This window comes from Heteronotia binoei, chromosome 11 (genome assembly GCF_032191835.1).
Source record: "Heteronotia binoei isolate CCM8104 ecotype False Entrance Well chromosome 11, APGP_CSIRO_Hbin_v1, whole genome shotgun sequence".
Lineage (NCBI taxonomy): Eukaryota > Metazoa > Chordata > Lepidosauria > Squamata > Gekkonidae > Heteronotia > Heteronotia binoei.
The window spans coordinates 15,829,639-15,901,727 of NC_083233.1; positions in this window are offsets into that span (position 1 = coordinate 15,829,639).

A 72,089-nucleotide genomic window follows, 5' to 3' on the forward strand; every position below is an offset into this window, starting at 1 on the left:
TATAGTTCCACTCTCACGGTTCCAGTGTATCGTTCACTTTGTCCCCCGAGCTGTATAAGCTCAGCAGAACATAGCTGCCATTTGACTTCGCTCAAGGTCCGCCATTGTTCTCCAGACCCTGGTATCAAAGAGAGAACAATTCTTTGGCACAAAATAGCAGCGTTCAAAAAGGGAAAAGAAAGGCTTTAATGTATGCCTGACGTAAGTCCTTTGTGCTTTGCTTTGTGGATTTGATGCCTTTAGCCTTACGCATTTAAATATTTGAATCATATTTTTTTTTTGCGGATTTAATGATTAAGTTCTTTAGATGTGATATTTTCCGCATTTAAATTACATTATTTTTGTGACCTATAAAGGTGTGAAATGAACCTGGATAATTAATTCATGGTCCATCTCCCCCCCCCCCCCCCGCAATTATATGAGGAGTCTTATCCAATTGCTTTATACGTGCTGTTTAACTCATATTGCTCTAGAAAGAGTACCTGTCTCCCCAGGAGGGTTTTTGACTGGATGGAGTGGAGGGTTCAACTGCAATGTTACCATGCACGGCCTCAAGACATGAGTTTGGGGAGAGGACAGACCTCAATAGGTTATAATAACCATCAAGGAAAAAAGGAACGGTCCCCTGTGCAAGCACGAGTTGTTTCCGACTCTGGGTGACACTGCTTTCACAACGTTTTCACGGCAGACTTTTTATGGGGTGGTTTGCCATTGCCTTTCCCAGTCATCTACATTTCCCCCCCTGCAAGCTGGGTCCTCATTTTACCGACATCGGAAGGATGGAGGGCTGATTCAACCTCGAGCCGGCTACCTGAAACCCCAGCTTTCGCTGGGGATCGAACTCAGGTCGTGAGCAGAGCTTAGGACTGCAGTACTGCAGCTTTAACACTCTGTGCCATTGGGCTCTTAATGCCATCAAGACCACCCTCCAAATTTCTCCAAGGGAACTGATTTCTGTATTCTTGAGTTGAACTATTATTCTGGGAGATTTTCAGGCCCCGACTTCCTAATATATCACAGGACTGCAAGCTGTGCCTCTTATCCAGCAGCTGCAACAATATTCTAAATATATAAAAAAATAAAAATAGACTTACGAGATACATCTTTCGCAACCAGAATAAAATCCCAAGGCTACAAACTTGATCCACCTCTCCCGCATAAAAACTTATCATCAGCTACGGAAAATCAAAGCTTTAAAGGGGGAAAGAGGAGGGTGTAATAGTTCTAGAATGTTCTGAAGCACTGGTTATGATCCATTTTTCCCAGCACATGGAGAAAGGAGCAGAGATTCTTCCAGGACTTCAGAGAGGGAACTGGGAGCTCACACCAAACCATAACCCTCCTGCAGTCTCCTTCCCAATTCTTTCATAGATGTGCATGTGTGTGTAAAGGGTTGACAAGTCACAGCTGACTTATAGTGACCCAAGCAAGGAGAGAAGCAGAGGTGGTCCGTCCCCTCTTGAAGAAAACAACGTTAGATCCGGCCGAATTGGCACACTATCGGCCGGTCTCGAATTTGCCCTTTTTGGGCAAACTTATTGAGAGGGCAGTGGCGTTGCAGCTACAGGGTTTCCTGGAGGATGCTTCTGTCCTTGACCCCTACCAGTCTGGTTTCCGCCCGGGCCATGGGACAGAGACGGTGCTGGTCGCCCTGGTGGATGACCTTCAGCGGCATCTGGATCAAGGCGGCTCGGCGGTGCTGATGTTGTTGGACCTATCGGCAGCGTTCGATACGGTCGACCATCGGCTTCTGGCGTGTCGCCTTGCCGACGCTGGGATTCAGGGGCTGGCCTTGCAATGGCTTTCCTCTTTCCTTGACGGTCGGGGACAAAGGGTGGCGATTGGGGAGGAACTGTCCCAGAGACACACGCTTGACTGCGGGGTGCCTCAAGGGGCGGTACTTTCCCCGATGTTATTCAACATCTATATGCGCCCCCTTGCCCAGATTGCCCGAAGGTATGGGCTGGGTTGTCATCAATATGCTGATGACACCCAGCTCTATCTGCTTATGAACGGCCGGCCCGCCTGCGTCCCAGAAAATCTGGACCGGGCGTTACAGGCAGTGGCTAGGTGGCTTAGGCTGAGCGGGCTGAAGCTGAATCCAGCGAAGACAGAGGTCCTTTGCTTGGGTCGCTGCGGCCCGGGAAGGGAAATCCCCCTGCCAGTTTTTGATGGCGTGCCGCTGACAGCGTCGGGCAGGGTCAAGAGCCTGGGGGTGCTATTGGAGCCTTCTCTGATGATGGAGGCTCAGATAGCAGCCACTGCCAAGTCCGCTTTTTTTCACCTTAGGCGGGCGAGGCAGTTGGCCCCCTTCCTGGAGCGCGATGACCTAGCAACAGTGATCCATGCTACGGTCACCTCGAGGTTGGACTACTGTAATGCCCTCTACATGGGGCTACCCTTGTGCCGGACCCGGAAACTGCAGTTAGTGCAGAACGCTGCTGCCCGGCTGCTAATAGGGCTCCCAAGATGGGAGCACATTCGGCCGGGGCTCCGGGATCTGCACTGGCTGCCAGTAATATTCCGAGTCCGGTACAAGGTGTTGGTCATTACGTTTAAAGCCCTATATGGCCTAGGACCTGCCTACCTTAGGGACCGTCTCTCCCCACACGTTCCCCAGAGAGTACTACGTTCCGGTTCACAAAATCTGCTGGTAGTCCCCGGGCCAAAGGAGGCCCGTCTAAAATCCACCAGGGATCGGGCCTTCTCAACAGCGGCACCTTATTGGTGGACCCAGCTGCCGGAGGAGGTGCGGGCCCTGCGGGACCTAGGGCAGTTCCGCAGGGCCTGTAAGACAGCCCTCTTCCGGCAGGCCTATAACACCTAACTGATAATGAGAACATCTCTGGATGGAACAAAAATGCTCTTATAGACCGCTGGTTTTATTTTATCTTGTTTTATTAATTATGGTTTTAATTGTACTTGTAGACGTTTTAAATTGAATTATGTGAATCATTATGTTGTAAGCCGCCCTGAGACACTTCGGTGGGAAGGGCGGGATATAAGTCCATTAAATAATAATAATTGTCTTCTGCTGCAGAGCCATCCTTGGTGGTCTCCCTTCCAAGTACCAACTCTTAGCTTAGCTTCTGAGTTCTGATGAGATCTCTCTGCATCAGGCCACCTTTCCTCTGCTTTTATAGATAAAGTCGCACACTTAAGGGTATGGGATGGCAACCTAACAAATATACTATGCTGTACAGTTGATTATGTCGCATCTAACGATGAGAAGCTCATTTATAATCATAATGTCTGATTTATTAAATAGCAAACAGGCTTGCCTCTAAGGTCAAATGCGCACAGCTTGGTTTGTCCTTTAACAGTAGATTATAAGAGCCGATGCATTGGAGATCCTGGCACACTTCCCCCCCCCCCCTTTGGACCTGTTGTGCAGCCCCAGATTCTCCATGCCCTGAGGAAGAGACATGAGGAAGTCCCACAACTTATTTTCCTAGTTGCCCATCTCTCTCTTCCCCACCCCCTCCTCTCGCTCTCTCTCTCTCCCTCCCTCCCTCCTCTTCGATGGTTCAGCCAGAGGGTGAGATCATACGAGAGATTTGGCCTGACCTAGCCATGCCTCCTCTTTGGATTTAATGTGTGCAGTAACGTGCACACATCCTGCCCCCCCACCGAGTTCCAGCCATACTTAGAATGTGCTGGGACCGGATTGGACATATGGACATATGAAGCTGCCTTATACTGAATCAGACCCTCGGTCCATCAAATCAGTATTGTCTTCTCAGACTGGCAGCGGCTCTCCAGGGTCTCAAGCTGAGGTTTTTCACACCTACTTGCCTGGACCCTTTTTAGTTGAAGATGCCGGGGATTGAACCTGGGACCTTCTGCTTACCAAGCAGATGCTCTACCACTGAGCCACCGGCAGATCTCAGATTAAATAGCTACTGGGAACGTCCCAGTAGTAAATCTCTGAAACGTATGCCGGGCACATTTCCTGGCTGTCTGAATGGCCAGGTTGGGTGATGCCCCCAGACCACGTGTGCAGGAGCAGTCTAAATGCCCCTCTTGCACGTGTGCAGCCCGTGCCTCTCCCAACTGCAAGACAGGGACTGTGCAATTGTGGCAATGCACATCAAAGAGCACGGGCTTTTTAAAAGCCTGGATGCTGCAGTGCCAAATTCCCAGTGTGATCCCGCCCATCATTTGGGCACATCTGGTGACTTACAATGCCGCACACAGACTGCTTACACCTGGAACAGGAGTTGCCTCTGTTTGGTGTAGTGGTTAAGTCCATGGACTCTTATCTAGGGGAACTAAGTTTGATTCCCCACTCGTCCACTTGCAGCTGCTGGAATGGCCTTGGGTCAGCCATAGTTATCACAGAGCTTGTCCTTGAAAGGGCAGCATCTGGAGAGAGCTCTCTCAGCTCCACCCACCTCACAGGGTGTTTGTTGTCGGGGAGGAAGATAAAGGAGATTGTGAGCTGCTCTGGGACTCTTAGTGGAGGGCGGAATATAAATCCAATGCCATCTTCTTCTTCTCCTCCTCACTCCCCTTTGTTATATTTTCATTGCTTTTATTAGAAAACTGAGCAACACCATTCTGTCGAAAAGAAGGTAGCTGTTGAAGCTTTTGGTTCTCTAGCTGGCATAACTCCAGCTGGGTTATGAAAAGCAATCAAGAATTAACAGTTAGCTTGCGAATAAACCAATCATATTGTAACGTAACTGGTTTAGATCTTTCACTCAAATATTTCTCCGCACTAGTGAAGAACTGTGAAAAAAAGCCGTTTTTTTTTATTTCAAGACTTTTTAGGATACTAAAAAACCTGAGAAGTTGCTATTTTATATCTTTTTATTTTAAAATCAGTTCTATTCAAACTGTATTATTAACTGGCAGATAAAAATATGGATTACTACATGTTATGAAAAGGCAGGGCTCTTTTTCTAGCAGGAGCTCTTCTGCCTGTTAGGCCACGCCTCTGATGTAGCCATTCCTCCAAGAGCTTAGAGGGCTCTTAGTAAAGGGCCTGCTATAAACTCCAGGAAGATTGGCTATATCAGGGGTGTATGGCCTTATATGCAGAGGAGCTCCTGCTAGAAATAGAGCCCTGTGAAAAAGGCTATTCCTAGCCTCAATGAGATAATACATAAGGTGGTAAGCATAGTTATCTAAGTGCTGATGGATTTTGATTGCATTATGATAAACCACAGTGAATAAAGTTCATCCAAAAACTTCCGGTTTCCTGCTGGCTGTCAAACTGGAATTCTTAATTTTGATTTGTAACTGGCCTGTTCAATGCACTTTGTGGCAAATGGACAAGCAACATTTCGCAAAAGCAGGCAAATCCTGAGGACTGGTGCGATACTCTTAGATACCCCTAAATTACACCAACACGAGAGTTCATCTATGGTAGAATAAACTGATAAGCTACAAGTGGTAGAATAAACTGATAAGCTACAAGTGGCAATGTACACATTTGATGAAGTTGGAAAATTTCCACTGTCCAAAGAACAGCTACATTTGAGTCAAGATTTGTGGGTATGCAAGGTTTTTTGTACGTGGGAAAAGCCCAGCAGGAACTCATTTGCATATTAGGCCACACTCCCTGATGTCACAATTATTTCACGCAAGACTTTTTTGTATAAAAATCCCAGCAGGAACTCATTTGCATATTAGGCCACACCCCCTGCCACCAAGCCAGCTGGAACTGTGTTTCTGTGTGGACCTGCTGAAAAAAAAGGCCCTGGGAGTATGAGCTTTTGAGAGACCAATCTCCCTTCATCAGATAGCAGAGAGTGCCAGCAGAACTACTGTGCATTTTTAAAATTAAGATTCAGAGTTCTTTCTCATGTCAGATGGCAACTCAGTGGTGAAAATACAAATGTACAACTAGTAATATATACAGATGAGAAGCACTTTTGTACCATGCTGAATTTCCAGTGTGTGCACAACCTGGTGGTAGATTGAACCCAATGTCTCAACACAGCCAGGGACAAGACTTTCTAAGCACAAAGAACTCGGAGGGGAAGCTTCCCCATCTTTTGGGGAGGTCATGCCCACTGAAAAACAGCAAGAGTAAAGCGTCATCTATGTCTGCCCAGAGGAGCTGGTCTGAGGACAGAGGAGCTGGTCTGAGGACAGGCACAGATTCAGTGTAGGAAGAGGGAGTCCTTTAATTGAAGGCTTTATCTTCTATGCCCTCCGTGTTGACTTTTCTGATGTATCTAACCAATCACTGTGGGAAATAGGATTCTGAAGTAGATGCACCTTTGCCCTGATCCAGTAGGCCTACTCCAATGTTCTCAAATTCAGATAGGCCTTGGATTCAGCGGGACCTCACAGGAGTCTTTCTGAGAGTTCCACTTCCTCCTTCCCACCTTGTCCATTGAATAGTAGGTGCAGCTGCATAACAATCCTTGGATGAGCTCCACCACCTTTTTTTTCTACAAAATGACCCCTGCTTTCAGGTAACACACATCCCTTTCCTCTTTCTTCTTAGCTGAAAGGAAGTGGCTTTATCTCCACCAGAAAGCGTTCCTCATGCGCATAAGGGGAAACTGAACAACAACGATTTCTTTCACCATGCTCTTTAGTCGAGAGTACAACACGCATTTCAGCTTTATTCTTCTCGATGCTAAATCATGTGGCTGGTGAGCAACGCTTGATTTGTCTGACAAAAACATGGGGGGGGGCTGCCCCCTAAGAGGACCCTTCATAGCTTAACCTCAGCATTGTCAAGAGTGTCTGCATCATCCTCTCTGCCTCCAGATTCACAATGGGTGGGTGACCCGCTTTGTACCATTGGAGGGCTTTGGCTAACCACTTGCCGTCCTCGTCATCGAGGCCCCAGCGACCGTTTGGCTGACAAATTGCCCTTGTTGCATATCAGAGAGGCGCCGATTCATTGATATTCATGAAGTGCCTGTCAAAGGCGCCCGCGTTTGCTTTTGTCAGAATGAAGGAATATGTTCCCCCGCTCAGTAATGGAATGGGCAGAGGAGATTTGAAACCAACCAGTTACGAGCGAATTATTAGAGCAAGACACACACACACACACAAAATAATAATAATGCCGGCTGCTTAACTTGATTATTCTTCTGTGTTCAAAAAAAAAAAAATTGCCTGCGTAGATGCAAAGTTCCTGGCCATTCAAGAAAGTTTCACAATGGACCAGTAAGCCTCTTAACAAGATTGAATTTGCTATTGTACACGTTGCAAGCTGAACAAACAGCGATTCGGCGAGGTTCTGTTCATTCGGGTGCTGCTTTTTCCCCCCCAAAAAAACAAATACTGGTTTAATATAAATGGAAATGAGGGCAATATTAGCATGAACATAAATCTTGATCTATTGTAACCTAATAATGAAAGCCATACTTTTAAAAAGCCTGGATAAATGGCTGGAACCATCGTTTTCAGAGCCTGGATCACTGCTATATTTATCTACGTCTTTCTTTCTTTCTTTCTTTCTTTCTTTCTTTCTTTCTTTCTTTCTTTCTTTCTTTCTTTCTTTCTTTCTTTCTTTCTTTCTTTCTTTCTTTCTTTCTTTCTTTCTCCCCCCTTCCTTCCTTCCTTCCTTCCTTCCTTGTAGGAAAAGAAAAGGAAAGGCCCCCTGTGCAAGCACCAGTCGTTTCCGACTCTGGGGTGATGTTGCTTTCACAACTTTTTCACAGCAGACATTTTACGGGGTGGTTTGCCATTGCCTTCCCCAGTCATCTATGCTCTCCCCCCCCCTCCCAGGAAGCTGGGTCCTCATTTTACCGGCCTCAGAAGGATGGAAGGTTGAGTCAACCTCGAGCCGGCTATCTGAAAATCCAGCTTCTGCCAGGAACGAACTCAGGTCGTGAGCAGAGCTTCAAACTGCAATATTGCCGCTTTACCACTCTGTGCCATGGGGCTCTTGTAGGGACCTCAGTAAATGGCAGTGCTTGCAGGAAAACCCTGAAAAGAAGAACTCAAAAGAATGACCTTAACAGTTAGAGGCAGTAATCCTCCGAATCCCAGAGGCCAGGAGGCAATATCAGGGGAGGGCCTCTGCCTCTAGACCTGTTGCTAGAGTGAGACCGGATGCTGGACTAAATGGACCATTTATCTGATCCAGCAGATCATACAAGACAGTAGAAGGGGGCTGTGCCCAATGCAGAGTCCAGATCAGGAAGAAAACAAAACCAAACCAGAGGTACAATAGGAATATGTGTATGTGTGTATCCCTATATGTTTTGCACACTACTTTGTTGCTTCCACAACATTTTGCATGTAAAATTCTGTACAACCAGAGACTAAAAAAAAAAGTATATAAACAGTTTTATACCAGATAGGGTTGCCAAACCTTCAGGTGATGGCTGGAGATCTCCCAGAATTACAAACCATCTCCGGACGACAGTGAGATGAGAGCAGACTTGAGGAGATGTTAAATCATGCAGTGCAGCTTTGAAAATGCCTTAAATGGTGAAAATAAGGCTTAAGGTTTCTAGAGAAGCCCGTTTGTGTCTATGAACTTCTATAAGAACCTATTTCACATCAAGGAATCTTCGGACTAACATTTTCACTTTGATGCAATGCGAGGAGAGGTCTTCTTCACCTCTAATATGGAAGAGCGGGAATAAACACCGAGGGAAGAAACAAGAGAGTTATCGTCGAGGGACTGGGTCTTTAAGAGAGTAACAAATCTTGTCATACAGTTTATTCTGCTCTTGTATGTTCTGTTTCTGCATGAATATACTCTGTATAGGAATAGTTTGTAAAATTTGATATTTTGGTTAATTCAAGTCTTTGGAGTGTTTTGAAGCGTGTGGGACATTTTGCGGCTTGCTTCCTTGCCTTCCCCCTCTCCGTGTATTTCACTTTGCTTGCTATTAAACCTTCAGTTGGTGGCTGGAGAGCTCCCAGAATTACAAACGATCTCCAGCCGACAAGAGATCAGTTCCTCTATACTATGGCCTTACACCCTGGTGGAGTCCTTTCCATCTCTAAACACTACTTTTCCCAGGCTTCACCCCCAAAATGTCCAGATATTTTCCAACCCAGACCAGGCAATCCTACAGACACCGCAGGCCTGCATTTTGAAGGAAACCTTAAATTTGGCTCCCGTCCAAAACATTTATTTTAGAAAACTCTGTACTTCCTTTTGAAATGTCTTGCTATTGTCATATTCTTTAAATTTGTTTTTAGCTAGATCCTGTAACAAGGCAGCATGCAAAACATGAAGGGATCTACAAACAGGACTTTTTTGTGTGTATCAGGAACTCCTGCGCATATTAGGCCACACCCTCCTGATACAGCCAATCCTCCAAGAGCTTACAGGGCTCATTACAGGGCCTACTGTAAACTCCAGGAGGATTGGCCACATCAGGGGTGTGTGGCCTAGTATGCAAAGGAGTTCCTGCTACAAAAAAAAAACCTTGTCTACAAATATAAATGAGATATATACTTGCCTACTGCACCTCTAGTCTTCTTTTCTTCCTGGTATGTATCCAAAGACTCATAAGGAATAATGTAGCAAGAAAAGGTTTATAAGGAGAAAGAAGTCATCTGTTTCACAGCTGATTTTTCTGCCACTTTATATTTTTATAACCTTTAAGTGATCATGGGACTCCAGCTAATGATAGCTATCTAACCATTTGACCTTTTTGGAATGGCAAATTGCCCACCCGGTTACAACGCTTCCATTTCAGCTGCGATTTCATACAGATTCCCCCCTCCCTCCAAGTTATTCATGTAGAGTGAAGGCATTAAAATTCATTCTAGGCTTGGCGGCTTCATTCCTGTTTAACAGGCGCTCAGCTGCAAGATTCGGAATAAGAATTGGTACCGTAATCGTCAGTATTATTCAAACTGTTTTGGAAAGGCTTTGCTGGCTTCTGTGTACAGAAGGTCTGCTTAATGAGCCAGGATGCAAGAGTTCATCTGTTTTAATTTGGGAAAAGCAAGTTCATTTTGTCAGCAGCATAGTGCTATTTCGGCAAGAGGGCCTTCAAAAACCTGCCTTTGGCCCAGTTCAGACACCAGGCAAAACCACAATTTTCTTCAGCTAACTGTGGTTACATGTATGAAGCTGCCTTATACTGAATCATCCCCCTTGTTCCATCAAGGTTAGTATCGGTCCTTTCTGCGCTAGATCTTTAATCCTAGTTCCTCAGCGTCCAACTCAACTGAGCTCTCAGAGTGAGCTTTAAAGTAGGGGTGTCAAACATGCAGTTCGGGGGCCGAATCAGGCCCCCGGAGGGCTCCTATCAGGCCCTTGAGCAACTGGCTGTCATCTGCTTCCTTCTCCCTCTATCTTGCTTGCTTCTGCATAACAGTTTGCTTTGCAAGGCTTGTTCAATTGTAGAGAAGCTACAGAGCAAATCCTCTGTTTTCTTGGCTGAGGCTCCTCTCTTGGGGAGGAAGGGGGAGAGGCAGAGCTTGTTTTTCCAGGCTCTCTCAATCGCACAGCAGAGCTACTGAGCCAAGCGTCTCTTCCTTCTATTGGCTGAGGCTCCCCACCCCAGTCCCCTGGGGAAGGAAGGAAAGAGCCAGAGCTTTCTTTGCCCAGTTCCTACGGGACAAATACAAAGAAAGCACCTTTAAGATCAATGTGTGCCAACATTTTAAGCATGTATTAAGTTTTTTAAAATATATATATTTCTGTGTTTGTCTGTGTCCTTTACAATCTTAAATAGGTAGACACATGATCTGAACTGTCATGGCCCAGTCCAACATAGCTTGGCCCAACCCAACCTGGCCTGGCCCAACAAGGTCTCATTTATGTCAGATCCGGCCCTCATTAACAAATGAGTTTGACACCCCTGTTCTAAAGGCTTTTATAGGCCTTTGGAGCTGACTTACAGGCTATGCTCACACGTAAGTGAGCTCCGAAGGCCTACAAATACCCTCAGTGCTCACTCTCGGAGCTCCGTTGAGTCAGGCAGCCTAACTCAACCCAGTGTGAGCTTCAAAGGCCTATAAAGGCCTTCAGAGCTCACTCTTTGGAGGTCAGTCGAGCTGACCCAATCTGAAGGTGGGCTCAGAAGGCATTTAAATGCCTTCAGAGCTCACTTGCAGTTGGGCAGCCTGACCAAGAAGTAAACTCTGAAGGCGTTTAAATGCCTTTGGAGCTTGCTCAGGATAGGCTAAACTCCTGAACCAGTTCATCCAGGGGAGGAGTTCATTGGAGGTTTGTGGTTCAGAGTTTGTGAAAACCATGAATGTCCAATGAACCTCCATATTCCTGGTTTGTGCTCATCCCGAATGGGGAGCACTTATGTGGCTCTGGAGGAACATCTGTGTGGTGGTTCTCGTTTAACCTGGGACTCCTGGATGGAGCTTCCAACATTCAAGTGAAAGGACAGATCAAGCATTCTCTAAAATCCAAGGAGGGGCAGTTTGTGGAAAGCATAATCTTGGGTGAGGGAGACTGGGCCGGGGCCCTCTCAATGCCTGATGTATTTCGAGATGGAGGGGTTATTCAGATTAATGTGACATGTAAGAAGGCACATAATCCTAGCAAAAGATAGAAATAAATGGTAATATCTGATTGGGAAAATACAGTGGTGTTTCCAAGGGTGAAGTAGAAAAAATGTTAACCTATCGGCCAAGCACGTGCTGTCCCCGGTTCATAAAAGTTAGCATAGTGGGCTTCTCCAACATAGTGGGCTTCTCCATAAAGGTTAGCATAGTGAGCTTCTCCAACATAGTAAGCTTCTCCATAAAGCTTAGCATAGTGGGCTTCTCCAACATTAAAACAACTAGAGAAAGAGCCTTCTCAATCGCCACCCCTTATTGGTGGAACCAACTCCCTGAGGAAGTCAGAGCCTTGTGGGACCTTGCCCAGTTCTACAAGGCCTGCAACTCGAGAAAGGCTTGCAAGGTGATGCTATTCCAGCTAGCATTTAACTGAATGGATCTGAATGGATGTTTTAAGATTACTGAATGCCATCTTTGAATTGTATTGAAATTAGCACCAAATTGTTTTTATCTAGTGTTTTAATTTAAATGTTTTATTGTTGTTTTATTATGAAACTGTGAGCTGCCCTGAGCCTGCTTTGGCGGGGAGGGTGGGGTATAAATCAAATAAACCTAAACCTCTGTGGCCACACAGAAGAAAGTAATTTTAAAAGTATGACCGCCGTAAGGCAATTAGAATCATAGAGCTAAAAGGGACCTCTAGGGTCATCTAGTCCAACCCTGCACAATGCAGGAAACTCACAAATATCTCACCCTAAATTCATAGGATCTTCATTGCTGTCAGATGGCCATCTAGTCTCTGTTTAAAAACCTCCAAGGAAGGAGAGCCCACCACCTCCCAAGGAAGCCTGTTCCACTGAGGAATCGCTCTAACGGTCAGGAAGTTCTTCCTAATGTTCAGCCGGAAACTCTTTTGATTTATTTTCAACCCATTGGTTCTGGTCCTACCTTCCGGGACCACAGAAAACAATTCCACACCATCCTCTAGATGACAGCCCTTCAAGTACTTGAAGATGGTGATCATATCATCTCTCAGCCACCTCTTCTCCAGGCTAAACATCCCCAGTTCCTTCAACTTTTCCTCATAGGACATGTTCTCCAGACCCCTCACCATCTTCGTTGCCCTCCTCTGGACCCGTTCCAGCTTGTCTATATCCTTCTTAAAATGTGGCGCTCAAAACTGAACACAATACTCCAGGTGAGGTCTTACCAGAACAGAGTAAAGCGATACCATCACATCATGTGATCTGGACACTATACTTCTGTTGATACAGCCCAAAATTGCATTTGTCTTTTTAGCCACCGCATCACACTGTTGACTCATGTTCAGTGTATGATCCACTAAGACGCCTAGATCCTTTTCGCACAGACTACTGTTAAGACAAGTCTCCCCCATCCTATAATTTAAGAAGCATTTTAAGGTACCGGTAGATGCTGAGCTGATATAATTTAATATATCTTCCGGTGATGTCAGGAGTGTGTGGCAGATGCAAATGAGTTGTGCTAATGAGCTCCAGCACCTCTTTATCTACACAATGACCCCTGGGTCTAACCAGGGACAATGATGAAATTTAAAACATCAGCACAAAAGATAAAACTGACTCTGCTGTCCTTTCACATAGCCATGCATGTGGATGGTGTAATGCAGTCTGTCTTGTGATCCTAGCCATTAAACCCTGAACCCTCATTGCTTTGTCTCTGGTCAAAACCCCCCACAGTCACTGGCATTTGACAGAACCCAAAACATCTCTTCCACATTTTCAGCAGGACATGAGGTGGTCAATGCCTCTTGCAGATGTTGTGCAGTACTGCACAGGCCAACAACATCCATGCAGCCTTTTCCTTGACAGGTTCCCTAGGTGAGAGATCCAGAGCGGAGCTATCACTGATCGCGCAATGGATTAAGTTTGCAAACGAACCTCCCAGTTTGGTTTGGTTCATAGTTTGGTTCATGGTTTGGCCACGAACCACAAATTGCATCTTTCCAGTTCATGCCCATCCCTACTGCCTAATGCATTTTGGTGCTATTTCCATTTTGACCTTTCCTCCTGAACTGTTTCTAATTAACATGTAACACCTACATTTGCAAAATGCAAACAAGATCAGGGTAGCGCTGGTGTTCTTGCTGCCTCAGGCCGCCTGCATGGCTGCGCCCCCCTCCTGAGCGAGGCTGCGTGGTTCCTTGCGTCTGCCCTGGCTGCCGGGTAGGGGAAAGGGGCTGTGGGACTGCTGTGCCTCGCTCTGAGGCTGTCTCCCCTTGCAGGGGAGGCAGCTTAAGAGCAACGCCACACCTCCTCCTTCCTTCGCCCGGCTGATGGGTGGGGGAAAGGGCCAGGGGACTGCAGTGACTCGCTCTGAGGCTTTCTTCCTTTACAGGAGAAGCAGCTTCAGAGGTCGGCCGCTCTCCTCCAAGCCCAGCTAGGAAGCCAGGCTTGGAGGAGAGCACAAACTGGTGCACAATTCCACTGCTCTCAGCTTCCAGGTGTCACGTTCTCAGGGTGCAGGCAGGCAGGAGTCCAAAGCCAGTCCAAGGTCAAAGTCCAGGAAGTCAAGCAGGAACCAAGTCACCAATGCAGAATCACAAACTGGAATCAGAAGTCAATGTCCAAAAGCCAGAAGGTCAGGGTGCCAAGGAAATCAAGCAGGTCAGGATCAGGAATCAGGAAGGAGCGTGGATGCAAGCTTCCACAAGGTTACCAGGTCCTGGGTGGGAGCTATATGGGAGTCTCAATCAGCCTGCTCCCTAGGTGGCAGTGACTCTGCTAGAACGCAGGGCTGAGAGATCTGAAGCATCGGCGTGCCTCATGTCTTCTCTCTGAAAGTTCTTTCCGGAGCCTGCTTCGATATCTTGAGATGGGAGGAGGAGAGCTTGGAGGAGATTGATCATCAACAGCTGACACTGGTGCCTGGAGAGTGATTGATGGGCCAGCTGCTGTTTGTTCAGCTGAGGAACTGGCTGGCAACTCTTCTAGGTCTGTTAACCCATCCAGCTCCTCCTCGTCAGGGCTCATGACACCGGGGACTGTGACCGGGGAAGCTGAAAGCAGCAAAGCAATGGGAGAGGGCACCTTCAGGCCCATAGACAGTCCCATAGCTATGGAGGGGCTGGAGTCAGGCCACTCCACCCAACCCCCCCTTCCACTTGTATGGCTCCTCTTTTCCCTGCCGCTCTCCCCACCATGGTCTTGCTGCCATGCACTGGCCGCCACCACTCTCTCTGCCGGTCTCTCTGCCCCGTTCTTGCTGCCCCTGCTTTCCCCGCACTCTTGCTGCCCCACTCTCGCCACCGCACTCTCGCTGCCACGCACTGGCTGCTGCTGCTCTCCCTGCCACTCTTGTTGCCCTGCTCTCCCCGCTGCTCTTGCTGCCCCACTCTCATCACCGCCACTTTCACTGCCACTTTTGCTGCCCCATTCTCTCCGCTGTCTCTCTCCCCACGTTCTCCATGCTCTTGCTGTCCCGCTCTCGCCACTGCCACCGCTCTTGCCACCCTGCTCTCACCAACTCCTTCCCCGCTGCTGCTCTCACCACCCTTGCTGCCACCGCCACTCCCCTTTTTTATTTTTTTTAAAAAGTGTGTAACATCATTTTGGGCCCCAGGGCCCCTCCACCTAAAATTTTATTCCCTGCCCCCCCCCACCTTAAAATTTCTGGCTGCAGGCCTTGAGCAAGGCAGACAAATATGATCAAGATTGAATTTTATGGATGCCTTATGCTCGCTTAGATTGGAACCTTAAATGTGCATGCAGTTCCCAATTTCATTGCGTATTATAGTCATTATTAATGCAAACGAATGTTGCATTATTACTGCTACTGCTGCATCCAAATGGAACACCACTGTCTAGTCTAATTATAGCTAAAGTTGGACTACAAAGATTTATTCCTCTTCAGAAAGGTCGGTGGGGGAGGGAGTCCTTCAAATGCAGATTCCACGTTGCACCATAATCCTTTTGTTTTTATGACTCCCTGACATTTCTCTCATCGGCTGTGCACTTAATGACACCGGGGAGATTCTATTCCCAGTGCTGTGGAGTTAACGGGAGAACCCACCCCTTTTGCACTTATTAAAACGAACTAGCGGCTAGTTGAGTCTCAGGACCTAAGAGAGGATTATTAAAGGAGCTGATTAAGTCAATTAGGCAGCGTGGGGACTCCTCTCGGCTGTGGTATTGTTAGCTAGGAAGCCTAATAGGACAATTAGGATTAATTAAAATCAGCCTGATTGATTCGGACATGTAAACATGGGGATGATGCTTGTGATTGAGGCCATGGGAACTTTCTAGAAACACCCAACGTCTTAAATGAAGTGGTAAATACCAGACTTCGGCCACCGGTACACTCTTTCATCTCAATAGCTATTCCAGTGGTCCTCAACCACCACCTGATTCCCTCGTAGCCAAATAAATTGCTGTTAAACAGCCTATGGCAGGCGTGTCGAACTCATTTGTCATGAGGGCCGGATCTGACATAAATGAGACCTTGTTGGGCCAGGCCCGCCTAGGTCGGGCTGGGCTATGTTTGTACCTGTTTAAGTTTAGGTAGAAGAGATATCAACTTTTTAAAGGATACAAACACAACTAAAGATTTTTTTAAAAAAAATAAATAAAACCTGCTTAAAACAGCACTTGTTGGTCTTAAAGGTGCTTTCTTTGTGTTTCTCCCATGGGATCCAGGTAACTGGGCAAAGGAAACTCTGGCTCTTTCTCTCCCTCCCCAGGGGACCAGGAGGGGAAGGAGCCTCAGCCAATGGAGAAAATCGAGGTTTTGCTCTGTAGCTCCTGTGTGATTGAGCAATCCTTACAAAGCAAGTTGAGATGCAAAAGGAAGCAAGAGAGAGGGAGAAGGAAGCAGATGAAAACCAGTTGCTTGGGAGCCTGAAAGCAGCCCCCCCCCCCCCGGGGGCCTGATTCAGCCCACAGGCTGCTTGTCTGAAACCCCTGGCCTAAGGCTTTTAAGTTGCATTTCTGTATTTTCTGCTTTTCCATTTCTCAGCGGGTTCATTCCGATGAATATCCTGGCATGATCAAACATTGCAACTGCCATTAGATAAAAATGTTGCTTATAAAAAAAGTAGACTTAAATGTTGCATTGACTCCAACAGATGTTTATTGGAAAAATATCATTCAATGGCATTCCACTACGATAAATCCACTTCTCTCCAGCCAATAAGAACTTACTGTTAAGGATGTACGACGATGGTTTTGTCTTTTCTTTACGCTTCCCGTTTATTGTCTTTTTGATCTTCCCATTTTTGGTCGCTGAGGTTCGTGATTAGTTTTTTCTCTTACTCGATTTTTATGCCATTTACACATTATATACTGTTTCTATGCAGTCGATCCTAATGTAACATTGGGTTAGATCCAGGGTACTGCTAGTAAAGTGAAGCTGTCAGTGTGTGATTTCCCTGCCCCCTCCTACTCTGAGCCTCTAAGCCCCCCAATGCTATAATGGGGCATGGGAGGTCAAGTAAGAAGAAGAAGATATTGGATTTATATCCTTCTCCCCACTCCGAATCTCAGAGCGGCTCACAATCTTCTTTATCTTCCTCTCCCAGAACAGACACCCTGTGAGGTGGGTGGGGCTGAGAGGACTCTCACAGCAGCTGCCTTTTCAAGGACAACCTCTGCCAGAGCTATGGCTGACCCAAGGCCATTCCAGCAGCTGCAAGTGGAGGAGTGGGGAATCAAATCCGGTTCTCCCAGATAAGAGTCCATGCACTTAACCACTTCACCAAACTGGCTCTGAAGAGGAAAATGGTGAAAGTTGCTGTCTCCTTTTTCTGTGAATGGAAGTGCCATTCTGCTGGCATAATTCCTGTTAATCTGGCAGAGTAGCAATTTTGGATCCGGCCCATTGGCAAATGTATTAATTTTAACAAGTTAACTCCATGAAATTGAAAATGAACATATGAAGCTGCCTTATACTGAATCAGACCCTGGGTCCATCAAAGTCAGTATTGTCTTCTCAGACTGGCTCTCCGGGGTCTCAAGCTGCGGTTTTTCACACCTATTTGCCTGGACCCTTTTTAGTTGGAGATGCCGGGGATTGAATGTGGGACCTTCTGCTTACCAAGCAGATGCTCTACCACTGAGCCACAGTCCCTCCCCAAATGGGACAAAGATGGTTTGGGCCACTGTGTGAAACAGGCAGTGGCCTGATCCAGCCCATGCTCTTATGTTCTTAAGCTCACAGCAGGGCTTTTTTTTTGCAGCAGGAACTTCTTTGCATATTAGGCCACACACACCCTGATTTAGTCAATCCTCCAAGAGCTTACAGGGTTCTTTGTACAGGGCCTACTGTAAGGTCTTGTAGGATTGGCTACATCGGCGGGGGGTGGGAGGGTATGGCCTAATATGCAAAGAAGTTCCTGCTACATAAAAAGCTCTGGGTCACAGTGTTAATTACCAGAAGAGGGAAGGAGAAGCAGGGCACAAGAAGAGAAAACAAATGAGTGTGGAGCAGGGGTGTTCAAACCACCCTCCTGGTATTTGGGTGACTGAGTGGAACCTCCACATTCAGAGGCACTAAACCTCTGAATCCCAGAGCCAGGAGACAACATGGGGGGAATACCTCAACCTCTTTTGTCCTGTAGTTGGCCCTCCAGAGGAACTAGTTGGCCACTGGGTGAGACAGGATGCTGGACTAGATGGAACATTAGTCTGATCCAGCAAGACCGCTAGGCTCTTATCCCCAGGAACTTCTAATATTTGAGGAGGAAGAGGGCTCAGGCTGCCCCTCATTATATTAGGGTTGCCAATCCCCAGGTGTGGGCAGGAGATTCCCCAGTTTGGAGGGCCCCCACCCCGCTTTAGGATCATCAGAAAGCAGGGGGAGGGAGGGAAATGTCTGCTGGGCATGCCATTATTCCCTACGGAAACCGAGTCCCATAGGGTATAATGGAGAATTGATCTGCAGTTATCTAGGGATCCGGGGGGGGGGGGGCTATGTTTTGAGGTAGAGACACCAAATTTGCAGCACAGCATCCAATTCCTCTCCTCAAAACATCCTCCAAGTTTCAAAAAGATTGGACCAGGGGGTCCAATTCTACGAGCCCCCCAAAAGGTGTCCCTATCCATTATTTCCAATGGAGGGAAGGCATTTAAAAGGTGTACGGTCCCTTTAAATGTGATGGCCAGAACTTCCTTTGGAGTTCAACGATGCTCCTGGCTCCTCCCCCAATGGCTCCACCCTCAAAGTCCCCGGATACTTCTTGAATTGGACTTGGCAACCCTACATTATATACTTAAATGGGTGAAGGATGAGAAAAAAAAACGACTGCCATCATTGAGTGTTTAGCCATAGAAACATGGCTGACCTTGCATCAATTCTTTAACCTCTTTTGACTGTACAACAGCTCTTTTGTTTAGGAAACATGTTCCAAATGCTCTTTGACTGGCACGCTGGGCAGAGTTCAGAAGAAACCCTAAGGATGACTGTGTTCTGAACCTTGAAGTCCCTCGCCCACCATTACTTTGGTGTTAATCTAGGATTTGACGAGGCAACTGAGAAAAGGCACATCTGTGGGGGCGCTTTTAGTAAAAGTGGTAATGTTCTGTGTGTGTTTTTAAAAGCCACGTTAGCAGCTGAGCTTTTGTTGTTGTTATTTCTCATATCCAAATCCTCAGTGTGAAACCCCAGGAGTGTTCTTGGAAGTGTGTATCACTGAAGACTTAACACACAGTAATGGGGTAGAATTTAATTTGCTTAAAACAGGTTTGCTACCTGTCGGATTGGGAACACGAACAATTTGCTTTCAAGAAAATGGGTGGTTGGCTTTACTTATCTGTGGGTAGCAGTTTCTGTTAGTGTTTTTCCCCACCCACATAATTTTATGTGCTGTGGTATACCTTATTACACATCCCCATAGAGATGTAGTTCCTTAATATTGGCTTAGAAAAAGTTCCAAGCATAGTAATACAAAGTGTTGCAATAATATCTGAAATTTGCCAGAGTCTCCCAGATTCTGATGAATTCCATGGCTGCCTAATGGGGAAGGAATGTTCTTTTGATATTTTGTGGGGATTTTTGCACACCTTTAGCTTTGCAAGTTTATTTTTTAAGCCTGACCACACAGTTTGAATCGAAGAAAAGCAACCTCCACAGCTACCTACACCTATGTAAATTCAATGAATATATAAAAAGTCTTTTGCTGTGTGTAACCATCTATATAAAATTATGTTAACTCGAGGGAGGCATTTCTATGCAGTCCTTTTTAGTGTATCACAAACCTACCGTATTTCTTGCTGATCGTGACCATTAGGGATCAGCAAATGTCCCCTAGTTTGTTTGTTTGTTTTTAAAAGAACTACTTTTCTGTTTTTAAAATAGTTTTGGTTCTTTGCTTTTCTTGGTTTTTGTATCTCCATTTGCATTACGTATGTATGTCGTGCAGATATTATGCACAATTTATAAGGGATACATACAAGAATGTACATCGCTGGTAATATTTTGTGGGGATCTTTGTACACCTTTAGCGTTGCAAGTTTATTTTTTAAGCTTGGCCACACAGTTTGAATTGAAGACAAGCAACATCCATAGCTACCTATACCTATGTCAATTCAATGAATACATTAAAAGTCTTTTGCTGTGTGTAACCATATATAAAATCCCCTGTTTAGCCACAACCCCGTGGCGAGAGTGGTAAAGCTGCAGTACTGCAGTCCGAGCCCTCTGCCCATGACCTGAGTTGGATCCCAGCAGAAGCTGGTTCAGGTAGCCAGCTGCAGGTTGACTCAGCCTTCCATCCTTCTGAGGTCAGTAAAATGAGGACCCAGCTTGCTGGGGGTAAAGTATAGATGACTGGGGAAGTCAATGGCAAACCACCCCGTAAAAAGTCTGCCGTGAAAACGTTGTGAAAGCAACGTCACCCCAGAGTCGAAAATGACTGGTGCTTGCACAGGGGACTACCTTTACCTTGAAACAGCCCTGTGATGCAGAGTGGTAAAGCTGCAGTACTGCAGTCCTAAGCTCTGCTCACAACCTAAGTTCGATCCCAGGAGAAGCTGAATTCAGGTATCCAGCTGCAGGTTGACTCAGCCTTCCATCCTTACGAGGTCGGTAAAATGAGCACCCAGCTTGCTGGGGGGAAAGCGTAGATGACTGGGGAAGGCAATGGCAAACCACCCCGTAAAAAGTCTGGCATGAAAACGTTGTGAAAGCAACGTCACCCCCGAGTCGAAAACGACTGCTGCTTGCACAGGGGACTGCCTTTACCTTTACAACATTCATAGTGGTGGGAAGTGCTGTCAAGTCACAGCTGACTTATAGCAACCCTGTCAGGTTTTCAAGGCAAGAGGTGTTCAGAGGTGGTTTGCCATTGCCTGCCCGTGTGTAGCAATCCCAGACCTTCTTAGTGATCTCCCATCCCAATATGAAGCAGGGCCACCCCTATTTAGCTGATGAGATTGCGCTAGCCAGGGACATCCAGGTCAGGGCAAATCAGGGCTTTTTTTGTGGCAGGAACTCTTTTGCATGTTAGACCACACCCCCTGATGTAGCCAATCCTTCTGGAGCTTACAGTAGGCCCTGTACTAAAAGCCCTGTAAGCTCTTGGAGGATTGACTACATCAGGGGTGTGTGGCCTAATATGAAAAGGAGTTCCTGCTACAAAAATGCCCTGGGGCAAATCGTTTGTGTGTGTATGGGTGGGTGGGTGAGTGAGTGGGTGTCTGTGGTATAATGCTGAATCTTGCTTTCAGATTGCACCGGGCAAAATGAAATTGCGATTTTTTTTTCACACCGAAACAGGAGGGTTAAGATACTCAAAATCAGGGCTTTGTTCGTAGAAAACGCCCAGCATGAACTTATTTGCATATTAGGCCACACCCCCTGACACCAAGCCAGTCGGAACCGCATTCCTGTGCATTCCTGCTCAAAAAAAGCCCTGCTCAAAATGATCCCTAAGTACCCCGCTAGTGGACCTCCTGATGGCACATGGGTTTTGGCTACCGTCTTGACACAGGCTGCAATTGTAGCAGGAACTCCTTTGCATATTAGGCCACACCCCCATTATGTAGCTAATCCTCCAAGAGCTTACAGTAGGCCCTGTAAGAAGAGCCTTGTAAGCTCTTGAAGGATTGGCTATAAAAGAGGGGTGTGGCCTAATATGCAAAGGAGTTCGTGCTTAAAAAAAGCCTTGGAGCAAGCAGATCCCAGTCATCGACCTAATCAAGGCTTTTTTTTTTTTTTTTTTGAGCAGGAACGCAGAGGAACGCAGCTCCGGCTGGCTTGGTGTCAAGGGGTGTGGCCTAATATGCAAAGGAGTTCCTGTTGGGCTTTTTCCTACAAAAAGTCCAATGTGAAATAATGGTGATATCAGAGGGTGTGGCCTAATATGCAAATGAGTTCCTGCTGGGCCTTTTCTACCAAAAAAAGCCCTGAACCTAACAAGCAAGCACTCATATGGATGCAGGCAGGAGAGGCGGATGCAGGCTTTCCTCACTTTGCCTGAAGACAATTTTATGCATTTTCAAGCTTCCACCTTCCTTCAGCAAAAGCGAAGTTAGGAGGAGAGGAGAGAAGCAGGCATATGGATCCTCTGCATGCTTAACAGAGAAATATGTGCCAGTGAGTCTAATGGGATTTTCTTCCAAGTAAATGTGCGTATCAGATCAAATTTAAAAATCAGAGTAAGGAGCTTACAGTGAATATGGAAAAGATAAAAGAAGCCCACAAAAATGCAGCGTCTTTGACAGATGCTCTGCACTGATGCAGCCGTACAATCTTTTCCGGGCATTTTTGTGCTAAAACAATTAAGTCTATCTTAGCCCAGCAGCAGTTCCAGCCAGCAGAGAGGGTTGATTATTGCAAATGATGAGAAGAAGAGATTGGGTTGAATTTATACCCTGCTCTTCAATACCCAAAGGAGTCTCAGAGCAGTTTACAATCTCCTTTCCCTTCCCCTCCCCACAACAGACACCCTGGTAGGTGGGACTGAGAGAGCTCTCCAAGAATTGCCCTTGAGCAGAACAGCTCTGAGAGAATGGTTACTGATCCAAGGTCACTCCAGCAGGTGCATGTGAAGGAGTGGGGAATCAAACCTAGTTCCTCCAGATAAGAGTCCACACACTTAACCACTGCACCAAACTGGCTTAACCACATCACCAAACTGATGATATGAACTATATTGTGTGATATGAAGCAGGGGTCCCCCACCCCCGGACCATGGCCTGTTAGCAACCCATGCACCGGTACCAGTCCGTGGCCTTTTAGCAACCGGGCTGTGAGTTGTATAATTATTTCATTATATATTACAATGTAGTGAAAATAAGAATAAGAAGACAACATTGGATTTATATCCTGGCCTCCACTCCAAATTTTAGAGTGGCTCACAATCTCCTTTATCTCCTTCCCCCACAACAGGCACCCTGGGAGGTGGGTGGGGCTGAGAGAGCTCTGACAGAAGCTGCCCTTTCAGTGACAACTCTGCGAGAGCTACGGCTAACCCAAGGCCATTCCAGCAGCTGCAAGTGGAGGAGTGGGGAATCAAACCCAGTTCCCCCAGATAAGAGTCCATGCACTTAACCACCACACCAAAATAAAGTGCACAATTGTATCATCCCGAAACCATGCCCTCCCCGCCCAGTCCATGGAGAAATTGTCTTCCACAAAACTGGTCCCTGGTGCCAAAAAGGTTGGGGACCACTGATGTAAAGGATTAAAAAAAAAAACTTTTCCACACAATATATTCCCCCCTCCCCTTTTCTCAGAGCAGTGATGTAAAATAGAAGCTGGGGCAGGGATCCCCACCTCCACTGGGGGACTGGCCACCCTACTAGTAGAGCAAGAACTCTGTCAATTCAGTGTTCTATGAAGAACCTAGCTCAGTATGGAGAAGCAGGAGAGGAAAGAGGTATATGACACTGAAGAACAGGGAGGGACAGTGGCTCAGTGGTAGAGCATCTGCTTGGTATGCGGAAGGTCCCAGGTTCAATCCCTGCCATCTCCAACTAAAAAGGGTCCAGGCAAATAGGCATGAATAACCTCACCTTGAGACCCTGGAGAGCTGCTGCCAGTCTGAGTAGACAATACTGACTTTGATGGACCGAGGGGTCTGATTCAGTATAAGGCAGCTTCATATTTTCATATGTTCAAAACTGGCCGTGTTCCGTTTATGGAGTTTATTTGAGAAATGCTCAGAGCTACATCAGATTTATGAGGGAACAGAACTTGGGACAAACTTCAAAAATGTCGTACCAAGTTTTACATTTACATGGAGATATTTTTTTCCCAATAGGAAGATTCAGAGCAAGAATCTGCCACTTGCAGACACAAGTGGGGTAGCCCATTCTGCCACCTCAGGATTCAGCCACTGCAGGCCTAGTCGCCCATAAAGAGTTTCCTGTTTTCGCATTCCATATGTGTTAATTTACAAAGGAACACTGAGTTGTTAGCTTACCACCACAGGAATTCTGTGAAGATTTCCTGTGAAACTTTTAGTCCATGACCGTTAGAAAGGTTGCATTATGCTCCCAGGAAAGAGACTTTCTATATCTTTTGACCATAAAGTTCTGACCCCCAGTTGTGCTAAATATCTTGCTGCCTGTGAGCCTATGTGTCTTCAAAATAATGGCTTCCAAAACATCCTTTAGATGAGAAAGGAGAAGAGAAGAGATTAGATTGGAATTATACCCCGCCCTTCACTAGCCAAAGGAGTCTCGGAGTGGTTTACAATCTCCTTTCCCTTCATCTTCCCACAACAGACACCCTATGAGGTGGGTGGAGCTGAGAGAGCTCTCCCAGAACTGCTCTTGAGCAGAACAGCCTTGAGAGAACTTGTGACTGACCCAAGGTCACATCAGCAGCTGCATGTGGAGGAGCAGGGAATCAAACCCGGTTCTCCCAGATAAGAGTCCATGCACTTGACCACTACTAGCAATGGCTCACAGGTGTCAGCAAAGGGTTCATTGAAGTTTCAAAATAATCAGTCTTGTCTTTATTTCAAAGCTAAGTTTCATTTATTGATTACAGCAATGTTACTCTCTACTAAGGAAGGATTGAAACTGATAACGGGTAGCCCCAACGCTTGACATTTATACATACACTTCAAAAGAATGGGCTTTAAACTAGTTCCCATAATAAAAGGCATTTGGCCCTGCAAGTAACTTCTTCCCATGCCGGCTTATCAGTTGCCGGGGACGGCCGGTCTCTCCCCCCTGGTGGTGTCCTTGCTCTGCTCGGGAGGCGCCAGCGAGGCGAGCTTGGCGTTTTTGCACATCAAAGGTTGTGCTGGCCTCCGGAGCCCTGGCACCTCCGTCCTCACCCTTTCTCCTTCCCTTGCAGGGCTCAGGTGTTAGTGGCACAGTGGTTCATTTCAGCATAGGGTTAGTAAATGCAACACAGTAATAACTTCAATGAGACATTTCTGACATATTGCCCCCCCTAATCTCTTGCTCGGGGTTTGTCTGGGTGCAGTAGGTAAAATTGCTTAAGTAGTTGCAGAGCTCTGAGATCCGAAGACCTCACCCACTCATCACAGCTGGGCGGGAAGTAGCGCCAGCGGACTAGATAGTGAAGAACCCCCCTTTGGATTTTGGCATCCAGGATCTCTTTCACCTTGTGATGTTTCTGCCCCTTCACCAGAATAGGTTCCGGCTCGGGGTCCTGAAGGTGCCACCTCGAGCCACCCGGGTCCCGACGAATAAGGCTGCAATGGAAAACAGGGTGTATTTTACTAAACAGTTTGGGCAGTTCTAATTCTACAGTCACTTTGTTGATTACACGTTTTATTTTGAAGGGGCCCAGGAACCGGTACGCCAATTTCTGGGAGGTTTGGGGCAGCGGGAGGTTCTTGGTGGACAGGAACACAGTCTCTCCCACTTTAAAGTCCCACCCCGGGCTGTGCTTTTTGTCAAAATGGGCTTTGTAATCCTTCTCCCTCCCTCCCTGGAGGCGGGGACAACTCTCTCTCCACCGATTGCAAGCAATGGTGGGGAAAACTGGAAAAATCTTGGAGAGTGATCCAAGAAAACTTGGAGGAGGCAAAGAAGGATTACAAAGTGCATAATAAAAGGCATTTGGCCCTGCAAGTAACTTCTTCCCATGCCGGCTTATCAGTTGCCGGGGATGGCCGGTCTCTCCCCCCTGGTGGTGTCCTTGCTCTGCTCGGGAGGCGCCACCAAGGCGAGCTTGGCATTTTTGCACATCAAAGGTTGTGCTTGCCTCTGGGGCCCTGGCACCTCCGTTCCCACTCTTCCTCCTTCCCTTGCAGGGCTCAGGTGTTAGTGGCACAATGGTTCCTTTCAGCATAGGGTTAGTAAATGCAACACAGTAATAACTTCAATGAGACATTTCTGACAACAGGGTATAAAATCTCTGGAGCTTTGAGAGAATGGAAAGGGGGAATACACTCTGTGGGAAAGGGTTTTGCCTGAGTGGGAGAGGAGAGAGGACACCCCCCCCAGGCAGAGACCCAAGCAATGCAGGAAGAAACGGGGCAGTTTTCAGAACCCACAAAAGTGAACAGTCCACTCCCAAATCAAATCAAAAACATGTTTTAAATGAAAAAAAAAATCTAGCCATGTTTCCCACACCTCACAGCAAGGAAAGGAGAAACAAAGAGAGAGGTGATGCTTTTACTCTGGCAGTTTGTATAGAGGCCAGGAGATTCGACAGGTTTCTCCACCCAGCCCAGTAATTCTCCCCTCCTGAGTCCACCAAAAGATATTCTTTTACGCACAAGAAGAACAAGACTCGCAAAAACCAGACGCAAACAGAGGACAGGAATGCGCCTCCAGTAATTATATACACCCCCCACACACACACACACACACATCCTGAGGAAGTCAGATCGATGCCTGTCATTGGAAATCAGACTTGCCTGTCATCTTCAGGCTGTCACTATTGATCCCTCGATGGCTGGAAATATCCCACCCATACCCACTTTTCAGCACAAAACTCCATGGGTGGAGTTTCTTTGCCAAGAGTGCACAAGAGGTTCCAAACTGGGCAGAAAGTTCAGAGACTTCCTGGTCCAAACATGTGACTTTCGAACTGAACTGTCCAAACCTCTAACAAGGTAAAGTCTGTGCCAGATTTTAGTTCGGGTCTGTGCCCATCTCTACGTATCGCATTATCATTTGCAATAATCAACACTCATGGCTAGTACCTTTCCAGACATCACATCGCCAGCAAGGAACAGGGTAAATCGTATGAAGTAGACCTGGCCTCATTCTCCGCCACAGCCATAACTAGGCAGGGCCTATGAGGGCAGCGGCCCCTCCGAAATCTGCCAGACACACTCTCTCCAGGCCCCCCTACCCCCCCTCTCCTATTGTTTATGCTTCATTGATTAAATTAGCATCCCCCAGCACCCCTTCCTGGGGGAAAAAATCATAGATACAGGCTGCCGTGGTCCCATCTAAAGAATGTGGTCTGAGCTCTTTCTTTCCTTGCCTCAGTCCTTGGCTCTAATGTGCTTCCTTTCTACCTACATGCTCCTGGTGAAAGATGCCAAATGGAGTGTTATTACATCATTGATCCCGGAGTTATTTTGCACTTTGAAAAGATTTCTTCAGTACGTTCATGCAAGCAAAACAGATGCCTCCCTTCTCTTTGCTCGGATATTTTACACACATTCAATTTATTTTGATCACCTGTTCGGATGAACTCTCACCTCAATTTCTCCCTGTGTCCCTTTTAAAGACATGATAGATGTTCCCCTTCAAGGAGAACAGATCTATGATGTATGGGAAGTTAACCCAGGAGTGTGCATCCATGTAGTTCTTGCTCAGCTCCCAGGCCGGTCATCTTCTGTTGCACAGAACATCCATTCTCTAAACATATTAAACGTTAGAATGAACCTTCTCACCTTACGTATTATGCTGTTAGCTGACCTGAGGTTAGTTAGGCAAACTGCTGGTCCTAGATGGGCAAACGGCTGGTCCTAGAAAGAGGTATGGTTGCCAGGCTGCAGCCAGCAAACCCAGGAAAATTTGGGGGGCAAGGACTGGAACACTGGTGTCACACTATCACAGTGAGGTCACTTTCAATGAAAACTGGAAGCGATGTCATGGGACTCTGTAGGATGTGCAAAAAGCAAAAAGGCTGAGCACATCTCACAGAGGTCTGAGAGGAGCAGAGCAGCTCTGATAGCTGAGACAGCTGGAGAAATTGCTGAGAATTTCTGAGTTTTGAAGGACTTCATTCCAAGGACTTCATTCTAAGGTTTGTGGGGCTGCCTAAAATTCTAAGGTGTGATAGCTGGGGAACTGCTCTTTGTTTGGTTGACTGCTCTTTGTTTGGTTGACTGCTCTTTGTTTGGTTGACTGGCCTAAGGGTGAAAGAGATTAAGAGTGATTGCTGCTGATTGCTGAGGAGTGCCTCTGCTCCACCCTCTTTGCATTTTAAGCTGCGCCTTGCCAAAGGGCTCTTGGCCTGTGGCTCTTCGCCTAGGGGCTCTCTAAGGGCCAGGAACCCAGATCCCTGATTTCCTTGTTCTCCAAATAAGGTAAGTTCCCAATAAGGTAAGTTGAGGTAAGGTAAGTTGACCCTCCAGAAGGGGAGCCACTTAAACAAACAGCATTTAAAGAGGACTGTATATTTTAATATATATATATATATCATGAAGATAGAATACCAGCAGGGGGTTGGGGGCTTTCCAGTGTTTTGCACTTAGTATCACATGTATGACTATCTGCCCAAAGGACAGAAGTCTTGGGTGTGTGCTCGGTGCAAGGAGCTCCTGGTCCTCAGGGAACGAGTTCGTACCCTTGAGGCCGAGGTGACTGCCCTGGAGAAGCAGAGACAGTCAGTTAGGCACTTGGGGAAGACTCTCGGGGGCGTATTAGATGAGCCCCGCTCTGAACGTAGCAGCCCCGTTGCTGCCAGAGAGTGAGAGGGTCGAGAGGGAACAGGGCACCATGCTGAGGACAAGGGGAATGCGCCCTCAGAAGGGACCTCTTCTTCGGTTGGTGAGCGGGAATCCTTTCGCGCCAAGGAACCATCCCTGAGCAGGGGGAGAGGGGGGTTTTTGGTAGTTGGAGATTCGATCCTTAGGCAAGTAGACAGCTGGGTGGCGAAACCGCGTACTGACCGTATGGTGACTTGCCTGCCTGGTGCGAAGGTAGCGGACATTACGCGTGTAGTAGATAGACTGATAGACAGTGCTGGGGAGGAGCCTGTGGTCGTGGTGCATGTTGGCACCAACGATGTGGGGAAATGCAGTCGTGAGGTCCTGGAGGAAAAATTTAGGCTGCTAGGCGGGAGACTTAAGGCCAGGACCTCCAAGGTAGCCTTCTCGGAAGTGCTACCTGTTCCACGTGCAGGGCAGGAGAGACAGGCACAAATTAGAAGTCTCAATGTGTGGATGAGACGATGGTGTAAGGAGGAAGGGTTTACGTTTGTTAGGCACTGGGATGCTTTCTGGAACAAGCGGGAGCTGTACAAAAGAGACGGTCTCCACTTGTCCCCGGATGGAACCAGGCTGCTGGCGCTTAAAATCAAAAAGGTGGCAGAGCAGTTTTTAAACTAAATCTTGGGGGAAAGCCGACAGGAGATGAAATGTCTCTGGTTCGGGAGGACTCGTCTCAAAGAGATGAAGGGTTGGCTGCTATTTTTCTACCGGGTAACAGACCAGAGTTGTCCACTGTGAAGGCGACAAACAATATGGACTGTCTGCCAGAGTCTCGAGGTGGCAGGAGGAAGGTGGCGGGCCTAGCTCGCCTGGGAAATTATAGATGTTTGTATGCAAATGCTAGAAGTGTTCGAAGTAAAATTGGTGAATTGGAATGTTTAGTGTTGGGAGAAAACATAGACATTGTGGGAATTTCAGAAACTTGGTGGAATGAGGAGAATCAGTGGGACACGGTGATTCCTGGATATAAGCTAAATTGGAAGGATAGGGAGGGAAGGGTTGGAGGTGGGGTGGCTCTGTATGTCAGAGAGGATATACGGTCCAGTAAGACTGAGGTCAGAGAATTAGATTCACTTTTAGAAATGCTTTGGGTTGAAATAGAGGGCCCAAAAGGAAATTTAACTATGGGAGTTTGTTATCGCCCACCAAATCAAAAGAGAGAGGACGATTATAATATGATGGAAGGCTTAAAGATAGCGGCTAAATGTAAAAACTGTGTTGTAATAGGTGATTTTAACTACCCGCAGATTGATTGGGTCAATATGTGTTCTGGTCGAGAGAAAGAGATTGAGTTTCTTGATGCTCTCAATGACTGTGCTATGGAGCAGATGGTCTCAGAACCTACCAGGGGTGGGGCAATCCTGGATTTGGTCCTAAGTAATGCCCAAGACTTGGTGAGAGATGTAAAAGTGATTGCGCCACTTGGGAGCAGTGACCATAATGTTATTGATTTCACCGTTTGTATAAATTGGGAGTTGTCCAAAAAGACCGCCACAACCACGTTTAACTTTAAAAGGGGTAAATACACTGAGATGAGGAGGCATGTGAGGAGGAAACTGAAAGGAAAGGTACATACGGTCAAAACCCTCGGGGAAGCTTGGACACTATTTAAAACTATAATCCTAGAAGCTCAGATAAAATACATACCACAAGTTAGGAAAGGCACAAACAGGCATAAGAAAAGACCTGCATGGTTAACAAACAAAGTAATGGAAGCTGTAAAAGGTAAGAAGGACTCCTTTAAGCGGTGGAAAACCAGACCAAGTGAGATTAGTAAAAGGGAACACAGGCTGTGGCAAATCAAATGCAAGACTGTGATCAGGCAGGCAAAAAGGGACTATGAGGAGCATATTGCAAAAAACATAAAGACCAACAATAAAACTTTCTTCAAATATATTAGAAGTAGGAAACCAGCCAGGGAGGCAGTGGGGCCCTTGGATGACCATGGGGTAAAAGGATTACTGAAGGAGGATAGGGAAATGGCTGAGAAGCTAAATGAATTTTTTGCCTCCGTCTTCACTGTGGAAGACGAGAACTTTTTGTCCTCCCCAGAACCACTAATTTTGGAAGGGGTGTTGAAAGACCTGAGTCAGATTGAGGTGACAAAAGAGGAGGTCCTACAACTGATAGACAAATTAAAAACTAATCAGTCACCGGGTCCGGATGGCATACATCCGAGAGTTCTGAAAGAACTCAAAGTTGAACTTGTGGATCTTCTAACAAAAATCTGTAATCTTTCATTGAAATCTGCCTCCGTTCCTGAGGACTGGCAGGTAGCAAATGTCACCCCCATCTTTAAAAAGGGTTCCAGAGGAGATCCGGGAAATTACAGGCCAGTCAGTCTGACTTCAATACCGGGAAAGTTGGTAGAAACCATTATCAAGGACAGAATGAGTAGGCACATTGATGGACACGGGTTATTCAGGAAGACTCAGCATGGGTTCTGCAAGGGAAGATCTTGCCTCACTAACCTGTTACATTTCTTTGAGGGGGTGAACAAACACGTGGACAAAGGCGACCCGATAGATGTTGTTTACCTTGACTTCCAGAAAGCTTTTGATAAAGTTCCTCATCAAAGGCTCCTTAGAAAACTTGAATCATGGAGTAAAAGGACAGGTCCTCTTGTGGATCAAAAACTGGCTTAGTAATAGGAAGCAGAGAGTCAGTATAAATGGGCAGTCTTCTCAGTGGAGGACGGTAAGCAGTGGGGTGCCGCAGGGCTCGGTACTGGGTCCCATGCTCTTTAACTTGTTCATAAATGATTTAGAGTTGGGAGTGAGCAGTGAAGTGGCCAAGTTTGCGGATGACACTAAATTGTTCAGGGTGGTGAGAACCAGAGAGGATTGTGAGGAACTCCAAAGAGATCTGTTGAGGCTGGGTGAGTGGGCGTCAACGTGGCAGATGCGGTTCAATGTGGCCAAGTGCAAAGTAATGCACATTGGGGCCAAGAATTCCAGCTACAAATACAAGTTGATGGGGTGTGAACTGGCAGAGACGGACCAAGAGAGAGATCTTGGGGTCGTGGTAGATAACTCACTGAAAATGTCAAGACAGTGTGCGTCTGCAATAAAAAAGGCCAATGCCATGCTGGGAATTATTAGGAAGGGAATTGAAAACAAATCAGCCAGTATCATAATGCCCCTGTATAAATCGATGGTGCGGTCTCATTTGGAGTACTGTGTGCAGTTCTGGTCGCCGCACCTCAAAAAGGATATTATAGCATTGGAGAAAGTCCAGAGAAGGGCAACTAGAATGATTAAAGGGCTGGAGCACTTTCCCTATGAAGAAAGGTTGAAACGCTTGGGACTCTTTAGCTTGGAGAAACGTCGACTGTGGGGTGACATGATAGAGGTTTACAAGATAATGCATGGGATGGAGAAAGTAGAGAAAGAAGTACTTTTCTCCCTTTCTCACAATACAAGAACTCATGGGCATTCGATGAAATTGCTGAGCAGAAAGGTTAAAACGGATAAAAGGAAGTACTTCTTCACCCAAAGGGTGATTAACATGTGGAATTCACTGCCACAGGAGGTGGTGGCGGCCACAAGTATAGCCACCTTCAAGAAGGGTTTAGATAAATATATGGAGCACAGGTCCATCAGTGGCTATTAGCCACAGTGTATGTGTGTATATAAAATTTTTTGCCACTGTGTGACACAGAGTGTTGGACTTGATGGGCCGTTGGCCTGATCCAACATGGCTTCTCTTATGTTCTTATGTTCTTATGAGTTTTCTGCAAATCCTAGAGCATCCCTTGATCGTACTTTCAGCACTCCCCTTCCCAACACGGCTGCCATTTTCTCCTGCTGGCCTTTCAGGTGATGGTGGGCAAAGGTAAGGTTTCTCAGGAGGCCTCCCATTATGCAGAGAGCCTTAGCAAGCCTAGAAGTTGTGTACAAATATATGCCTTTTCGTTTCATTTGGATTTTGTGTTCCGTTGTAAAGCTTTCTGTTTCATTCATTTTAATTGTTGTCATTCCCAATTCATACTTTTATGGCATTTTTACACCACTTTTATGCCATTTATAAACCACTGGTATAAATCTAAGCATCCATTTCAGTAGCAATATTTCTATATAATTATATATTATATGATCGGAAAGGGTAGCATTCCCCATTGGGGAACCAATCAGAAGCTGAGTTTTTAAAATCAAAATAGTGTGTTTCTGAAATTCAGCAACATCCCTAGTTGATGTTTTTAAATGGGAACGAATGGTTAAGAGATGGTTTCCTGCTGGCTGGAGAATCTCTCTGTATACCTGTCAGATCTTGGAGGTTATCATACCCCCTCCAGCTGATGGGAGAAGGTAGACAAACAGTGGAAAAAACAGTTTCTAGCTTTGAGTAGGGAAAGATTTTAATGTTCATAGCTTGAGTTAAAATGGCAGTGAAGCTGTGACAAGTAAATGGTTAATATTGTAATCTGGTCTGAGAACCTTGAGTGACAGAGAATTCAAATGGAAATCTTCAGTTGAGAGAGTCAGTTAGGAGTAGCAGTTAAGAAATGACAGTTGACTGGAAAGAAAGGCTAAGGAAGTGAGAGGATCAAGAAGGATCCCCATTCAAGCCTGAGGGAAATAGCTCCTAGAAAAAATGGGAGTGATCCCTATCCAGTCTGAGGGAAATAGCCCCTAGAGAAGGGGGGTGATCCTATTAAGTGGTTAAGAAGGGAAATGGGAACTTGTTTGAATGTTTCCGCTTCCACCAACTTTAGTGTCTGTGATATCAAGAAGCTTATGCTTGTTTATGTAAACAGAGATTCCCAAGAAATCTCTCTCTTCAAGTTTAAAAGACCTGTCTGAATAAAGAAGCAGTTACTTATTTGTGAAAAATTATCTGGCATTTATTGTTATACAAAGTTACCTCATTCCTGTTGCCTGGTCACCTCATAAGATCTATGCCTGATTCCTACCTAACCATTTCCCCTCAAAATTAAATACAAGTTTGTTATTTTTGAACTACCATCTGCCTCTTGAGCAGGCCCGTAACTACAGTGGGACCTGGGAGGGGTTAGGCCCATCCTTTCAACTCCCCCATCCAACTATATGGCCCCTCTATTGGAGGACCCCCAATCTGTCCCCTTTGCTCACCACCACTCTGAACAAGTTGCTGCTGGTCTTTTCGCTTTTTCTCTCTCCTTCCCTAACACACCTTACAGAGCAAAGGGGGGAGGGAGAGAGATCTCTGTCAAGAGATCTCTGTCTCTCTGAGATAGGGGCACATAAGAAAGGGGTAGGGGAGCAAAGCTGCTGTGACTGCCCAGGTGAAAGAGGGTTAGCTTGTGGGACTCAAGGTAGCTCTCAGTGCCGAGAGCCCTGGGCTGCCAAAGTAGGTGGCCCCTGGCTCCCCCCCCCCAACAAATCCTACTGTGGGCCCCACCAAATATGAAATCCTGACTACAGCCTTGCTCTTGAGTGCCATTACCAAACTAGGATGTAAGAAGGATTTTAATCTCTCTCCTCAGTTCTCTAAGCGGGGCCAGCTTTTACCAATATACATTCAAACAACTGGGTGGGACAGCCAGAAAAAAAAAGAAGGAAAGGAAAGAAAAGAAAAGGGGGCTGCTCTGCCAAAATGTCAAAAAGAAGATAAGGGTAAACCCTGTTAGGGAAGGCAAAGTCGTCAATGCGACAATGCCTTCCCCCACACAAACACAAGTCTTCACATCTCTAGCCGCACCAGATTTTTTTTTCTGGACAGATTCTAGAGAATCTCCTCTTCAACTACTGTCTGAAGCCTGTACCCACTGCACTCACATGGCTAAATCCCAAGCAATCCATGGGGGCAATCCTAGATCTTGCAGAGTATTCATTTGGCTAGTTAATGGAGGGAACGTGCATGACAGTAAGACAAGATTCCCTACTCCAAGGAGTTTACAAGGGGAAAGTCTGTGGCTCAGAGGTAGAGCCTCTGCTTGGCATGCAGAAGGTCCCAAGTTCAATTCCCAGTGTCTCCAGTTAAAAGGATCAGGTAAGAGGTAATGTGGAAGACCTCCACCTGAGACCCTGGAGAACTGCTGTCAATCTGAGTAGACAGCAATGACCCTGAGTAACTGATGGTCTGACTCCGTATAAGGCAGCTTTGGGTGTTCAAAAACTGGGCAGAAAGGAAACAACAAAGAAAGAGGAGGGAAGAGTGACAAGCATTCATTTCAGTTATACCTGCTATGGCTTGTACACGCATGCTGAAGAATAAATAGATTAGAGTGATAACATGATGGAAGAATATGCTGCAGATGGTAGATTCCATCTCAGAATGTTTCATGTAAGACACCCTCTATGCAAAGACAGAACCGATACAGCAGAGCAAAAGGTCCCACTCTTACTTGCTTTTCTAACGCCAGAGAGCTCTTAATGTAACAGATGCCTCCACAACTTGAAGAAGAATTGCAGATTTATACCCCGCCCTTCTCTCTGAATCTCAGAGTCTCAGAGTGGCTCACAATCTCCTTTCTCTTCCTCCCCCACAACAGACATCCTGTGAGGTGGGTGGGGCCAGAGACCTCTCACAGAATCTGCCCTTTCAAGGACAGCTCTGAGAGAGCTATGGCTAACCCAAGGCCATTCCAGCAGCTGCAAGTGGAGGAATGGGGAATGAAACCCGGTTCTCCCAGATAAGAGTCCGCGCACTTAACCACTACACCAAACTGGCTCTCTCTAATCCTCCTGTCCACCTCACCACTTTGTTCTCCTGCATGAGTGAACCAGGCCTTTGTGATGCTGGACAGGCAGAAGAATTTACCAGTGCAGCTTTGTGTCTTATTGAACTTGGGCTCTTACCGATGCAATGCAGCTACATGTGCAGAATTAGGATGCCAGTCCAATGTCTGCCCAGGCTACAGATCTCTGGCATGCTAGAGATCACGCTTGGATGGATGGGAGCCCAGCTCTAATGTCGTACTGGATGCATACAAAGCCACATAGTTCCGTTCGTGTTCCTCACCAATGTCCCATTTAAATCAGTTCTTGGTTTCAGTTGAGGAAGGGAATAATAACCATTCCGTCCTAAACAGAGTTACATCCTTGTACATCCTTTGAAGTCAGTGGGCGGGGAAGCTTGTAACTCTGTTTAGGATTGCACTGCAAGTTATTGAACTTTCTGCCAAGTACCTTAGCGGCGATAGACATCAACCTCAAAGGTTAAAGACTTGGCTATACCTGTTCGAGAGGGGAAGATATACCCTGAATTGCACAGCCAATCATCCCCTTCAAGAGCTCTTCCATTGCAATCCTGTGTTCAGTTACCCCAGTTTAAGCCCACAGATTTTAATTGGGTTCAATTGAAGTCACTGCCCAGGGTTGCCCTGCTCCTGTTGTAGGCTTCTGTTGTGTTAAAACTACACATCAGTATGCACAAGCGGGAAACACCGAGCAAGAGAATATCATGGCAATGCTGAACGAATCTCATTCTTGGACTCAGAAAAGATGCATTACGTGACACAGCTAATACAGCGCCACATGTCAAAGAGATCTTTCAGACTTAATAAGCGTGGCCTTCTCTCAATAATCTAAGAATCACAAAGCAATCAGACAATGGGCTGCCTTTCTGGAAATTGTCTTGGGCCCATCGTTCGCAAACGGTTCCAAATTACAAATGTTAAATGGTGACTATTTATCATCTTTTGAGTCATCCTTGTTATTCTCAGCTCTGTTTTATTGGGAAGATTTTGTATATGTTGTCATGAAGCCGCCGAGAAGCCGTAAATCTTCCCCAGGCGATTCTAATTGTTGACTTCTCGGGCAATTGTTCTTTAAAAGGCTTTGAAAACTTGGAGGTGGAACAAACCCCCCAGAGAAACTTGAGTAGACAATGCGAGAAGCGCCAAGCTTTAGATCCTTGTTGTCCACAGGGCCTTTTTTTTTTTTTGTAGCAGGAGCTCCTTCGCCTATTAGACCACACCCTCTTGATGTAGCCAATCCTCCAAGTGCTTACAGGGCTCTTCTTACAGGGCCTGCTATAAGCTCTTGGAGGATTGGCTACATCACAGGGGGTGTGGCCTAATGTACAAAAGAGTTCCTGCTACAAAAAAAAGCCCTGGGTGTCCATCTTGATCACTGCGATCTGGAGAGAACTTAGCTATTCACACTGAGCTAAATTTTATTCCCTCGTACCTCTCCTGTGTATGAAGTAAGACTCACTGGTTTTAGTAGAGAAAAACAAGGCAGGGTAAACTGGAATTTCCTGAGCCACGCTACTTAAGAGAGCCTTGGCTTAAGAGAGCCAGTTTGGTGTAGTGGTTAAGTGCGCGGACTCTTATCTGGGAGAACCGGGTTTGATTCCCCACTCCTCCACTTGCACCTGCTGGAATGGCCTTGGGTCAGCCATAGCTCTGGCAGAGGTTGTCCTTGAAAGGGCAGCTGCTGTGAGAGCCCTCTCCAGCCCCACCCACCTCACAGGGTGTCTGTTGTGGGGGAGGAAGGAAAAGGAGATTGTAAGCCGCTCTGAGACTTTTCGGAGTGGAGGGCGGGATATAAATCCAATATCTTCTTCTTCTTAATGTGAAACCTGAAGCAAACATAGGGCTTCGTCCTTGCTTGAGGCCCAATGTAAAATGATGTATGCTGCGGGTGGGGTGGGGGTATGCCTATATGTTTAGCTTTGATTTTAAATGCATAAAAATAACTGTCAAGCCCTGTTATTTTGGCTAATCTTAGCAGGCCGGGTAGTTGCCCACGGCTCTGACCAGTCTCCATTATTTACAACTTAGGAGACACGCAGGCACTACCATCTGGCAGCAGAATTTTTATGATACCGAAAGGGCCTGCTGTGTCTCAAGAAGAAGAAGATATTGGATTTATATCCTGCCCTCCACTCCGAAGAGTCTCAGAGCAGCTCACAATCTCCTTTACCTTCCTCCCCCACAACAGACACCCTGTGAGGTAGATGAAGATACTGGATTTATATCCCGCCCTCCACTCCGAAGAGTCTCAGAGCGGCTCACAATCTCCTTTACCTTCCTCCCCCCCACGACAGACACCCTGTGAGGTAGATGAAGATATTGGATTTATATCCCGCCCTCCACTCCGAAGAGTCTCAGAGCGGCTCACAATCTCCTTTACCTTCCTCCCCCACAACAGACACCCTGTGAGGTAGATGAAGATATTGGATTTATATCCCGCCCTCCACTCCGAAGAGTCTCAGAGCGGCTCACAATCTCCTTTACCTTCCTCCCCCCCAACAGACACCCTGTGAGGTAGATGAAGATATTGGATTTATATCCCGCTCTCCACTCCGAAGAGACTCAGAGCGGCTCACAATCTCCTTTACCTTCCTCCCCCACAACAGACACCCTGTGAGGTGGGTGGGGCTGGAGAGGGCTCTCCCAGCAGCTGCCCTTTCAAGGACAACCTCTGCCAGAGCTATGGCTGACCCAAGGCCACTCCAGCAGGTGCAAGTGGAGGAGTGGGGAATCAAACCCGGTTCTCCCAGATAAGAGTCCGCACACTTAACCACTACGCCAAACTGGCTCTCTCTCTCAAGGATGTACTCCCCCAATTCACAGGCTTGCTTATCTTTTCACAGCCTAGTGTGAAAGTGCTTTTGTAGTAGGAAAGAAAGTTGTTGCTTTAACCTCTGAACCTAAGATTCAAATGAAGCGTCTTTAGTAAAGGTTTATGATACTCTGTATAGCAAGCATGTAACCTTTTGTATCTCAGTAACTCCACTGACTCTGTTAGTGGAGCACCTTTGAATTCCTGAATAAACAAGTTACTTTGAAAGCAGCAAAGGACTTCATTATTGGGAAACTTGGGGCTTGACAATAACCTTTGGGGGGTTTCATTTTTCAGGGTACCCCCCCCCCCTCTAATTTGCAGAACCAGGTATGATTGCCCACTCCTCCTCCCCATGAAGCCTGCTGGGTGACCTTGAGCCAACCCCAGTTCTCTCAGAGCTCTCTCAGTTCAGAGAAAACACAACCGACCTTGATAGATCAACAGTCTGACTGAGTATAAGGCAGCTTCATGCACTCGTATATAAAAGCAGATGATTGGAAGGGAAATTAAAAGGAGAAGGAGGAGAAAAAATGGAAGAAGATATGGAGCAGAAGTGGTTATTAACAAGGTGGAGATGGAACACTATGTCTGGGGCAGTGATGTATTCTTGGTGCTTGGGGAGCAACAGTGGAAGGACTTCTGGAGTTCTGGCCCCACTGGTAGACCTTTTGATGGCAACATGAAGTGTTGGACTGAATGGGCCATTGGCCTCTTGAATGTTCTTACAAGAGAGGACTGGATTTTAAGCCTCACCTACCTCACAAGGTGTCTTTTGTGAGGAGACAAAGGGAATGGGTTGTAAGCTGCTTTGAGTCTCTGTGGGGTAGAGAAAAGGTCTTACTTTTCCTCTGTTGCTGCCTTTTCTCCTTTTTCTTTTAACTTCCCATTGCGAACTTCCAAACACAAGTGCTGGAAGCTGCCCTTATACCTAGTCAGACCACTGATCTATCAACATCAGTCTTGTTTTCTCTGACATACACTCTCTCTCTCTCTCTCGGCTTGGCTTCGCGAACGAAGATTTAAGAAGGGTGCAATAGTCCACGTTTGCTGCAGGCTCGCTGGTGGCTGACAAGACCAATGTGGGACAGGCAGGTCCGGCCACAGCGGCTGCAGGGAAAAGTCTGATTTAGGGTTGGTCCTGTAGCAGTGCGATTCTTCCTCAATCTCCTTTTGTCCTCAAGACCAGCTATGCGTGCGTTCTCAAAGGAAGAGACAGCCTGGTGGATGGTGTGCCTCCATGCTTTGCGATCTGAGGCTAGGTCAGACCACTGGTGATGGTTGATGTGACAGGTGCTAAGGGATTTCTTCAAGGAGTCCTTGTACCTCTTCTTTGGTGCCCCTCTATTTCGATGGCCGGTGGAGAGTTCGCCATACAGGGCAATCTTGGGAAGGCGGTGGTTTTCCATCCTAGAAATATGCCCTGCCCAGCGCAGCTGCGTCTTCAACAGCAGTGCCTCGATGCTGGTAACCTCCGCCCTCTTGAGGACTTCACTATGTATATTATATTAATTTAATTTACATTAGCGGATGATGCAGAGTTGTTTTCTGTTGCCCAAGAAAGTCCAACCAGGATCAGAGTTTTCAACTAAAAATCAGGGAAGACTTCCTGACGGAGTGGTTCCTCAGGAAGTGGTGCGTTCTCTTTTCTTGGAGTTTAGACAGAGGTCAGATGGACATCGGACAGCAGTGCTGATCCTGTGAACTTAGGCAGAACTTGAGAAGGAGGGTAGGAAGGGTTGCATCAGTGCTTAGTTCTCGTGGCCCTTTCTTATACGTCCAAGGAAATGTTGATCTACACTTTGGAAGGGGGGAGTTGGCCGTCTTCTGGGCATGGAGCAGGGGTCACTGGGGATGTATGTGCAGGGGGAAGTTTCCTGCATTGTAGGGAGTTGGACCAGATAATCCTGGAGGTCCCTTCCAACTCTATGATTCTATATATTATAATTTTAAACAACAACTATAGGAATGTAGATTCCCAGGAGGCTACCTCTGAGTTACATGAACGCACATGAAACAGCCTTATCCTGTATCAGTTCATTGACCTGTAAAGTTGAGCAATGTCTACTTTGATAGCAGCAGCTCTCCAGGTGAAGATCTTTCACATCAATTGCGGCTTGATCTTTTACCTGGAGATTTCAGGAACTCAGCCTGGGACCTTCAGCACACAAAACACATGTTCTGTCACTGAGTCACAGCCCTTCCCCTATAGAAAGAACCAGAAAATAGAGATAAAACTCTGCACTGATACATGGAGGGCTATGTAGAAGTAACATCTACACGCCATAGCAACAGACCAAGTCAGTAACTAGGGGTGGAGTCACAGCTGCATGGAATGATTAAAAACAGCTATATTTGTGTGTATTGCAGCTAAAAAGTAAGGAAATGTCCCTATATTTCCTGGCAATCTATATCCTCTGTGTGAGGGGGGAAAAATGATGTGAAAAGAAATAGACTAACTGGGGAGAGAGAAACAGTCACAATTTCCAGTGACAGAAATTTCTTTTTTCTTTATGCTACCTGTCACAGCTGCGAAACAGAACCATGCCAAAGCGATCCTCCTATCCATTCCCAGATTTGGTTTGTGAACTCTGAATGTAAAGTAAATCTCTGTGTACAAAAGGATGTTTTCTGTATGGAACTATCTGAAGTGTGCCACCGGATAAAAGACAAGCAAATTGCAGAGTGCACCCAAGCAGCAGTGGCTTGCGGCGGAACAGTGCCCTATGCCCCTCCGAAAGTGGTGGGAAGCAGCTGCACACCTTCACTGCAGAGCACACTGTGAGGCTGCCCTAGGTCCACCCCCGCGTCTGATGGGCAGCCCCACGGCGTGCTCTGCAGTGCAGACATGCGGCTCCCCCGAGGCATTTTCACCATTATTTCCCTTGCCACAGAGGTCAGCATGGATGGGAAGGCCATTCCAGTGCCCTCCTGGGGCTCTCACCAGTGCCCTTGCCAGGGCTGCACCCCAGGCAGCCACCTAGGCTGCCTAGTAAAAGGGCCGGCCCTGCATCCAAGATCACAGTAGGTAAGGAGATGCTATGGCATAGCGGATAAGAGAATAATCTGTAACTAGAAGAGTCCCACGTTCAAATCTTGTTTCTGGCACAAACTTGCCATGTAGTCCAAATCAGTCCTTTTTTCTCTTGCCTCAGTCCCGTGCAGAATGTGGGGAGAATAAAAGTAGCATGTTTGCTTGAAGAGCTAATTTTCAGCCCAGTAGCACCTTAAAAACCAGCAAGATTTTTTCCCGGGGGAGGGTAATAAGCTTTCCAGAGTCAAAGGTCCTTTCATCAGGTACAAATAGGAATGGAGATCCCTTCATCCTTATATTCCAGCCAGAAGGTGGGAAGGGTGTTGTAGAGAAAGGAGTCAGGATGCAAAAGTACAAAGCAAAATGCTATCCCTTTGATTAGAGCAGGGGAGAAATGCTCAGGGGCAGAAAATTAGCAATTATGTCCCTATTCAGCGGTGGGGGGGGGGGGGAGATGTCCATTGTTCTGAACTTGTAAATGAACTCAAGCTCAGCAATCTCACATTGTAATCTCCCCTTGAAGCTTCTCTGCTTGGAGACGGCCTTTCAATAATGTGATGGATGCCTACCAGTCTGGTGACCTGACTTTTGCTGTGATGTCTTCAAGCCTTGTGAAGAAGATGTGGAAGAAACACATTATTCCCTGAGTTACACTGGTGCCAGTGTGGTTTGCAGATCCAAGGGGGCAGCCATGTTGGTCTGAAGCAGTAGAACAACATGGCTGCAACACTTTAACCTTCCGGAGCATTCAATGGGTGACCTCAACGTAGTTGTTTTACTGCAAAGGAACTTCAAGAACAGAATGGAGAGCGAAACTGCTGAATTACAAATTATTATGAAACTTGGAACACCTCCCCAGGACTGAACAGGGATATTGGGTTATGCTAAACCCACTCTCACTGAGCATAGCTATACATCCACAGTATCGCAATGTATTCCTCTTTTAGAATAGTGTATCAGAATAATATTTTGTATTGACATACTCAAATAAGGAATATTGGCTGTTTATCGTATTACATATACTTAACCCATTTTAACTATATTTTATTGTATTCTTTTTTTTCTAATGGCAAACTAGAATGATGTTTACATGTCAAAAAGAAAACTAGGTGCACAAGAACATCACTGTCCAATGTTTTTTCTCTTCTAGCTGTACTGACATACCCAAATAAGGCATATACATATACTAAACCCATCTTCCATGATATTTTAATGTATTTTTGTTCTAATGGCAAACTATATGTATGTTACATGTTAAAAGGCAAATTAGTTGGATGGGAAAAAACACTGAGAAAGAAATGCCTTCATTTTGACCCAGGCTTACAAACAATAGAGTGATTAACAGACATTCTCACCTTTTGACATGTTACTGTTTTATTGGTTTCTCATGCTCATGCTACCCAGATCAAAGGTTTGCTCAATTTGTTAATTTTACGATTCTGTCATTGGACTTTTAAATTTGTACCATTTTGCATCCTAAACCACTGCCTACCAGCTCTATGTAGCTCTGCTCACTGTACCTGATTCCTCGTCTGAAGAAGTGTGCGTGCACACAAAAGCTTACGTTCTGAATAAAACTTTGTGAGGTTTGCAGTCAGTCTTTTTATATTGGAAGAAGCATTCCATTGGGAATGATTCTGCTTTTTATAGTGAGGTGCAAGTAAGCTTAGAGCTGGCCACACAGATAGCTCCTTTGACCAGATTTTGTCTTGCCTCTCTTTGTTACACCCCCCTCCACTGTCTCTATATAAAACCAGGCCCAATGGTTACATACTTCATGCATCCAAAGAAGCGAGTCACAAAGCTTATGCTGAAATAGTTGTTACTCTTTGAAGTGCTGCTTGTATAATTTTTACTACAATACAGTAACAAGGCAACCCTTTTCTGATTTATCAATTTGCATCTCCTCCATCCATTATTTATGCACACTGAGAAACCATGATAATGTTAATGAGATTTTGTGTATGATAGCATCAATGCATCTTGTAGTGCCTTGTTTTACTGAGGTGCATATTGGGTAAACCACTGCCCTCAACCCGTTTTTATACAGCCACAAGTATGATCCCATCGAGACAGCAGTATTTTATCACTATTTGCATGCATGTTGGTAGGAGGCATGAAGAAACTGAAAACTGTGGGAAACCGCTCACCAAAACTCCACCGAAAACCGGAAATGAAAAAGCACAGAATGATGGATGACTTCCTGATCCATCGTTTTCACTTGGAGGGTAAGACGGAGAGAATTCAGGACAATTCCAAAACCCAGAGAGAAACGCGGATGGGAAAATTTTCAGAAACATCCCTACTTTTTTTTTCTCATTTTAATGCAGTTTACAAACAGCCTAACTACAATCTTGATCTTTTTGCATGCATAGAAAGGTGCAAGTGTGTAAAAATCAGCATGTAATGCTTTTTCAGGTACCAGGGTTTGGGTTGGATTTATTTATTTATTTATTTTGTGGATTTCTAGTCCGCCCTTTCCCAAGTCAGGCTCAGAGCAGATTACAACATAATAAAACAATTAAATCATGCAATAAAACAGCTAAAATTAAACCATTAAAACCCTTTAAATGAAATAAAATAAAGCAGCATCAGTGATATGAACATAATTCACAAATTAAAACACAGGATGCGGTCAGTGCAGGGAGGCCAATGAGATGGTGTGAGGACGCCCGCCTGCCTCAGCCAAAAGCCTGGTGGAACAGCTCTGTTTTACAGGCCCTCCAGAATGGCAATAGATCCTGTAGGGCCCGTATCTCCTTGGGGAGCTGATTCCACCAGGTTGGGGCCAGGGTCAAAAAGGCCCTGGCCCTGGTTGAGGCAAGTCGGATGTCCTTTGGGCCAAAGATAGTCAGAAGATGTTGGTTAGCCGATTGTAGAGGCTCTGGGGCTCAGGATGCAGCCAACCTTTTAAGACAACCTGCCCCAGTTACTCTACTTTCTACTTTTTGAAGCTTTTGAATCCTTGTTCTTTTACCTGGTCTGTAACTGTAAATAAACTGACTGACTGATATAGACCCCTCCCACATGGCTTTTGTCCATGCAGATCCCAAAGATCCTCAGCATAGCTTTTGGGGCTTTTTTGCTGGTCAAAGAGAATCCTTGTTTCCTGTGCTTTCTTTGTGGAAAAAGCTCAGCAGGAGCTCATTTGCATTTTAGGCCACGCTACTTGGCCTGGGAGCTCGTGGCTGCCACAGAGTGGGTTGGGCCACCCAGAACCCTGGCCAGGCCAGGCTGAGCTCTGTTCCTGTGGGCTCCGGCAGAAAAAAAAAAAAGCCATGCTTTTCTTGTTCATTAACTAAAATCTGACTGGATCTGGCTCTAACGTTATAATGCTAGATTCAAATCCAGTGGCATCTTAGACATCAGTAATAATAATAATAATAATAATAATAATAATAATAATAATAATAATAATAATAAATTTTATTTATATCCCGCCCTCCCCGCCTAGGCAGGCTCAGGGCGGCTAACAACATTCAGATAAAACATTATACAATAAATACAGTAATTTTAAAACAGCATTAAAAGTTATACAGTAGTTTAAATCAATAATATCTTAAAAACCATTCCAGTTTATATAATATAACAACACAATGATGTTCCTGGCGCTATTCTGTCCGTTTACATAATGACAAAAATCATTATATAGAGTCACTTTGATGGATCATCAGTTCGGCCATCCTTTGTCAGCAGTCTGCGAAGGCCTGCCTAAAGAGGATGGTCTTGCAGGCCCTGCGGAATTGGTCCAGGCTCCGCAGGGCCCGCACCTCTTCCGGGAGCTGGTTCCACAGGCACAGAGCTGCAACGGAGAAGGCCCGTGCGCGAGTGTTTTGCAATTTCGCCTCCTTTGGCCCAGGGATAGTCAGCTTGTTCTTCCCTGCTGACCTCAATGCTCTTTGGGGCTCGTATGGGGAGAGACGGTCCTTCAGGTAGGCAGGTCCTCGACCATATAGGGCTTTAAAGGTAATAACCAGCACTTTATAGCGAACCCGGTATGTAACTGGCAGCCAGTGCAGCTTGCGTAGCCTCGGCTGTATGTGCTCCCATTTTGGGAGTCCTAGTAACAGCCTGGCCGCTGCGTTCTGCACTAGCTGCAGCTTCCGGGTTTGACACAGAGGCAGCCCCATGTAGAGGGCATTACAGTAGTCCAATCTTGAGGTGACCGTCCCATGGATCACTGTTGCCAGGTCCCGGCGCTCCAGGAAAGGGGCCAACTGCCTAGCCCGTTATGGGAAATTTGAGCTTCCAAGAGTCAATGCTCCCTTTGTCGGATATATCTAATGAAGGTCTCTGATGCAGGGGCCTTTCACTCTTAAAAGCTCATGGTCCAAAAAATATTGCTGGTTCCTAAGGTGCCACTGGTCTCGAATCTAGCTGTTCCACTGCAAGCCAGCATGGCTACCCTCTGAAACCACCTTACGTTATACTTCACACAAAATCTAAGCCCAATAAGACCTTAAAAGACTAACAAAATCCCCCTGGATATAAGCTTTTGTGGCCCTTTCCACACTTGGATCTCCAGCCAGGTTTTCTCTGAGTTCGAATGTCATTCATTTACCTTGCAGGAAAACCCTGGGCAAAACAGTATCCCTATATCCCAGGACAAGACGTGAAGCAAAACTTAGGTGAAGTCAGTGTAAAAGGGAAACAAACAAAAAAACCCACCCTGAGATTAAAAAAAAAAGTGGTAAAGTTGAATTTAGTGTGGAAACGGAAGGAAAAGACATCGAAACAGGGGTGAACTTGAGTGCAGTATGGAATGTCAGTTTGAGCCGGGGACAGGTTGAACCAGGATTAGAGTATAGTGTGGAAAGTTTGAGTCCAGTGGCACCTTTAAGGTGAACCAAGTCTTATTCTGGCCATAAGCTTTCATGTGCACGCTCACTGCATCAGCTGTACCCTGAGAAATCGTGCTGGACTTACAAGAGGCTGCTGGACTCGATGTTCTGCTAAGTTTCCAAGGCAGTTCATGATCAGGGCCAAGCAACCACCACAAAATCAAGGATTAAAAATCTAAGACATAAAAATGTCAAAAGATAACATCTTAACTGGAAGCAGCAAATCAGCAGCACTACCATCCATATCAGATTTTATATGAATCCAGACAAATCCCTCCCTGTAGGAAGAGAATAATAGGGTAGAACATTTCTTAGGGTTGGTGCAAGAGGACATTGGGTGTTACTGAAAGAGCTGCATTGTTTGGGTCTTTTGTTTGTTTGGAAAGAGGGGTCTGGCCAACAGGCTTATAATAATGAAGAAGAAGGTGAAGAAGATATTGGATTTAAATCCCGCCCTCCACTCCGAAGAGTCTCAGAGCGGCTCACAATCTCCTTTCCCTTCCCCCACCCCATAGCAGACACCCTGTGAGGTAGATGAAGATATTGGATTTATATCCTGCCCTCCACTCCGAAGAGTCTCAGAGCGGCTCACAATCTCCTTTCCCTTCCTCCCCCACAACAGACACCCTGTGAGGTGGGTGGGGCTGAAGAGGGCTCTCACAGCAGCTGCCCTTTCAAGCACAACCTCTGCCAGGGCTATGGCTGACCCAAGGCCATTCCAGCAGGTGCAAGTGGAGGAGTGGGGAATCGAACCCGGTTCTCCCAGATAAGAGTCCGCACACTTAACCACTACACCAAACTGGCTCTCCAGTAATGAGAGTGTGGAGTGAATGGCTAGAAATAATAATAATAATAATAATAATAATAATAATAATAATAATAATAATAATAATAATAATAATAATAATAATAATAATAATAATAATAATAATATTGTATTGTTGTAATAATAATAAAAATTGTATTGTTGTTGTTGTTGTTGTTGTTTTCTGCCCATTCCCCCACGGGGGCTCAGAGCAGAGTACATCAAATATACAATAATAAAACAAACAATCAAAACAGCTAAAATCATAATAAAATCAGTTGCAGCATTAAGCTCAGAGTCTAATCAGCACTTTACATACCATATATTATGACGTTACATAACCCACTGGCCCCTGTAAGGAACAAACAGTTCAAATAATGATGAAATAGCAATGCTATATTAATAGCATAATTTTTTCGGCACTGATGATGGTACAGCAGAGGAGGCCAATGGATCTAACAAATGGATGCCCGCTGCCTCATCCAAAAGCCTGGCAGAATAGCGCTGTTTTACAGGCCCTACAAAAGGCTAACAAGCCAGGTAGGGCCCGGATCGCCATAGGGAGCTGATTCCACCAGGTCAGGGCCAGGACCAAAAAAGCCCTGGTAGAGGCAAGACAGGCATCTCTTGGGCCGGGGATGGTCAAAAGATCTTGGGAGGCCGAACAAAGTGACCTCTGGGGCATATATGGGGAGAGACAGTTCAGCGGGTATGTTGATCCCAGGCCGCGCAAGGCTTTAAAAGTCAAAACTAAGACCTTGAAATGGACCCGGTACTCTACAGGCAGTCAGTATAGACTGCGGTGCGTCGGCCGTATGCTCACCCGTACAGGTGATGCAGTCCTTGTGTTAATGAAACTTAGTGTGACTCAATAAAATTGGTTGGCAACAAGACAGACCAAGAAAAAGATTCCTTCATGTGACATACAATTAACTTGTGGAAGCCAACACTGCAAGGTGCTCTGGAGACCACTGACACAGAAGACTTTAAAACGAAGACAATAAGAATGTTGTAACAATGTACAAAAAAGGGGGGGGAGCTCCTTTGCATATTAGGCCACACACCCCTGATGTAGCCAGTTCTCCAAGAGCTTACAAGGCTCTTTTTTGTAAGCTCTTGGAGGAATGGCTACAACAGGGAGGTGTGGCCTAATATGCAAAGGAGCTCCTGCTGGAATTCCACCCCTGATACCAAGTCCCACCTAGAGGCTGGCATCCCTAGATACCACAAACTAAGGTCATTTCTAGTACCTTGGACCATCTGCGTGCAACCTCTGTTTTCACTTGACTTAATTGGAGAGAGATTAATGGTACAACTCTAATAGAGTATACCTTTACAGTGTTTCCTCTAGGCTGAGTTAGTGTGAGCTAGCTCACAGATAAGAGAACATAAGAGAAGTCATGTTGGATCAGGCCAATGACCCATCCAGTCCAACAGTCTCTGTCACACAGTGACCAAAAAACCAGGCACCATCAGGAGGTCCATCCTTGAGGCCAGAACACTAGAAGCCCTCCCACTGTGCCCCCCATACAGATTTTTAGCCTTCCGCTCACACATTTTTGCCTTCGTTCAGGAAGGATGGCCCCAGGGCACAATAATTTATGCAGTAGCTCACAACTTTAATGCCAGTAGCTCACAATTTTAATACCAGGAGCTCATAAAGTAGAATTTTTGGTCGCAAGACTCTGCAGCTTAGAGGGTGACCCTTCTAAATCCATGGACAGAAGGGAGTAACTCTGTTTAGGATTGCCCCATAAGTATGGTGAAACCCATCTCCTCAACCCAGCTGTCAGGTCCTCTGAGTGCTCCCTGAGTGAATCCTTCATAGCAGCGATTTTAGTTCAATTCCAATTTTAGTATATGAGTTGCCAAAGTGAGCACCGGTAGCGATATGATTAAATTTTTTAACTGAAACATAGAAATAAAAGGACAGGCCCCCGTTCTTTTCAATCAACTTGGCATCGGAGATCCAGGAAGAAATAGTTAAGCTAGAAGAGCTGCTTCCCCCCCCCCAAAAAAAATACTGTGATAAATGGAGATGACTGCGCACTGTGACAGAGAGGCATCATCTGTTAAATAATCTCTGAAATAATCAAACCCTTTCGAGGGCGCGTTGCATCCTGCTACTGAGCAGCTGCTGAAAAGTATCCATTCGGATCGCTTTTCAAAGCAATCCCTTTCTAAACACCTGCCTCATGTTCCCTTCTTGTTGTTAGCACTTACCTGAGAGCAGCAGAAGAGGCCCGCTGGATCAGGTAAAAAGGCGATCCAACAACCTGTCCCTGACGTCTGATAGCGAGGGGTGAATGGATTTGCAGCATTCCTTTCATGGTTCCAGACATTCTCTTTGTCCGGCGTTTTGCCCCAACTTAATTTCAATCAAATGAAGAGAATGGCTAGAATGAATTCTTTTTTTTCCCCCCATTACCTCCTGTGTTACCAATGCACAGGGGTCATTTCGTAGAGAAAGAGGTGCCAGAGCTCATTAGCACAACTCAGTTGTTCTTGAAAGAGCAGCTGCTGTGAGAGCTTTCTCAGCCCCACCCACCTCACAGGGGGGTCTGTTGTGGGGGAAGGGGATAAAGGAGATTGCAAGCCGCTCTGATTCAGAGAGAAGGGCGGGGTATAAATCTGCAGTCTTCTTCTTCTTTTGCATATGCCACACACCCCTGACATCACCCCTAAGCTCAGCATCTACCTTAAAATGCTTCTTGAATTATAATTGTCATAATAAAACTGTAAAGGTCAAGGTAGTCCCCTGTGCAAGCACCAGTCATTTCCGACTCCGGGGTGACGTTGCTTTCACAACGTTTTCACGGCAGACTTTTTATGGGGTGGTTTGCCATTGCCTTCCCCAGTCATCTACGCTTTCCCCCCACCAAGCTGGGGACTCATTTGACCGACCTCGGAAGGATGGAAGGCTGAGTCAACCTCGAGCCGGCTACCTGAACCAGCTTCCGCTGGGATCGAACGCAGGTCGTGAGCAGAGGGCTCCGACTGCAGTACTGCAGCTTTACCACCGTACTCCCATCGTATTTATAAAATGACTTTCTCCTATGTGGCCAGAGTGGCATGAGGAAGATTTCCATCAGTCTGCTTTATCTGTTTTGGTTATTTCCCCATTTTTGTGCGGTAGGCTTGCCAATCCCCAGGTCCCAGCGGAGGTTCTTCCACTTTCCCAGGCTCCTTCCCACCACAAATCAGCTGGCCGGCGGGGGGAAGCCCCGCTTCCAGAGGACAATGTGCCTTTCACCTCCAGAGGCTTCAGTCTCCGATTGAAAGGCTTCCTCTTGGGATGGGGTGTCTGTGTTACTTTGAAGAAGTTGGCAGCAATTTGTGAGTAGAGAGGCCACTCCCTCGCTTCAGAGTCACCAGAAACTGGGGTGGGGGGGGAATGTCTGCTGGGCACTTCATTATTCCCTATGTGGAGATCAATTCTCATAGGGTATAATGGGGAATTGATCTGGAGGTTTCAGGGGCTCTGGGGGAGCTGTTTCTTGAGGTAGAGTCACCAATTTTCAGTATAGTATCTAGTGCCTCTCCCCAAAGTACCCCCCAAGTTTCAAAACGATTGGATGAGGGAGTCCAATTCTATGAGCGCAAAAGAAGGTGCCCCTATCCTTCATTATTTCCTATGGAAGGAAGACATTATAAAAGGTGTGCTGTCCCTTTAAATGTGATGGCCAGAACTCCCTTGGAGTTCAATTATGCTTGTCACACCCTTGTTCCTGGCTCCACCCCTAATGTCTCCTGGCTCCACCCCCAAAGTCCCCAGATATTTCTTGAATTGGACTTGGCAACCCTATTGTGGGGGAAAATATTGGAAAGTTTGTCAAATCTTAGAGTTCAGCAAAATTCTCACAGGGAATTTGAACAATGGAGCCCAGAAGCAAGTATCGGATGGGGTTAAGAAAGAAAGAGCACAATGAAGTTTAGAGGTTCTAGAGCTCCGCTCCTGTGAGTTCCTGCCCAAAATGAGGCCTGCCAATGGACACGTGAGCACAGACAAACCACTGAGAAAGAGTTGTGCTAAGCTGTTTGCACAAATGGTTGCATCAGGATCCTCCCCCCTCCCCTCCCAGTGTTTTACTAGTGCAGATTGGTGCTCCTGTGCACTGGTAAAAGCACCACACACCCCAAAAGAATCTTGGCGCAACCAACTGTGCGATCTGAATCCAAATTGCTCATTTACAGTAGCTACTTATTTTTAAGCACAATGCCGATGTAGAAGAGAAGAAAGAACCAAGTGGGAGCAAGCATAAAACTCTGTGTAGGAAAGCCAGATAATAATAATAATAATAATAATAATAATAATAATAATAATAATAATAATAATAATAATAATAATAATAATAATAATAATAATAATAATAATAATAATAATAATAATAAATGACGACGATGATTGTTTTGTTGTTGTTGTTGTTGACAGGGGTCTTTTTGTAGAAAAATAGGTGGTGGAGCTCATCCAGGGATTGTTATGCAGCTGCACCTTCTATTCAATGGACAAGGAGGTGGAACTCTCAGAAGGAGGAGGTGGAACTCTCAGAAAGGTTCAGAAGCTGTGCTCCTGTGAGTGCCTGCTGAATATGAGGCATCATCATCATCAACATCATCATCATCATCATCATCATCATCATCATCATTATTATTATTATTATTATTATTATTATTATTATTATTATTATTATTATTATTAAATGCACTGGGTTCCATATTGGAAACACAACCAGCTAATTTGAAACTCCAGAATCCAGGAGGAAACTCAGATTTCAGTGGATTTCAGAGCCGTCCCTCTAGCTAACCAAAGGCTTCTGGGAAGAACCGCAAGTTCTATCTGCTCTCTGATAACTAAGCAGAAATATGACCTGTTCCTTTCCTCAATTACTTTCCGGCCAACTGATGTCACCTCATCCCTGCGCACACAGGTAATGACTGCTGTGGCTACAATCAACATTAGCCCCAGAATTCAGAGAGCAGATCCATTAAGTCCTCCTTTATTGCTGAGAGACCCAGCATAACGATAAGGCGAGTAGGATCAGCATCTCAGGAATTAGACCTGAAGCCTGAAGAAGCTGCTGTGCTTCCTCCGCAACTATAATACTCGTGTTCAGAGAAGTATGCGCACTGTGATGCAACACAGTGGGTTTTAGCCTGAGTTCTACATGTGGGAAATACAGTAGCTATCCAATTTTACACTTATCTTACCTACCCTTACTACCTCTTTTTAAAAGTTGCTTAATGCTGCAATAAGGCCTCATCCTCTTCTAACTTTTTTGCCCAGACCCTTGCTTTCTTCCGAAGAGCACTCTTCATCTTTCTAAATAAGCATATCCCTTTTTAAATCCTGATTGCCGTGCAGTTTTTCTCCTTCTCCGTCAGACAATCCATTTCATGTTCTTTCTCCTCTGTCTTCTGCTATAGTCACTAGTGTAGCTCCTTTTAAAAGGGGAATTACACCAATTCCGGGACCACCAATAGTCCCTGTTGGCCATTGTTCTCTCTAAGCTGCAGAGTCTTGTGAGCAAAAATTCTATTTTGTGAGCTACTGGTATTAAACCTGTGAGCTACTGGCATTAAAGCTGTGAGCTACTGCATAAATTAGTGTGCTCTGGGGTCATCCTTCCTGAGCTAAGACAAAAATGTGTGAGCTGGAAGCTAAAAATCTGTGAGCTAGCTCATGCTAACTCAACTTAGAGGGAACACTGCTAGGGGTCAATGTTCCCTCTAAGCTGCAGAGTCTTGTGAGCAAAAATTCTACTTTGTGAGCTCCTGGCATTAAAGCTGTGGGCTATTGGCATTAAAATTGTGAGCTACTGCATAAATTAGTGTGCTCTGGGATCAATTTTCCTGAGCTAAGACAAAAATGTGTGAGCTGGAGACTAAAAATCTGTGAGCTAGCATTAAAGCTGTGAGTTAACTCAGCTTAGAGGGAACACTGCTGATGGCTAAAGGGAATCTCCATGCTCAAAGAAGGATTTCACATGCCACAGAAAACAGGATGCTGGGTTGGATGGATATCTGATCTGATCCAGCAGGGCTCGTATATCGCTTACTTGCTGCATACAAAATCTTATCCCACCCCACATATTCTCATGAAACTCCTTCCTTGAATTTGGGTTGCCAGCCTCCAGGTGGTTTGAGATGTTTTCTCTGCAGTTGCCAACCTCCAGGTGGTTGAGACGTTTTCTCTGCAGTAGACATTTTGTGCTTGATGTCAGTGTCAATATAACTGGAGTGATGTATGAACTTGTGGACAATTTACCATTCCCTTCATGAGGAAGGTTGACTGAAATGTCCTGACCAGCTAGCGAGTAACATTGGAGGTGGTTTTGGGGTGTCCATGATTCTGAATATTTAGAGCCAAACAACGCAGCACAAACACTTTATTGGATTGGACAACTTTATGGGACTGGACATTTTTCAATATAGGAATTCAGTATATCTTGAGACTTCGATCGACATTTTGGAATTATTGTACTGTATGAACATTGATTAATATATTATGAAAACTTGTTAGTTAATCGACCAGTGGCTGGAGATCTCCTACGATTACAACTGATCTTCAGATGTCAGAGATCAGATCACCTGGAGATAACAGCCTTTGGGAAGGTGGACTCTATGGCAACAGAGCCCTGTGGTGCAGAGTGGTAAAGCTGCAGTACTGCAGTCCGAGCTCTCTGCTCACGACCTGAGTTTGATCCCGGCAGAAGCTGGTTCAGGTAGCCGGCTCCAGGTTGACTCAGCCTTCCATCCTTCCGAGGTCGGTAAAATGAGTCCCCAGCTTGCTGGGGGGGAAATGTAGATGACTGGAGAAGGCAACTGAGTCCCCAGCTTGCTGGGGGGGAAATGTAGATGACTGGGGAAGGCAATGACAAACCACCCCGTAAAAAAGTCTGCCGTGAAAACATTGTGAAGCCACGTCACCCCAAAGTCTGAAATGACTGGTGCTTGCACAGGGGACTACCTTTACCTTTTCGCTCTATGGCAGGGGGCCCCAACCCCTGGGCCGTGGACTGGTACTGGTCCATGGCCTCTTAGCATAATTAGTATAATTATTTCATTATATATTTCAATATAGTAATAAGAAGACGACGACACTGGATTTCTATCCTACCCTCCTCTCCAAATTTCAGAGTCTCAGAGAGGTTCACAATCTCCTTTACCTTCCTCTCCCACAACAGACCCCCTGTGAGGTGGGTGGGGCTGAGAGAGCTCTCCCAGAAGCTGTCCTTTCAAGGACAGCTCCTATGAGAGCTATGGCTGACCCAAGGCCATTGCAGCAGCTGCAAGCGGGGGAGTGGGAAATCAAACCCAGTTCTCCCAGATAAGAGTCCGCACACTTAACCACCATGCCAAACTAATAAAGTGCACAATTGTGTCATCCCAAAACCATTGCCTGCCCCCAGACCCTGGAAAAATTGTCTTCCACAAAACCAGTTCCTGGTGCCAAAAAGGTTGGGGATCACTGCTCTATGGGATTATCCCCCATTGAAGTGCCCCCTTTTCCCAAACCCTGCCCTTTTCAGGCTCCACTCCCCAAAATGTCCAGGTATTTCCCAACCTGGCCAATCTACCTTGAGCCATCCTTTCATTTCGACCGTTGTCCCATCTCCTCTAACCTCTATCTTCAGTTTTTAGATATCTCTACCAGCAACAGCCATCTCTACAAAGGGATGGAATAAAACAACCGCCTACCAAAAACAATGAGGGTTTTTCTTACAGTATGCTTACATTCATATCCATGTAGGTACCCCGAAACAGGAAAAGGTAAACCAACATTCACAAGTAGGTCAAATTGTCCTACAGAAAATGCATTACTCTGGACTGAACATTTTGGAAGAAGATGAAATTGAATCTTAGGGGCTTTCCTCCATCCACTTAAAGGAAGCAGATTTCCCTCCCTCCCCTTCCCTAGAAAGACACAGTCAGCTGGACAGGAAGTGAATCATAAAGCTGTAATGATGATGAGTTTTTCTTCCTGGCTTTTGTAAGCCGAAACAGCTCCAGAAAACTGGCTACTGTTTTCACTCTAACGCATCGTAGAATGTACAGCTGCTGAAATTGTACTACACCTGTAACTTTCCAGGGCTGGGGTTTTGGTTTAATGGAAGTTCCATCTTCCATGCTTCTCGGATTTGTAATCAAGTCCCTGATTTAGTTAGAACTGGGTGGCAAACATCCCGCAATCTTATGCATGCATATTTGTTGATGAGAGAAGTGGCCACAGAAGAGACGCAAACACTGCCTTGCTCGCTGGAGTGAGCGCAATCATTTGTTTTTCGGCATCTAGAATGCTTTTTTTTTTTTTTGTATTCATGGTTTATGTATTATTGAAGACATAAAAATTGATATTCCATTGTAAATGCTGATATGTTTCACAGTTCAACAGAAATGGATGTTGCCTTGAACTTGTGGTATTTACCTGCCCAGAAGTAAAAGACTCCCTGTCTTTCTCCCTTTGCATATGTGGGGGCTGGTAGAATTTATCTGACAAATTTGATGCAGCAGGAAAAGCTACTCCTGGCAATTTTAAAGGAGGGGAGGGCAAGGACCATAATAGGTAATAATAACAACTCAGGTAACACATGAATATCCTGAATTACTATATGCCATGAATAATGTAGGTCAGATGTCAGGAGTTTAGAATAATGTCACCTTGGCCTCCGCCACAGTGGTATATTTTCTCCAATTTATATGGCAAGAGAACACACTGGTATTCAGAAAAAGCATTCCACTAGGGTGAAAGCCATTCTTTGGAGATTGTATACGACTTGTCAGTCTTTTAAAAATATTCTTCCTATACACACACACACATATTACCTAGGTTTCTTTAGCAGGAGTAGACTTTTTTAAAAAAACAACAACCGTGGCCATGAATGATTCTTGAATATGAGGAAAATCGCACTTAATCTAAAAAGACAGCTACCATCTTTCCAGTTCTGAGGTGATGCCTCGTGTGATTACTTGTAATGTGCCATTGCGGTGCTCACTAATTGTACAGTGTAGACTGAATTTTTAAAAAAAAAATTCCACAGGAGCTCTGGAGGAATTATTTAATCAGTCACTGAAAGTTGCCTAAAGAAAGTTGTAAGAGTTCTTTGAAAAGAGAATCTTAAGACAGAGATAGTTAAATAGTCTACTTTCTTTCAAAATTCACTGCCACAGGAGGTGGTGGCAGCTGCAAGCATAGCCAGCTTCAGGAGGGGACTGGATAAGCATATGGAGCAGAGGTCCATCAGTGGCTCTTAGCCACAGCGTATTGTTGGAACGCTCTTTCTGGGGCAGTGATGCTCTGTATTCTTGGTGCTTGGGAGGGACAGTGGGAGGACTTCTAGAGTCCTGGCCCCACTGAAGGACCTCCTGATGGCACCTGGCTTTTTTGGCCACTGTGTGACCCAGAGTGTTGGATTGGATGGGCCATTGGCCTGATTCAACATGGCTTCTGTTATGTTTTTATATTATTTTATGTTCTTATGTTCAAAATGTTTTGGAATTGGCTTGGCTAGCCTTGAAAACTTCTTTCTCCATGAGTATATCGGACATGTTTTAACGACCACAGGCTAAAAAGATCACAGAGAAACAGTCAAGAAGTTCTTGAAATGAAATTGTGAGGTAGCAGATGCTCATGGTAAGTCTTTTCAAGGAGCACATGAAAACAGAAATGTCCCTGCAATGGCAGCGCTGTACAGACAGGCTTGGATAGGGATTTCCAACCTCCAGGGGAGGCCAAATGTTTGGTCTGGTTTAGAACGGCTGGACTGGTCAGGCCGCTGTCCTTTACCTTCACTTAGCAGAGTGCTCCTTTTGAGATTCAGCGCAGCAGCGTGGCCTAGTCTTAATGGTTACCACACTATCTCACAAATTGCACAGAGGGCCCTTGCTTTAAGTTAAGAAACCAATACTGGTGGATTTGTTCAAAAAAGAAAACCTAACATATAACTGTAGTGGAGAGAAAGAGTGTCTAAACTATTCCAACTAACTGGATGGCTTTGGATTGTAGAAGGCCATCTGGTTAGTTCGTTTCAGCAGGAGAGACACCATGCTGTTCCTCCTGATGCATGCAGGAAAGAAGAACAAAGAGGAGAAGAACAAAGAGGAAGGAAGTTCCCTGAGGTTACATTCTATTGGTTAGAGAGGGTGAGTGACAACAAAACAGAGAGGAAGTGAACCTAGCTATCTACTTGCTAGAGTTGCCAAGTCCAATTCAAGAAATATCTGGGAACTTTGGGGGTGGAGCCAGGAGACTTTGGGGGGTGGAGCCAGGAGTCATTGGGGGCAGAGCCAAGAGCAAGGGTGTGACAAGCATAATTGAACTCCAAGGGAGTTCCGGCCATCACATTTAAAGGGACTGCACATCTTTTTAAATGCCTTCCTTCCATAGGAAAAAATGAAGGATAGGGGCATCTTCTTTTGGGGCTCATAGAATTGGACCCCCTGGTCCAATCTTTTTGAAACTTGGGAGTTATTTTGGGGAGAGGCACTAGATGCTATACTGAAAGTTTGGTGCCTCTATCTCAAAAAACAGCCCCCCCCCCCGAGCCCCCGATACCCGCAGATCGATTCCTCATCGTTCCCTATGGGAATCGTTCATGGAGGTGCATAATGGCTGTGTGGGTGGGGCTTCCTCCTCTGGCCAGCTGGCTGGGGGAGGGGGGAAGCCTGTAAAACCGGGGGATCCCCCTCTGGGACCTGGGGATTGGGAAGCCTACTACTTGCTCTATGGTGTTTGTAGTCTTGGAGGACTGACCAAGATATATCGTCGGTCTCTTCTTCTAACAGTGTTATCCTGGAATTATATTGATCTCTAGACTACAGAGATCAGTTCCCCTGGAGAAAATGGCAGCTTTGGAGGATGGACTCAGAAATATCCCATTCCTGCTGAGCAACCTCCCTTATCTGAATTCCAACATCCTCAGAGACCCCCTCCTCCCAAGTCTTTTGAAATCTCCTTGACCAAAATTGGCCACCCTTTCCTTAGATGATGGACTGTTCCATAAGCAGGCCCAGCTAGGGGTTCTGAATAGCGCGGCAGCAGCCACTTTTGGCTTGAAAGCGGCCGGGCAGTGCTAAAACACCATGCTCTTTGGAGGCTTCTAAGAGGCCTCCAAAGAGCATGGCGGCCGAGCAGCGCTGGGGAAGGGGCAAGGGAAGTAAGGGGGTGCCTGTTGGATTGTAGTAGGCAGCTGCCTACCCCGCTGACTCCCACACGCCGGCCCTGCCCATAAGACTAGGTTCTGATCCATTTCCCCTTCTGCAGTGTTGATTTGTAGACTGTTCACGTCATTGTTGTATTGAAATGATGTCAAGCTTTATCTGTCCTTTGCCAATAAAATGCCATATTGGATGACACGTCTATTATAGTTGGATTCAGTATAAGGCAGCTTCATATGTTTGTGAGTTCTTGGACCTCACCTTGTTCTTGCCATTCACAATCTTTTGGTGTTTGCAGAAGGAACTAATTGTCACAAAAATCAGTGATTCGGTTGTGATCAAAACTATCTAATGACCAGAGGACACGGAGAGAGATCTGATGTGTTAAAGGCAAGAGAGTGGGATTTAGAATGTGTTTCCAAACAACTTCCTATGTCTCCCGTATTTGTCAAATGTGTCTTTTTCTTTTAAAGGCAAAATAGCGCAACAGTGTGTTTAACCATAACGGGAAATCTTGGAACTGCGTATTGTGCAGCAAACGCTAAGGTTGGACAAATACGGTTAAGTTGTTCCCTGTGCAATTTCCAGCTTGAAATGAGTTATTTGTGCAGTGATCAACCTACAGCTGCCTCTCGAATCAAAACGCTTTGTAATGTTCAGCCATTTGAAGCGCTGGAAGCAGGAATGGACAGGCGTTTACGCCATTTGCTGGGAAGCATATTTGATAATGTTGAAGCCTCACAGAAAAGGAACGATGGAGTGGAGGGAGGGTCCCTTAGACTGACATATGCAGAGCACCAAACATCAAAGTCCTTAAAGAACCAGCACCTTGAGTTGGGTTAGGAATTAAAATAATGCATAGATATACAGAATAAAGTAACATTTAAACTTTGATAACGATTAAAAACTATTAAACCAACTCGCACAGTATTTTATGCTTATAATAGATTTTTAAAAAATTAGGACTATCGGGGCTTTTTTTGTGGGGAAAGCCCAGCAGGAACTCATTTGCATATTGGGCCACACACCCTGACACCAAGCCAGGTGGAACTGCATTCCTGCTAAAAAAAAAAAGCCCTGAAGACTATTAATAAAATTTTTAAATCCATGTATTTTTGAGGCAGTTTACATAAGCTCATTTGTTGGGCTTTAACATATTGGGGGGTGGGGGTAGGGGGAAGAATCCAATTTTTCTTTTAAAAAATTCATTTTTTGTACCAAAGAATCTGACTGCATTAATTGTGAGGCTAATTTATCCATAATAATAATGTCCCATATTTTTGAATGCCATTGTCTTACTGTCGATATTTTGTTCGACCTCCAAGTTTGTGCAATTAAGATTTCCGCTGCCATTAGGAGTAGTGGAGTCAGCTCTAATCTAGAGTTTGGGAGAGCCTGTTCAGGCTGGCGGTTCAGAAGGATGGAAACAGGAGTCATTGGGAGTGGATGGTGAATATTTTTTTTCTGTTAGAGAAACAACTCCCCCCCGAAAAGCCAGCAACATTTGCGCATTCCCACCAACAATGTCAAATTGTGCCTTTTTTCATTTGTAAACTGAAGCCTTTTGAAAAGAGCAACAGTCCGGCAGCGCCTTAAAGACTAGCATTTGCATGAAGGTGAGCTGAGATACAAGCAAACTGACTTCCTCCTCTACCTAGAGCAGGGGTGTCAAACTCATTTGTTATGAGACCTTGCTGGGCCGAACCATATTGGGCTGGGCCAGGCAATGTCAGACAGGGCCGTGTACGTACCTATTTAAGATTACGTAGCAGACACATGAACTTAATAAAGTACACAGACAAACACAATTAAAGGCTTTTTTTTAAAAAAAAAAATGCTTGAAACATTAGCACTCATTGGTCTAGGTGCTTTCTTTGTAGCTCTCTCATGGGATCCAGGGAACTGGGCAAAGGAAGCTCTGGCTCTTTCCTTCCTTCCCCAGGGGATGAGGAGGGGGAGAAGCCTTAGCCAATAAAAGGAAGAGAGGCTTGCCTCAGTAGCTCCGCTGTGTGATTGAGAGAGCCTGTCAAAGCAAGCTATCCCTACTCCCTTTCCTCCCCAAGGGAGGAGCCTCAGCCAATGGAGAAAATAGAGGTTTTGCTCTGTAGCATCTGTGTGATTGAGCAAGCTATTATGCAGAAGGAAACAAGAGAAAGGGAGAAGGAAGCGGATGCCAGCCAGTTGCTCAGGGGCCTTATAGGAGCCCTCTGGGGGGCTGATTTGGCCCCAAGGCTGCATGTTAGACACCTCTGGCCTAGAGGGTAAAAAAAATGTTAAAAACTCACAGTGGAGGCTTTGCTCCTTGCTAACCTTCCAGGAGAAATTGCATTTCTTCACAACCACTACCAATACTGGGATGGCGAAATCTGAAATCCATCCATCTCCACCTGATCTGCCTACTCCCTCCACCTCACTTCCCCATCTGTAAAATGAGAATAATCAGCACAGAGCTGAACACGTGAAGCTTGCCTTATACTGAATCAGACCACCAGTCCATCTAGGTTAGTATTGTCTATACAGACTGGCGGCGTCTCTCCAGGGTCTCTGGCCAAGATCTTTCACATCACCTACTGCCAGTGTTCCTTCTAAGCTGAGTTAGTGTGAGCCAGCTCATAGTCTTTTAGCCTGCGGCTCACACATTTTTGTCTTAGCACAGGAAGGATGGGCCCAGAGCAAACTAATTTATGCAGGAGCCAAATTGCTCGCTCACAATTTCAATGCCAGTAGCTCACAAAGTACAATTTTTGCTTACAGGACTTCACAGCTTAGAGGGAGTATTGCCTCTAAGCCAGTTTGGTGTAGCGGTTACATGTGTGGACTCTTATCTGGGAGTACCAGGTTCAGTTCCCCACTTTTCCACTTGCAGCTGCTGGAATTATTTTTAGTCAGCCATAGCTCTCTTAGGAGTTGTCCTTGAAAGGGCAGCTTCTGTGAGAGCTCTCTCAACCCCACCCACCTCACAGGGTGTCTGTTATGAGAGGGAGAAGGTAAAGGAGATTGTGACCACTCTGAGATTCAGAGTATAGGGCGGAATATGAATCCAATATCATCTACTTCTTCTTCCTGGTCTTTTTAAACTGGAAATGCTGGGGACTGAACATTTGACATTTGCCACGCCAAGCAGATGCTCTGCCTCTGAGCCATGGCCCCTCCTCAAATGTCAATGTGTTGGCAAAGACGCTAATGTTTGTCAAACTTTTTTGTTGTTGTTAGGTTAAAAGAGTTTTCATCCATGGCACTGTTGCAGCTGTCTGTACAGGATTTTTCTTTTTTTTAAAAAAAAGAGCATTGGTCATTATTAGCTGCATAATTTGCTGAGGGGGCAATTACGAATCACGCATGCTCACGACCAGTCTTAAGTGAGATTCTCCACATTTCCCATCAGTGGGCAATTTATTTTCAGAATGTTTCTTGCGCACCAGCACAGAGATAGGAAATCGATACGGAGCTGCCGTCCGCTATCCCTCGCTCCGATTGTTTTCAGCATAGACAATGGGAATGAAGACGGGTTGCCCTACTTACTCCCTATAATTTATGTCTTATTTGTAGACCATCATGGGAAGGGCAGGAGATGATTAGAAGTCTAGTAAAAAAAACCCACCAGTGCGACTCGAGGGACTTGTTTTATTGAAAGAGAACTATTTTTTTTTTTCGGTTCTCCGAAGCTACCTGCATCTCAAACCGCAACCTGACAATACCCTTGGTAGGTATTAGCGTAGGCATCAGATTCAACCTTTGTAAAATTGAGGGTCTTGATGCAAGATGCAGTGACGCGAGTAATGAAACACATGTTAAAACAAAATCCCAGGTAATGGTGTTATGATACACTCAGGGCTGGGGAGGTGTTTGCAGCACTGCTTTGTAATTGTCGGTGAGGCTGGCTGTGCCCCAGACAAGATATAATTACCTTGACTTCACATTTTATTAAGGGTCACCATCAGTTCCACTGTCTTCCTGCCTGGGTATGCAGACTCTCTAAAAAATATTTAAATAGCAAGGGCTGACAGCATGTTGGAATTCATTTTCCTTATCTAGGGCGGGGCCTGGAGATCTCCCACTATTATGATTAAGAACATAAGAGAAGCCATGTTGGGTCAGGCCAATGGCCCATCCAGTCCAACACTCCAACACTCTGTGTCACACAGTGGCCAAAAAAAAACCAGGTGTCATCAGGAGGCCCATCAGAGGGGCCAGGACACTAGAAGCCCTCCCACTGTTGCTCCACCAAGCACCAAGAATACAGAGCATCACTTGCCCCAGACATAAGAACATCAGAGAAGCCATGTTGGATCAGCCAATGGCCCATCCAGTCCAACACTCTGTGTCACATAAGAACATAAGAGAAGCCCTGTTGGATCAGGCCAATGGCCCATCCAGTCCAACACTCCAACACTCTGTGTGACACAGTGGCCAAAAAAAAACAGGTGTCATCAGGAGGCCCATCAGAGGGGCCAGGACACTAGAAGCCCTCCCACTGTTGCTCCACCAAGCACCAAGAATACAGAGCATCACTTGCCCCAGACATAAGAACATCAGAGAAGCCATGTTGGATCAGCCAATGGCCCATCCAGTCCAACACTCTGTGTCACACAGTGGCCAAAAAACCCAGGCGTCATCAGGAGGTCCACCAGTGGGGCCAGGACACTAGAAGCCCTCCCACTGTGTCCCCTCCCAAGCACCAAGAATATAGAGCATCACTTGCCCCAAACAGAGAGTTCCAACAATACACTGTGTGGCTAAATGCCACTGATGGACCATAACCAGATGTTTCTCCAATCCCCTCTTGAAGCTGGCTAATTTGAACCCAAAGCTAACTTGGTGTCAAAAGCCACATATCCCTTTTCTCCAGCGGACAATTCTGGCCACAAAGATCCTACTTTTACAAGTTTTACAAGTTTACAAGTTTAAATTTACAAGTTTTAAGTTGATCTCCAGGTGGCAGAGATCAGCTCCTCTGGAGGAAATAGTAAATACAACTGAAGCTGGTGTGAAGTTAAGCAATACAAGATAACCAATGGAATCATAGAGTTGGAAGGGACCTCCAAGGTCATCTCGTCCAGCCCCCTGCACAATGCAGGAAACTCACAAACACCTCACCCTAAATCAGGGCTGGCTCTCCCACTAGGCAAACTAGGCAGTTGTTTAGGGCGCCGGGAGGGTGCAGCACCAAATTGGGCTCCCCACCCCCCTCCTGGTGCCCCAGGCAAGCACCTAGTTTGCCTGCCTCTCCCGCCCCCTGCCGCTACCACCACCTGCCACCACTGCTGCCGCCGCCCGCCCCTCCATTCCCCTCCATTTCTTTCACCTCCCCCCATGCCTCCCCCCTCCCCACTGCAGCTCTGCACCCCCCATACACACCTACCCCTCCCCGCCGCATCTCCTCCTCCCTCCCTCCCTCCCATCGGACCCTTTCCCACTCCATGCCAGGATCTTCATTGCTGTCAGATGGCCATCCAGCCTCTGTTTCAAAACCTCCAAGGAAGGAGAGCCCACCACCTCCTGAGGCAGCCTGTTCCACTGAGGAATCGCTCTAACGGTCAGGAAGTTCTTCCTAATGTTGAGCCGGAAACTCTTTTGATTTAATTTCAACCCATTGGTTCTGGTTCTACCTTCCGGGGCCACAGAAAACAATTCCACACCATCCTCTATATGACAGCCCTTCAAGTACTTGATGGTGATCATATCACCTCTCAGCCGCCTCCTCTCCAGGCTAAACAGGCCCAGCTCCTTTCTTCATAGGACTGGGTCTCCAGAGTAATGAAGCAATAAAACTTTCACACAAAGCGTGTAAATATGTGTTTTTAGTGAAGTGAAACAAAAACAAAAGTAAGGAACGCTGAACATTCTTGAAATTTTTCCCACAAAGTCTCTCAACAGTCACAAAGAATGATAGCCTCTTCAAATAGGACTTAATGAAGATGTGGGTAAAGTCTTTAAATTCTTAGAGTTCCAATCGTGATGGTACAGAGAGAATAAGGAACTGCTTTTAAAAGGACTCCTCACGGTTTCAATAGTTCTTCCTCAGCCTCTTTCTCCCAACGTTACACAGTGCCACAGCTCTACTCCTTACAACATGGATCCACGCATACTCTAATTTGCTGCTAAGAGCCGGTAGATTTAATTTAAAGACTTCACCCACGTCTTCCTTAAGTCCTATCTGAAGAGGCTATCATTCTTCGTGACTGTTGAGAGACTTTGTTGGAAAAATTTCAAGAATGTTCCGTGTTCCTTAGTTTTGTTTTGTTTTTTACTTCACTAAAAAAGCATATTTACACGCTTTGCGTGAAAGTTTTATTGCTTCCGGTGGTTATCTTGTATTGCTTATCCTCTGGAGGAAATGGCTGCTTTGGATGGCATTGTACCCTGCTGAGATCTCCCCCCTCCCCAAAGCCCACCCTCTCTAGACTTCACAAAGGGATGCCAGCCTCCATGTGGGACCTGGGGATCCCTCGGAATTATAGCTCATCTCCAGACTACAAAGATCAGTGCCTCTGGATTAAATGGATGCTTTGGAAGGTGGACTCTATGGTATTGTATCCAGCTGAGGTCCCTGTCCTCCGCAGGCTCCATCCTCAAATCTCCAGAAGTTTCCTAACGGTCTGGCAACCTTACCTTCCCATTCCCCACTGGTGGCCAGGGGGGCCTGGAAACTTTAGCTCCACCCCCAAAAGCTCCAGGTATTTTCCCCACCCAGATCTAGCAACCATCTTCATCTCATTGCAATACAATCCTCATTGTGCTTAAAGGTAAAGGTAGTCCTTGACGCTGGCTCAGTGGTAGAGCATCATCTTGGTAAGCAGAAGGTCCCAGGTTCATTCCCCGGCATCTCCAGCTAAAAAGGGTCCAGGCATGAAAAACCTCAGCTTGAGACCCCTGGAGAGCCGTTGTCAGTCTGAGTAGACAATACTGACTTTGATGGACCAAGGGTCTCATTCAGTATAAGGCAGCTTCATAGCACTGTGCAAGCACCAAGTCATTACTGACCCATGGGGTGACATTACATCATGACATTTTCTTGGCAGACGGGGTGGTTTGCCATTGCCTTCCCCAGTCATCTACACTTTACCTTCTGCAAGCTGGGTAGTCATTTCACTGACCCTGAAAGGGTGGAAGTCAACCTTGAGCCGGCTACCTGAACCCAGCTTCCGCCGGGATCGAACTCAGGTCATGAGCAGAGCTTGGACTGCAGTACTGCAGCTTACCACTCTGTGCCACGGGGCTCCTTTCTCATTGTGCTTACTCAGAGGTAAATCAATTTATTTATTTACTCCCTTCGGTCAAGATCCACCTTTCAAACGGAGACTCAGCCGTGGATTACCACGAAAAACAATGCAGCGAGAACAGTAAATACAATGCAGCCGATGGAATGAGAGAACAATGCACTAAAACACAGTAGAAGGCAGACAATAAAGCTGGGTTAAAACGGGAAGAACAATACCATGGAAACATTACATTGCGTACCATAAACAAGGTGATAAAGCTGGATTGCAGAATTAGAGAACAATGCAATAAAGCAACACAAAATACACAATGAAGACCATCTTAAATTCCACAGGCACTTAACTACAACCTTGTTCACTTCATTTAAAAAAGTGCCGTCCTGAACAATTCAGCGTTACACGTTTTGTGGAACACTTCCATGGCATGAATCCAGCGAATTAAGCAAATCTTACATCTGATGGAGCCGTAGAGATGTATAAAGTTGAAGCTTCCCTTTGTAGGTTGCCCGCGTTGTGGACAAAACCTGAGGTCATTCTCTCCCCTCCCCAAAAACAAAATTCACAAAGTTTGATAGCAGCGTCATCATTAAAGTTATGCCTGCTTTGGCATCGGCTGAGCATACTGGTGTAAAAGAGTAAATTGAAATGGCATGTAATGGTGTAAACGATCTAAATAGTCAATGGATGCTTTGATTTTAGATGGGCGGTATTTTATTGGAGTGGTGTTTTATTGGGTTGGATCTGAACATCGCTTTCCGCAAAGTGAGGGAAACTCTCGCTGAGCAGAAGTCTGCATCCACCTTATTGATTTTATTTATTGTTAGAAATGACCTAGGAAGATTTTATGGGGAGAGTAGTATACAAGCATTGTCAGTAAAATCCCTCAAAAAACCCCCCAACCCACCAGTTTGAGAGCCAGACCAATTTCGCACTAACCCTACGCCTCTCTCACGTTCCTCTTTTCAGCATGGCATCCTTCTGATTTCCCACTATCTGCCCCAGGTCTTCAGCAAAGATTGGCATTTTTGCGAGGCATAGAGAAACTGGGTTTTAGCGATTTCTCTTTGCCACACAAAAACACTGATCTTTGCTGAAGCTCCAAGGCAGATAGTGTGAAATCAGAAGGATGCCGCGCTGAAAAAAAGTACCATGAGAGCGGCGTAAGGTGAGTGCGAAATTGGTCCCAGTGTTAAGAGGGTCAGCATGGCGTAATGCATAGAACGCTGGACTAGGATCCTGTGTTCGAATCCTCACTTCTACCACCGAAGCTTGCTGAGCGACCGTGGGGGCTCCAAACTCTCAGTCTGACCCACCTCATGGGGTTGTTGTTGAGAGGAAAAATGGAAGAGGAAAGAATGGAGTCCTAAGCTGCTTTGAGTCCCAACTGGGGAGAAAGGCAGGATATAAGTAAATAAAAGTAAAAATGCTGTCTTGTGTAGTGGTTATGTCACGGCTGGGGCCGGGTCAGGCGAAGTCCAGAGGCAGTCCGAGGTCTGTAGCCAGCAAGCAGGAGTGTCCAAGGTGCCAAATCCAAATCGCTGTGCAAGTATCGCAGGTCCGAGGTCCAGAAGCCGAGGTCAGGGAGTCCAGAAGTCAAAAGCCAAAGTCAGGGAGTCAGGAACCAAAGTCAAGCCGGAGTGGATGCTAGAACATCAGAGAGATGACTAGTTGCTTCCACAAAGCCTCCTCCCAAAGCCCACAGCTATATAGCCCTCTGCTGGCTGTTGCCCATTTGGGCTAATTGCTGGCTCTGGGAGGCAGCCAGGATCCTGTTACAACTCAAGCATCCTTGCTCTTAGGAGGGCCAGAATCCTCTCAAAACTCAGGGCTCAGGGAGCGTCTTGCTTGTGAGCGTGCCGCCCTCCTCCGATCCCTGAGGTCCTGACGGAGGCGGTCACGCACACGAGCCACCCGAGAGGGCGAGGCAGGGGGGCTGGGATCTTCTTCAGCAGGAGGCAGGGGTACTGGTGCAGGTGGCAGGGGTACAGTTTCCTCGGCAGACTCATCTTCCTCTGCAGGGTCTCCAGCACCCATGACAGGTTAGACTGGCAGAGGTTGTCCTTGAAAGGGCAGCTGCTGTGAGAGCTCTCTCAGCCCCAACCACCTCACAGGGTGTCTGTTGTGGGGGGAAAAGATATAGGAGATTGTAAGCCGCTCTGAATCTCTGATTCGGAGAGAAGGGTGGGGTATAAATCCGATCTTCTTCTTAATCCTTTCAAAAACGGAAATGGCATGCAGCAGGTAGGAATGTATTGGGGGGGGGGAGTCCTCTGAATGTAAAGGAATATGTACCTGAGCAAATGCCTTTGGCAACAAAGGGAAAAGTACGGAAGTATCCGAAACCAGTTAAAATTTTCACAGCATGCGCCTTGCTACTATAGATTTCCTTCATTCTCCTGGATGTAAGTTTTTTTTTGCTGTTGCCTGAAATTCTATTAAGGCCATTTTCTTTTCTTCTTTTGCCAAATGGGTCCTAGATGGAGATAAAATTGAAATGCATCCTTTCGCTCACCGACCGCTAATCTGGGGTCACCCGGGCTACATCGCGTTAGACCCAGGATTCTGAAAAGGTTGCAGCGGATAAAAAAGTCGGTTCTCATTCAAAGGAAGAGGCCTTTTCTTTTTTTCGTTTGTTTCAAGAGGGAGAGATTCAATGCAAAGGAACTAGAATCGTCTGTGAACAGAAATGTTGATGGCAAAGCCCCACCCCCACCCCCTTTTATGTTCTGTAATTACAATAATAGGTTCTTGTCATCACTTTGCTGTAGGGTTGCCAAGTCCAATTTAAGAAATATCTGGGGGCTTTGGGGGTGGAGCTAGGAGACTTTGGGGGTGGAGCCAGGAGACATTAGGGGTGGAGCCAAGATCAAGGCTGTGACAAGCGGCATTGAACTCCAAAGGGAGTTCTGGCCCTCACATTGAAAGGGCCATCACTTTTTCAATGCCTTCCTTCCATAGGAAATCATGAAGGATAGGGGCACCTTCTTTGGGGGCTCATAGAATTGGACCCCCCCCCCCCGATCCAATCATTTTGAAACTTGGGGGATATTTTGGGGAGAGGCGCTAGATGCTGTAGAGAAAATGTTGTGCCTCTACCTCAACAAACAGCCCCCACAGAGCCCCAGATACCCGCAGATCAATTCTCCATTATTTTCTTTGGGAATAAATCTCCATAGGGAATAATAGAGTTCCCAGCGGGCATTTCCCTCCCCTCCCCCCGCTTTCTGACGACCCTGAAGCGGGGGGAGGGCCTCCAAACCGGGGGAATCCCCTGCCCCCACTTGAGTAACACTTTGCTGTTAATAATCCTCATATGGTCTGATGGTGCTGGAAGAGCCAGAATTTCTTTTTACAGCCAGTGCAAAGGCCTTTATACCAGGACTGAGTATTTCAGCAAAACCTTGATTCTTCATCTCCTACAAACGATGATTGTGTGTGCTAATGAACATGCTCTAAGACTGATGCGTTTTTGGACCCTAATTGATACTGTTCATTGGGGTTCCCGTTGATGTAGGCCCTCCACCGATAACAGGCCGTTGTTCTATGTAACCCAATTAATTCTGTGGCCATTCTTTTTCAAGGCAAATAACACTGAGATCGCTTTCTGTTTCTTTTCTTCTTCTGAAAGAAAGCACGGCTTCTTTGTGAGTCACCCTTTCTAGAACAGTAGAGCGTTCAAGGATTGGGATCTGCTAGCTCCGATTTGGGAAATATCAGGGTTCTCAAAAAAGAGAACAATCATTGAGTGTAAGGTTCCTGCACCCCAGTTTTTGGAAGAAGAGTCTCCAGGTCCAGAGAAGTCAGCAAGCACCTAAAATAGAGAGACATTGGACTGTATTATTAGTTTGGAGTGCTTGGGACTTAAAACGGATAAAAGGAAGTACTTTTTCACTCAAAGGGTGATTAACATGTGGAATTCACTGCCACAGGAGGTGGTTGCGGCTATAAGCATAGCCAGCTTCAAGAGGGGGGGTTAGATAAAAATATGGAGCAGAGGTCCATCAGTGGCTATTAGCCACAGTGTGTGTGTGTGTGTGTGTATATATATATATATATATATATATATATATATATATATATATATGTGTGTGTGTGTGTGTGTGTGTGTGTGTGTGTATAATTTTTTTAGCCACTGAGTGACACAGAGTGCTGGACTGGATGGGCCATTGGCCTGATCCAACATGGCTTCTCTTATGTTCTTATGCTTTTGGAGACTATTTCTCTTTTCCTGTTGAGTGGTGAACACATTGCTGTATTATGTATTATTCTCAGGAGTGGAATTCTAGCAGGAGCTCCTTTGCATATTAGGCCACACACCCCTGATGTAGCCAATCCTCCAGGAGCTTACAAGGTTCTTTTTTGTAAGCTCTTGGAGGATTGGCTACTCAGGGAGATGTGGCCTAATATGCAAAGGAGCTCCTGCTAGAATTCCACCCTGGTTATTCTTATGAGTATGTACATTGTGTGTACTTCTATTCTGATTTGTAAACTTTGTATTGCTTTAAGAGGATTGCTATTCTGTCACAGTCTGGTTTTCTTGTTGGCCTAGTTGAAGCTAAACAGATGTCTTTGGAGCTGGGGATTACCAGGTGTTTATCGGCCGATGCCGGGGTGGGGGGGTGGCATTGGCAAACCTGAGCAGAAAAGGTAGCATATCTTTGCAAAGGTACAGTATTAAACCTCATTTTGAAACTTGCAATAGGAAAGGAATTAAAACCCCGGGGGGGGGGGGGAGTTGCATTCCTTGTCCTTCACAAATGGACACATTTCCTGATCTGTTTCCATCAATGTCACACTGACTAAAAAACAGATGAAGTTGAAAGGAATTCATGCCTACCTTAATGAGAACATGCTAAAGTTAAACTTGAAAACCTTCAGAAAAAAAAATGACCACATCTTAAAATTTTAAATCTTATTCTCTTAAAAGAAAAGAAAAATCACTTAAAAAAAAAAAAAAGGTTATGTTTCAGGTTTCCCAGGTCCATGTATTAAGCTGAGTTTTTCTTTTAATACTTAATTTTTTATTAATTTTTCTAAAAATATCCACAAACATTAAACAAAATAAACAACAAAAAATAAATACATGTAATATACATAAAACAATATTAATAAGAGCACTCTTACAGTCTTCTATTAATTCATAGTTTTGCATTTACAATTCATATTTCAAATATATTATCTTTCACTGTACTATGGGTGCAGTCAGATGTACCATTAGTGGCGACACAGCTCCGTCTGGGTGACGGATTAAATGTGTTCATTCAGACATCCACATCTGGCAATCGAGCGTCATCCAGGGTCATCCTGGCTTGCTACGCCTGAATGGCGCATTAATTTGACAGCACAGAAAGTCCGGCCCTTTTTCAAAACAGCAGCACAACATCGGCTTTTTCATGTTTGGACAGCTCATGCGCAATACTGCCTCCCACCTTTAAAAAAAAAAAAAGCCCCAGCAGACATGTGCATTGCCAGATCATCCAGGAATCTGAGGTGACGCTTCTGCTTCTCCAATCAACACAGGATTGGGTGGGGGGGTGGGAAACGTTATCCCACTATTCAGAACAGGAAAAAAAATCTTTTTTTTTTCAATGTGGAGGATTTCCAGATATCATTGTCACTGCCAATTTCTAGGAAAGTAATTCCTGGCAGTTCCTTGGTTTGAATCGGCAACGTTAATTCCGGAAACTTTCCCCCTTCCCTCCTGCCTCTGAAGCAACGTTTGATTTCCCAGCTCCAAACAGTTGGGCGCATGTTCAATGGACCCCGCCCCCTCCCAGAACTCATCATCTGATTATGCATGCTCCAAGAAAAGAGTGTGATAGTATTGGATGTCTGATCGCGCAACAACAGAATGAATCGCATTCTTGGATGCTCGTCTGAACTGCCCTGCATTGAATCAGTATTCAGCGGTTCAGATTTGAGCGCTACACACCCGCTTTTAATGGTACATGTGATCGCACCCTATATTATATATAAAAAGCTTCAATAATACGAGAAGTTTGTGTACTTTTTTGGAATACATTTTTCAAATTCTTCTTCTAAGTTGGTGTAATTAAAAAATGGGAACCATTTTTCAATAGAATTGTTTTCTTTCTGCGGTAAGTCATTTACCCTTATCTGTATGGCTAGTTTATCTAATGCCGCTATTTCCCATACTTTAGACATCCATTGTTGTTTTGTAGGAGACACATCTCGCTTCCAATGTTGAGCTATCAGAAGTTTAGCTGCCATGAGTAATAGAGTTGCCAATTCTTTTTTTACTGGATAAAGTTTTAAATTTGGCCAGTAATTCAAAAAGATTGATTCCGGGGTAAAAGGAATATTACCCTCTACAATGTTGCCTACAGTTTGTTTAGTCTCTTTCCAAAAATTATTTATTTTGGGGCACAGCCACCAACAGTGTAAAAAAGACCCTTCCTGTTTACATTGTTTCCAGCACTCAGGTGTAGGTTTTATATGAGACAGAAAGAGCTTTTTAGGTGTTAGATACCACCTTGAGAAGAGTTTACAGTTTTGAAGTTTTAGATTTAAGGAGTAGGTATTATAAAGAGGGGACTCCCAGATAGTCTGCCATTGCTCTAATATACCACAATCCTTTTCCCAGGCTTTTTGTCGGCTCGTAATTTCAGACCAATTTTTAGAATTAAGAAGGTTGTAGATAATCGAGGTTAGAGTTCTAGCTTGCTTTGGACTTTAAGCTGAGTTTTAATGGCTTCAGCACCTGGCTATGCCAAGTAATATCCATCAGAATGCATTAGGTATAATCAGGGCTTTTTATGAGCATTTCTGGCTGGCTCGGTGTTAGAGGGTATGGCCTAATATGCAAATGAGTTCCTGCTGGGCTTTCTCCACAAAAAGGCCCTGTGTGAAACAATTGTGACATCAGGGGTGTGGCCTATTATGCAAATGAGTTCCTGCTGGACTTTTTCTGCAAAAAAAGCCCTGGGTATAATGATTAAATAAATTGCTTTTACTGTTTACCACTACATACACTTGAGCACATGATGAGGATGCTGATGCAACACAATACGAATCTACAGAGATTCTTTCCAGTCTCATGTTTTAACACAGGTCTTATCAGATTCATCCCTATAAAAGAAACTTTAATATTGCACTGGAAACATATTTAAAATGGACCTTTTGTATTTTTTAGAACTGAAGGAGAACACAAATGAATCAAACAGAAGCGATTTAAAAGCCAGCAGCAGTAGTTACCCTATACGAATGTGTTAGAGGCCGTAGCAATTTCCTGTCACTGAGGTAGGGAATCACTGCATTTGATACAAGAC